Below are 60,774 nucleotides of genomic sequence, written 5' to 3' on the forward strand. Positions count from 1 at the left end.
GGGGAGGAGTGGGGGGAGAGGTAGGGGGAGAGAAGGAGAGGAGAGAGAGGAGTGGGGGGGGGGGTAGGAGGAAGGAGAGAGCGAAAGGGGAGGAGAGAGGAGTGGGGGAAGAGGTAAAGGGAGATATATATTTGTACCACATTTCTGCAATATGTGTGGACCTGACATAAATCCTTCACATGTGTGCTCCCCTCACTGTAGGGGGTGTGTCCTACCGGTACCCACGGCAGACGGCCAGAGAGGATCATAGGTAGTGGGAGGTGGTGGGTCTCACCTGGGTTGGGCTGCAGGTACTCTGATGTTTTGGAGATGACTTCCACCACGGCTTTACTGGTCACATCTACCTTCTGCACCACAGAAAAAGAACCAGAGTCACTATCACTGTCACCATCACTGTCGCTACATACCCACAACTAGCACACTGCCTTTGAACAAAGGTGGTAGTCATTTATAACTTCTGTATCTCTGACACGACACAGCTGACTGGCTGGCAAGCCCTGACTGCATACTAGCATGCAGGGGGTAACGTAGCCTAGCGCCGCAATGCTAGCTGTCGACTACATAGCGCAGCCACGTCTTCTTACTGATATACTGGCTTCACAACAACAAACGTCGGTAGTTCCCATCCTAGGGTAGAAGAGACCAATGAGAGAGGCTCTTAGGGTAGAAGAAACCAATGAGAGAGGCTTCCTGCTGCTGGTGGGCATGGCCAGGCCAGGCTTGTGGATAGGTCGGGTAAATTACAGCCCTGGAAGGGGTTCTGGGTTCACAGGACTACAGACACATTCTTACCCTTTCCAGGTCTTTGAAGTCCTCGTCCAGTTTGGTCCCCTCAGCCCCCCCCACCTTCTCACTGACCATCTGGAGGGAGGGAGAGAGATAAGAGAGAGATAAGAGAGAGATAAGGGAGAGAGGGATGAGAGAGAGAGAGAGAGAGAAAGGGAGAGATGAGAGCGAGAGAAAGAGCGAAACAGAGAGACACCAGATTGAGGAGTGAGATAGGGAGAAAGAGAGAGAGGGGGGGGGGGGGAGGGGGATGGGAGAGAGAGATTAAAGAGACATAAATAAAAGAGAGAGAAACAGTTAGAGAGAGATTCACAGAGAACAGAGGCAGAGAGAGAGCGGATGTTGAAAGGAGAAAGTAGGAGACAGTTGTGTGCAGGCTCCTGTTACAGAGGAGCAGAAACAGCACTAGCCACACTCTCATCAGCCCTATCCATATTATCAAATGTCATTTCTCAAAGTAGTGAATGCCAACTGTCCTCTCTCCATGGCTTCAGACCAAATCCCATTTGATTTGCATATAGACCCTGTCTGTTAACTCCCACAGCCTGGAAGGGATACAAGTCGTGTCTTCGCTCTCCTGAAACACCTTGACACGCCTCCTCTGCTTTACAGCAAACTCCTCCCACTGAGACCCCGACACACACACACACACGCACACACACGGTAAACACATTCACCCCTCCCCCTCTCCTGCACTCTCCCTCCTCCTCTCCTTCTCCCAGTGTTTCCTCTCCCTGTCTCTCCCTCCCTCCCTCTCTCCCTCCCTCCCCCTCTCTCCCTCTCTCCCCCTATCTCTCCCTCCCTCTCTCTCTCCCCCCCCTCTCTCTCTCTCTCACTCTCTCTCTCTCTCCCTCCCCCTCTCTCTCTCCTGCTGTACATTCAGTCCTAAAGCTTCCTCCAGCTAACTCTCCGCGGTGCAGTCTGCGCACTCAGCTAACCCTGCCTGCTACGAGACAGCACATGCTTCCAGATGACACTACAGTGTCATGTCTTCATCAAGGAGAGGGGGTCTTTTCAAACGTTACTCCAAAGGCCCTCACAGAGCACACAGTCACACAGGACAAAGGAGCCCCTCAAAAACTACAAATCAATAGTATTATTATTATTACTATAATAGTATAGGAAGGGAGGCTCTCTGACAGTGTGTGCTTAAAGACGAGACATGGGAGGGTTTTAGGATGGGACACTGGTTCTGTCGGGAGCAATACAGACTGCAGGGCATAACAGCACACATATGGAGGTGTTACGCAACCCCTCGGCTGTCCCGTGTCCTGTTGCAGGCTTGTATCCGTCCCAAACGGAACAAGCCTGGCTACACTCTACAGGCAATATTCTGGAAATGTTTAAAGTCCTCTTTTTAAACAGAGACAACTGATTTGCTCATAATGTTTTTCTAGATGACGCAGGCTATGCTTAATTGGAAGCATACATGCTTGGTTTATGAGCAAGCTTTTACAGACAAACTCAGCAAGTTTTTTCTCCCAGTTGTAGGGCTTTAAGGTCTAGCCTGGACCCAACATGGCCGATTCTACATGCTCTGACTTCAGCTTGCTGCCCTGCTGTCCAGACTGGTTCAGTCCATCCTTTGTCCTGTCCTGGCCTATCTCCTGGTCTGGGCTATATGGAGGGCTATCTCTTGGTCTGGGCTATCTCTTGGTCTGGGCTATATGGAGGGCTATCTCTTGGTCTGGGCTATCTCTTGGTCTGGGCTATTTGGAGGGCTATCTCTATGGAGGGCTGTTCCCCAGGCTGAACTATGCTCAACAGGAAATAAACTCTAGCGTCTCGCTCTGACTAGATGGGTGGGGTGATTCATGAGGGTCTCACCACTTTCCTCAGGCAAAACACAAGCCTTACTTTTTATGCTTTGCAAACTTCCTTTTATAAAACATGTTAAAGACGTGGGCATTGCAAAGTGAAGAGGCCTTATCGTGATGACTAGTGAGTGCACATCCCTCAGCAGGCTCTATTTATAAAAGCGTAGCATGTCAGATAGGTCAACAACCTTTAAGATACAGCCATGAACCGTGGTGAGAAGCACATGATAGCTTTTCTCTGCCCTGGGGAACTGGGATCAGATCACGAGGACCGACTGACAGACAGACAGACAAGCCAGCACTGCTTCGCGGTTCAATAACAAGTCTAGATGGACTAAAGTCCTCTTCCATTTGAAGAGGTGTACACACCTATTGTATATCTGTGCTGGGTAAAACACCAGATCTACCTGAAATACAATGTTGTCGCGAGGCTTAGCACAGTCTCTACATGGCCCCACCTGTGTCCTCTGTGTTACTGTGGGGCTTGTGGTCTGCCATGCTCTGGATACCCAGACCTCTAATGAGGCCCCGCCCCCCACGGAGGCCCCGCCCCCCACGGGGGCCCTGAGGACCCCAGACACAGCAGCACATCAGGCCTGGTCTAATGACTGCAGCATGTGAACCAGGAAATGGGCACGGCTGCTAACTCGCACCAGACCAGAGAGCGCTAGCTTCTCACCAGGCCTCTGTGACACGGCAGAGCGAGAGAGAGGAGAGGCGACTAACTGCTGCTGGGTCCTGGAAGATGATGTACTGTTTCGTCTGAACTGTACTTCTGTACGTCTGTACTGTCTGAGGTTGATGTCACTTCCACGTGCTGGCTTCGCCTCTCCTCCCCCACTTGTTAGGGAGTCAGGTGGCTGAGCGGTTAGAGAATCGGGCTAGTAATCAAAAGGTCGCCGATTCGATTCCCGGCCGCGCAAAACGACGTTGAGTCCTTGGTCAAGGCACTTCACCCTACTTGCCTTGGGGGAATGTCCCTGTACTTACTGTAAGTCGCTCTGGATAAGAGCTTCTGCTAAATGACTAAATGTAAATGTTATGTAAACCTGGTTATGAATGGATAACCAGGAACACCGCAGGTATACAAGACACAGAGAGAGGGGACTCATGTAAATATCTCCCATCAAAGTCTTTTATGTGAACAAGGGCCGCCGTGTGTTCACCTTTATCTCGCACGCGAATACGGCACAGCATGGAAAAAGGTTAGGTTTTCCTAACATCAGTTTAGAGTCTATTCCAAGACACAAACTATAAAGCATATAGGAGATACTTTAGGCCTTCCCGTCTGACTATGAGTAGTAGACAAGAGGGCCAACGGCTGGAAACATCTGGAGGTGAAGAATCGCTCCACACAATATGGCTTTGTTTGGATTCTCAGTTGGCAGATATGGTTCTCATATCAGCATTGCAGAGGAGACGAGACTGCCACACAAGGCCACATTAGTATCTGCTACAGTAGCTGGCAGCTCCACTAACAGAACGAGCGAGAAAGGGAAAATAGCCCGGTGAGATTGGAAACGGCGTGAGAAGTGATTGGGAGGCAGAGAATGGTGGGATTTGTTTGGTGATTGGGAGAGGGGACGGTGTGTTGGTGAGTCAGTCGCATCAACAAGCTCCTCAACAATGGAGGACATGATGCCAGGGAGCAGGAGTGTCCTGGCATACATACCAAACCGCCCTAGATAACACGCACAAGCACGCACTCTCTCTCACATTCGCTCCCTAACACACACACACACACACAATTGCTTATAATTTCTCTCCCACACACAGTCACTCACACTCTCTTGTCATCTCTTTCTCTCTCTCTGTGACACACACAAACACAACCCTACAGGCCACAGACCTCCGACCTGCTATACATTTTGAATCTGGTAGCCTAGATACACAGTCGTAAGGTACTCTGTAACCCTACATAGACCAGCTGATATATATCCCACTGTCAAATAGTGGCACACCATTAGCAGTCCGAATCAACTACTAGGCTCAATGGCCTAGTGACAAGCTGTGAGGTCCGTGTGTCTGTCTGTGTGCAGTTGGAAGAGTGGGCAAGAAGAGGTGCAACTGTTCAGTAATGTTAGCTTAACCTTTCCAGTGAGATATGATCTCTTCAGAGTAGCTGCCCCTGGCTGAGAGACAGAAATCAACCCTCTGCAGAGCCCTAACGCTAACCCTCTGCTGAGCCCTATCTCTGACCACTGAGCAACCATTTCCTGGTTCTCCCACACTCACTTCTCAGTATGAATCTGCACCAAAAACACTGGAGGAGTACGGCTTGTCTTAGTCGTGCGATATGACAGAGTCATATGTTGGAGTCAGATGGCTGAGCGGTGAGGGAGTCGGGCTAGTAATCAGAAGGTTACCGGATCGATTCCCCGCCGTGTCAAATTATGTTGTGTCCTTGGGCAAGGCACTTCACCCTACTTGTCTCGGGGGGAATGTCCCTGTACTTAATGTAAGTCGCTCTGGATAAGAGCGTCTGCTAAATGTAACTGACGGGGTGTGTGAATGTGGAGTAAAGGAGAGGTCAATCAAGAGAAAAGGCAGCGTGATTAGATTCAATGTCGGACGCAGACGAGGGAAGAGAAAACAGGGACAGTTACTGTAAGCGAGGGTGTGTGTGTGGTCGAGGAAAGCATTCTTCAGATGTCCGTTCTGAAACTTCCTGCATTCCACAAGAACACAGAGCTACAGCTGCACGCATTATCTTACCCGCTCCTGCAATTAGGCCAGCAACAGAATACTAATTGTCACAAACCATGAGAGTTCAACTGGCACCTGTACCAGTCTGTGCTAGGATCCCAACGAGGAGCTACACTGTGTCAGTCCTGCTTTCGAAGGGGACAGGATTTTTCTTGCTGGTGTAAAGCACTATTGACTCATGCCCTGGCAAGAGCTGAGAAACTGCATTGCAGACCAATTAAGGGAGAGCTACCTTGTTCATCTAGCTGTCCGCAACACACAGAAACACACACACACACACAGCAGTGTGGCCTCTAAATCTTGCAGATTTCCCCTCCAGACATACTCCCGTAACCTTTTTCTCTCCCTTTGTCTTCCCTACTGGGAACTACACAGGAAGTTGGGGGAGAAACCAAATGTCTTTCCTGCTGATCTCAGCAGGAACAGGAAGAGAGGACGCTGACTCAAAAGTCTCTGAATCATCAACTGGTAGTGAGATCAGATTTATGCTGACAAAAATGAATCATATCAACGTCTCAAGTTGTCAGCTATTAACGAACATTACCATATTTTACAACAGCAACAGTCAGTAACACCTAATAACTGTTCAATTACATCATGTTGTACTAATATGCTTTATAGTTCACGATTGGAGAGAATACGTCTCCTTAAGGCAGGTTATAGGACATCTGTTAACAATAACTTTGCATACCCTGAAGTGACGTACAAGTGCCTGGTTGAGTGACAGCTGTCTGTCAACACGCACCGTAAAGGTCTGATACAGTTGCTAAGATACCACAGTGTTATCAATGAAATTCAGCTAGGAAGCTAGTAGAGCTAGAGCTACTTTGCTAAAATCACAAAAACTTTAACTACCAAGCTAGCGACTCAAAGTTCATCTCATCATATGTTTAAAACTTTGCCGAAATAAAATGGTACTCAGCTAACTACACAACTGTTATATGCATTTAAATCGGTAGAAACATACTAATAAGTATGTTAAATTAATTAAAATGAAGAATACAAGAAAGGTTAGCTAAGCTAACATTATCTACACTGGCTAGCTCGAGCTACATACAAAGCGAGCTGACTGTTGTGCTAGAGCTAGCTAACGTTGAAGTAGGAGGAAAGTTTTCCACTAACCTGGCTGGCTTTATAAAACTGCTTCTTGAAGCCCGCTACAGACATCTTAGAGGCGGACAGTCTTCCACTTTGGCCTTAAAAAAATCGTTAAAGACAGTCAATCCACTTGCAGTTTCTTGTTGGCAAGCAATGAGAAGCCGTTGATAAGAAATCATAGGACCACTCCACAGCTCTCTGGCAGCCGTGTCGGGACACGCCAACTGATTGTTGGGTGACCACGTCTACCAGGGGGTTCTTCAGATTCACAAGCGTGACTAGAGCGGAGTGCGTACGACGGACAAGATCTACAAGTCTAACAGACTCAGCGACAGATCTCAAACTACAGGGTATACCTCCAGGATATATAATTGCTCGATGCACATATTTGTAAATCTGCGCCAACTCCCTTTATATAAACACCCCCAAGACATTCCATCGTTGTACATTCCTAACTTCGCGATGGGACACCAAAAGACTGTGGCATAGCACCCTCTACCGTCGATCTATGGAAATGTCCGATTTCATTAACTGAATAGTTCATCATGGACCACTCGATGGCAATGTTACTCTACAATGATTTCCACCGGCTCAGTAAAGCGCATCGCGACAACAATCTGGGCCCATGGGCAGAGGTGGTACCACAGGTCCAAAAGTGGTGGGGCAAAATTTGGGACATATCGGGGGCCTTTCTTCGGGACCTGTCTATATTTTAATGAACAAGTCAACTTCTGTGTCCTAATTGTATTCTTTGTTGATTAACAATGGATTGTAAACTTTCACATACAATTGAGTAACTCACTTATACGCAAGGCATATACAAATGATAGTTACAGTGCATGATTGAACAGTATGTGAACATTCATGTGATTCCACATTTACATTTAGTCATTTAGCAGACGCTCTTATCCAGAGCGACTTACAATGTGAGGCAAGTAGGGTGAAGTGCCTTGCCCAAGGACACAACGTCATTTGGCTTGGCGGGGAATCGATCCGGCAACCTTCAGATTACTAGTCCGACTCCCACTTCTACTGGGTCATGTGATTCTACTGGGTCATGTGATTTTACTGGGTCATAGATAGTATTAATTATATATATATATACATATCTTTTAATAGGCTATATATCCCTTGATATGTACGGATATACAGTGCATAACAAAATAATAGACTATTCTAGCATAATAAATACATTTTAAATTATAACAAAATCTCCACAATACTGTTAGTCACTCCGGCCTATGTAATTTTCTGTTACAGACCGACCCGGCCCTACATTAAAGAAAGGAAAAATGATCTGGCCCTCACAGAAAAAAGTTTGAGGACCCCTGGCCTATATGGTACAAACTTCATAAACACATTTTTAGACACCAATATTACTGCCCCCCCCCCCCCAGAGAGACCACATTTCACGTGTGGCAGCCCTTAGATCGTTCCAGAGATAGGGGACCAATCGGCCTGATTTGTTTTCTTTTTGATTATGGCATAACATGTGAGCAGTCTTAAATGCATTTTAATTTTCAAATTTTAGCTACATTTCAAATTGAATGTTGGTATCTATTTGCTGGGGCGTATTTTGAAAATTAAATCTCAAATGTGTATTTCTTTTTCATTTTAATTAAGTGAAAGATTGAGCACTCTTGAAGAAGAAAAAAAAATGAAAATAGGATGATTGATTACTAATTTAATTTATGAGTCAAATAATGCAGCCACTTTCTTAAAATGAAAAAGCTTTTCTGGAAATGCATTTTCATTTTAATTTTGGTCACGATTTGCTTCCATACTCCCAACGTTGTGAACAGTAATGGAAGGGGCGGGAGGGTGCAAACACACGTGAAATGTCGTCTCGTTGGAGTTTTCAGAAAACTCCAAGATAAAATAAATAAATGGTCAGCCCTGTTTGAAGCTGATAAACGAGCAAACTCTAATGTTACTTCACAATGGAAGCCGCAAGTAGGACATGAACAATTACAGGACATTTTAGGAGGACATTTTAAATTAAAAGGTGCATGACCCAGCCATCAACCAATTATTTCCACAAGGACAGGATAATGGACTTTGTTTGTTCAAAGATCAAAGGTAGGCAGCGAGGCCATGTCATTTAAAAACTTTACGGCCGCGGCCAAAGATGTTCCACAACAGTTTGACACCGAATATGGTCAATTAAATGTTGCCAGGTATTGAAAGAAAACAAAGTTTTTTCGGGTTTTGTCGGAATTCTGCGCCCACGTATTAGGTTGGGGCCTGGTAATGAGCAACACAATTTTGTGGGCCTAATGCTGTGCGCGCTGTATCGTGTTTGTTTTCTGACGAGTAATTGGGGTAAGAGGGCCAAGGTTCAAGAGTCACGGTTCTCTACTGCTTTGTGCATCTGATGCAACGGATGTTATAACAGAGAAAGCTGTGTCGTTGTTTCTTTATTCCCTATTCATCTGACCTGTACTCAAAGCTTCCTTAGCAAACTTTGTCAGGTTATCTCAAGTCCACCCAAAGTAGATTTGTGCTTTTGTAAAATCAATTCTTTACTGCCCCCCCCCCCCCCCCCCCCACAGACACACACACACACACCACCAAGTCCCACCAAAGCTGTCCAACAACAATCATGATCTCATGCCTCCTCTCTTGACAATTCTGCTTTAATGACCCAGCCATCAACCAATTCATCTAAAAAGACAGAAGAATGGACTTCGTTTTCAAGAGAAGATCATCAAAGGTAGGCCATGTTATTTAAAAACCTTTCGGCCGCCGTGCCAACTGATTTTCTTCCGGCCGCCGTGCCACTCAAGCCTAGCCTATATGTTATATTGTTGTGCAGAATGATTGGTCAATCTGTACGCTAAATATACCAACGCAACGGTATTATGCACAATTACCGTAAAGAGTGCAGCAAGGGCTGGCTCAAATAGTGCGTACTGACCAACACAATTTCATGCAGGCCTAATGCTGTGCGTGCTGTATTGTGTAATTTTTTTTGCTTTTGTAAAATCAATTCTTTACTGACTATCTTTCTATCTCACACACACTAACTTGACACAAACTCAAGTGCCCCCCCCCCCCCACACACACACACACCACCAAGTCCCACCAAAGCTGTCCAACAACAATCATGATCTCATGCCTCCTCTCTTGACAATTCTGCTTTAATGACCCAGCCATCAACCAATTCATCCAAAAAGACAAAAGAATGGACTTCGTTTTCAAGAGAAGATCATCAAAGGTAGGCCGTGTTATTTAAAAACCTTTCGGCCGCCGTGCCAAATGATTTTCTTCCGGCCGCCGTGCCACTCAAGCCTAGCCTATATGTTATATTGTTGTGTAGAATGATTGGTCAATCTGTAGTACTTTAATGACCCAGCCATCAACCATTTCATCCAAAAAGACAAAAGAATGGACTTCGTTTTCAAGAGAAGATCATCAAAGGTAGGCCATGTTATTTAAAAACCTTTCGGCCGCCGTGCCCACTGATTTTCTTCCGGCCGCCGTGCCACTGTTTTGTAGCCCAAGCCTAGCCTATATGTTATATTGTTGTGCAGAATGATTGGTCAATCTGTACGCTAAATATACCAACGCAACGGTATTATGCACAATTACCGTAAAGAGTGCAGCAAGGGCTGGCTCAAATAGTGCGTACTGACCAACACAATTTCATGCAGGCCTAATGCTGTGCGTGCTGTATTGTGTAATTTTTTTTGCTTTTGTAAAATCAATTCTTTACTGACTATCTTTCTATCTCACACACACTAACTTGACACAAACTCAAGTGCCCCCCCCCCCCCCCCACACACACACACACACACCACCAAGTCCCACCAAAGCTGTCCAACAACAATCAAGATCTCATGCCTCCTCTCTTGACAATTCTGCTTTAATGACCCAGCCATCAACCAATTCATCTAAAAAGACAAAAGAATGGACTTCGTTTTCAAGAGAAGATCATCAAAGGTAGGCCATGTTATTTTAAAACCTTTCGGCCGCCGTGCCAACTGATTTTCTTCCGGCCGCCGTGCCACTCAAGCCTAGCCTATATGTTATATTGTTGTGCAGAATGATTGGTCAATCTGTAGGCTAAATATACCAACGCAACGGTATTATGCACAATTACCGTAAAGAGTGCAGCAAGGGCTGGCTCAAATAGTGCGTACTGACCGACACAATTTCATGCAGGCCTAATGCTGTGCGCGCTGTATCGTGTAATTTTTTTTGCTTTTGTAAAATCAATTCTTTACTGACTATCTTTCTATCTCACACACACTAACTTGACACAAACTCAAGTGCCCCCCCCCCCCCCCCCCCACACACACACACACCACCAAGTCCCACCAAAGCTATCCAACAACAATCAAGATCTCATGCCTCCTCTCTTGACAATTCTGCTTTAATGACCCAGCCATCAACCAATTCATCCAAAAAGACAAAAGAATGGACTTCGTTTTCAAGAGAAGATCATCAAAGGTAGGCCGTGTTATTTAAAAACCTTTCGGCCGCCGTGCCAAATGATTTTCTTCCGGCCGCCGTGCCACTCAAGCCTAGCCTATATGTTATATTGTTGTGTAGAATGATTGGTCAATCTGTAGTACTTTAATGACCCAGCCATCAACCATTTCATCCAAAAAGACAAAAGAATGGACTTCGTTTTCAAGAGAAGATCATCAAAGGTAGGCCATGTTATTTAAAAACCTTTCGGCCGCCGTGCCAACTGATTTTCTTCCGGCCGCCGTGCCACTCAAGCCTAGCCTATATGTTATATTGTTGTGCAGAATGATTGGTCAATCTGTAGGCTAAATATACCAACGCAACGGTATTATGCACAATTACCGTAAAGAGTGCAGCAAGGGCTGGCTCAAATAGTGCGTACTGACCGACACAATTTCATGCAGGCCTAATGCTGTGCGCACTGTATCGTTTTTTGTTTTGTTGCTTTTGTAAAATAAATTCTTGACTGCTTATTTTTCTATCTCACACACACTAACTTGACACAAACTCAAGTGCCCCCCCCCCACACACACACACACACCACCAAGTCCCACTAAAGCTGTCCAACAACAATCATGATCTCATGCCTCCTCTCTTGACAATTCTGCTTTAATGACCCAGCCATCAACCAATTCATCCAAAAAGACAAAAGAATGGACTTCGTTTTCAAGAGAAGATCATCAAAGGTAGGCCATGTTATTTAAAAACCTTTCGGCCGCCGTGCCCACTGATTTTCTTCCGGCCGCCGTGCCACTGTTTTGTAGCCCAAGCCTAGCCTATATGTTATATTGTTGTGCAGAATGATTGGTCAATCTGTACGCTAAATATACCAACGCAACGGTATTATGCACAATTACCGTAAAGAGTGCAGCAAGGGCTGGCTCAAATAGTGCGTACTGACCAACACAATTTCATGCAGGCCTAATGCTGTGCGTGCTGTATTGTGTAATTTTTTTTGCTTTTGTAAAATCAATTCTTTACTGACTATCTTTCTATCTCACACACACTAACTTGACACAAACTCAAGTGCCCCCCCCCCCCCCCCCCCACACACACACACACACACACACACACACACACCACCAAGTCCCACCAAAGCTGTCCAACAACAATCATGATCTCATGCCTCCTCTCTTGACAATTCTGCTCTGATGACCCAGCCATCAACCAATTCATCCAAAAAGGCAAAAGAATGGACTTCGTTTTCAAGAGAAGATCATCAAAGGTAGGCCATGTTATTTAAAAACCTTTCGGCCGCCGTGCCAAGTGATTTTCTAACGGCCGCTGTGCCACTCAAGCCTAGCCTATATGTTATATTGTTGTGCAGAATGATTGGTCAATCTGTACGCTAAATATACCAACGCAACGGTATTATGCACAATTACCGTAAAGAGTGCAGCAAGGGCTGGCTCAAATAGTGCGTACTGACCGACACAATTTCATGCAGGCCTAATGCTGTGCGTGCTGTATCGTGTAATTTTTTTTGCTTTTGTAAAATCAATTCTTTACTGACTATCTTTCTATCTCACACACACTAACTTGACACAAACTCAAGTGCCCCCCCCCCCCCCCACACACACACACACCACCAAGTCCCACCAAAGCTGTCCAACAACAATCATGATCTCATGCCTCCTCTCTTGACAATTCTGCTTTAATGACCCAGCCATCAACCAATTCATCCAAAAAGACAAAAGAATGGACTTCGTTTTCAAGAGAAGATCATCAAAGGTAGGCCGTGTTATTTAAAAACCTTTCGGCCGCCGTGCCAAATGATTTTCTTCCGGCCGCTGTGCCACTCAAGCCTAGCCTATATGTTATATTGTTGTGCAGAATGATTGGTCAATCTGTAGTACTTTAATGACCCAGCCATCAACCAATTCATACAAAAAGACAAAAGAATGGACTTCGTTTTCAAGAGAAGATCATCAAAGGTAGGCCATGTTATTTAAAAAACCTTTCGGCCGCCGTGCCCACTGATTGTCTTCCGGCCGCCGTGCCACTGTTTTGTAGCCCAAGCCTAGCCTATATGTTATATTGTTGTGCAGAATGATTGGTCAATCTGTACGCTAAATATACCAACGCAACGGTATTATGCACAATTACCGTAAAGAGTGCAGCAAGGGCTGGCTCAAATAGTGCGTACTGACCGACACAATTTCATGCAGGCCTAATGCTGTGCGTGCTGTATCGTGTAATTTTTTTTGCTTTTGTAAAATCAATTCTTTACTGACTATCTTTCTATCTCACACACACTAACTTGACACAAACTCAAGTGCCCCCCCCCCCCCCCCCCCACACACACACACACCACCAAGTCCCACCAAAGCTGTCCAACAACAATCATGATCTCATGCCTCCTCTCTTGACAATTCTGCTTTAATGACCCAGCCATCAACCAATTCATCCAAAAAGACAAAAGAATGGACTTCGTTTTCAAGAGAAGATCATCAAAGGTAGGCCGTGTTATTTAAAAACCTTTCGGCCGCCGTGCCAAATGATTTTCTTCCGGCCGCTGTGCCACTCAAGCCTAGCCTATATGTTATATTGTTGTGCAGAATGATTGGTCAATCTGTAGTACTTTAATGACCCAGCCATCAACCAATTCATACAAAAAGACAAAAGAATGGACTTCGTTTTCAAGAGAAGATCATCAAAGGTAGGCCATGTTATTTAAAAAACCTTTCGGCCGCCGTGCCCACTGATTTTCTTCCGGCCGCCGTGCCACTGTTTTGTAGCCCAAGCCTAGCCTATATGTTATATTGTTGTGCAGAATGATTGGTCAATCTGTACGCTAAATATACCAACGCAACGGTATTATGCACAATTACCGTAAAGAGTGCAGCAAGGGCTGGCTCAAATAGTGCGTACTGACCGACACAATTTCATGCAGGCCTAATGCTGTGCGTGCTGTATCGTGTAATTTTTTTTGCTTTTGTAAAATCAATTCTTTACTGACTATCTTTCTATCTCACACACACTAACTTGACACAAACTCAAGTGCCCCCCCCCCCCCCCCCCCACACACACACACCACCAAGTCCCACCAAAGCTGTCCAACAACAATCATGATCTCATGCCTCCTCTCTTGACAATTCTGCTTTAATGACCCAGCCATCAACCAATTCATCCAAAAAGACAAAAGAATGGACTTCGTTTTCAAGAGAAGATCATCAAAGGTAGGCCGTGTTATTTAAAAACCTTTCGGCCGCCGTGCCAAATGATTTTCTTCCGGCCGCTGTGCCACTCAAGCCTAGCCTATATGTTATATTGTTGTGCAGAATGATTGGTCAATCTGTAGTACTTTAATGACCCAGCCATCAACCAATTCATACAAAAAGACAAAAGAATGGACTTCGTTTTCAAGAGAAGATCATCAAAGGTAGGCCATGTTATTTAAAAACCTTTCGGCCGCCGTGCCCACTGATTTTCTTCCGGCCGCCGTGCCACTGTTTTGTAGCCCAAGCCTAGCCTATATGTTATATTGTTGTGCAGAATGATTGGTCAATCTGTACGCTAAATATACCAACGCAACGGTATTATGCACAATTACCGTAAAGAGTGCAGCAAGGGCTGGCTCAAATAGTGCGTACTGACCGACACAATTTCCTGCAGGCCTAATGCTGTGCGCGCTGTATCGTGTAATTTTTTTTGCTTTTGTAAAATCAATTCTTTACTGACTATCTTTCTATCTCACACACACTAACTTGACACAAACTCAAGTGCCCCCCCCCCCCCCACACACACACACACACACCACCAAGTCCCACCAAAGCTGTCCAACAACAATCAAGATCTCATGCCTCCTCTCTTGACAATTCTGCTTTAATGACCCAGCCATCAACCAATTCATCTAAAAAGACAAAAGAATGGACTTCGTTTTCAAGAGAAGATCATCAAAGGTAGGCCATGTTATTTTAAAACCTTTCGGCCGCCGTGCCAACTGATTTTCTTCCGGCCGCCGTGCCACTCAAGCCTAGCCTATATGTTATATTGTTGTGCAGAATGATTGGTCAATCTGTAGGCTAAATATACCAACGCAACGGTATTATGCACAATTACCGTAAAGAGTGCAGCAAGGGCTGGCTCAAATAGTGCGTACTGACCGACACAATTTCATGCAGGCCTAATGCTGTGCGTGCTGTATCGTGTTTTTTGTTTTGCTTTTGTAAAATCAATTCTTTACTGTCTATCTTTCTATCTCACACACACAAACTTGATACAAACTCAAGTGCCCCCCCCCCCCCCACACACACACACACCACCAAGTCCCACCAAAGCTGTCCAACAACAATCATGATCTCATGCCTCCTCTCTTGACAATTCTGCTTTAATGACCCAGCCATCAACCAATTCATCCAAAAAGACAAAAGAATGGACTTCGTTTTCAAGAGAAGATCATCAAAGGTAGGCCGTGTTATTTAAAAACCTTTCGGCCGCCGTGCCAAATGATTTTCTTCCGGCCGCCGTGCCACTCAAGCCTAGCCTATATGTTATATTGTTGTGTAGAATGATTGGTCAATCTGTAGTACTTTAATGACCCAGCCATCAACCATTTCATCCAAAAAGACAAAAGAATGGACTTCGTTTTCAAGAGAAGATCATCAAAGGTAGGCCATGTTATTTAAAAACCTTTCGGCCGCCGTGCCAACTGATTTTCTTCCGGCCGCCGTGCCACTCAAGCCTAGCCTATATGTTATATTGTTGTGCAGAATGATTGGTCAATCTGTACGCTAAATATACCAACGCAACGGTATTATGCACAATTACCGTAAAGAGTGCAGCAAGGGCTGGCTCAAATAGTGCGTACTGACCGACACAATTTCCTGCAGGCCTAATGCTGTGCGTGCTGTATCGTGTAATTTTTTTTGCTTTTGTAAAATCAATTCTTTACTGACTATCTTTCTATCTCACACACACTAACTTGACACAAACTCAAGTGCCCCCCCCCCCCCCCCCACACACACACACACCACCAAGTCCCACCAAAGCTGTCCAACAACAATCATGATCTCATGCCTCCTCTCTTGACAATTCTGCTCTGATGACCCAGCCATCAACATATTCATCCAAAAAGACAAAAGAATGGACTTCGTTTTCAAGAGAAGATCATCAAAGGTAGGCCATGTTATTTAAAAACCTTTCGGCCGCCGTGCCAAGTGATTTTCTAACGGCCGCTGTGCCACTCAAGCCTAGCCTATATGTTATATTGTTGTGTAGAATGATTGGTCAATCTGTAGTACTTTAATGACCCAGCCATCAACCAATTCATACAAAAAGACAAAAGAATGGACTTCGTTTTCAAGAGAAGATCATCAAAGGTAGGCCATGTTATTTAAAAACCTTTCGGCCGCCGTGCCCACTGATTTTCTTCCGGCCGCCGTGCCACTGTTTTGTAGCCCAAGCCTAGCCTATATGTTATATTGTTGTGCAGAATGACTGGTCAATCTGTAGGCTAAATATACCAACGCAACGGTATTATGCACAATTACCGTAAAGAGTGCAGCAAGGGCTGGCTCAAATAGTGCGTACTGACCGACACAATTTCATGCAGGCCTAATGCTGTGCGCGCTGTATCGTGTAATTTTTTTTGCTTTTGTAAAATCAATTCTTTACTGACTATCTTTCTATCTCACACACACTAACTTGACACAAACTCAAGTGCCCCCCCCCCCCCCCCCCCCCACACACACACACACACCACCAAGTCCCACCAAAGCTGTCCAACAACAATCATGATCTCATGCCTCCTCTCTTGACAATTCTGCTTTAATGACCCAGCCATCAACCAATTCATCCAAAAAGACAAAAGAATGGACTTCGTTTTCAAGAGAAGATCATCAAAGGTAGGCCGTGTTATTTAAAAACCTTTCGGCCGCCGTGCCAAATGATTTTCTTCCGGCCGCCGTGCCACTCAAGCCTAGCCTATATGTTATATTGTTGTGTAGAATGATTGGTCAATCTGTAGTACTTTAATGACCCAGCCATCAACCATTTCATCCAAAAAGACAAAAGAATGGACTTCGTTTTCAAGAGAAGATCATCAAAGGTAGGCCATGTTATTTAAAAACCTTTCGGCCGCCGTGCCAACTGATTTTCTTCCGGCCGCCGTGCCACTCAAGCCTAGCCTATATGTTATATTGTTGTGCAGAATGATTGGTCAATCTGTAGGCTAAATATACCAACGCAACGGTATTATGCACAATTACCGTAAAGAGTGCAGCAAGGGCTGGCTCAAATAGTGCGTACTGACCGACACAATTTCATGCAGGCCTAATGCTGTGCGCGCTGTATCGTTTTTTGTTTTGTTGCTTTTGTAAAATAAATTCTTGACTGCTTATTTTTCTATCTCACACACACTAACTTGACACAAACTCAAGTGCCCCCCCCCACACACACACACACACCACCAAGTCCCACTAAAGCTGTCCAACAACAATCATGATCTCATGCCTCCTCTCTTGACAATTCTGCTTTAATGACCCAGCCATCAACCAATTCATCCAAAAAGACAAAAGAATGGACTTCGTTTTCAAGAGAAGATCATCAAAGGTAGGCCATGTTATTTAAAAACCTTTCGGCCGCCGTGCCCACTGATTTTCTTCCGGCCGCCGTGCCACTGTTTTGTAGCCCAAGCCTAGCCTATATGTTATATTGTTGTGCAGAATGATTGGTCAATCTGTACGCTAAATATACCAACGCAACGGTATTATGCACAATTACCGTAAAGAGTGCAGCAAGGGCTGGCTCAAATAGTGCGTACTGACCAACACAATTTCATGCAGGCCTAATGCTGTGCGTGCTGTATTGTGTAATTTTTTTTGCTTTTGTAAAATCAATTCTTTACTGACTATCTTTCTATCTCACACACACTAACTTGACACAAACTCAAGTGCCCCCCCCCCCCCCCACACACACACACACACACACACACACCACCAAGTCCCACCAAAGCTGTCCAACAACAATCATGATCTCATGCCTCCTCTCTTGACAATTCTGCTCTGATGACCCAGCCATCAACCAATTCATCCAAAAAGACAAAAGAATGGACTTCGTTTTCAAGAGAAGATCATCAAAGGTAGGCCATGTTATTTAAAAACCTTTCGGCCGCCGTGCCAAGTGATTTTCTAACGGCCGCTGTGCCACTCAAGCCTAGCCTATATGTTATATTGTTGTGCAGAATGATTGGTCAATCTGTACGCTAAATATACCAACGCAACGGTATTATGCACAATTACCGTAAAGAGTGCAGCAAGGGCTGGCTCAAATAGTGCGTACTGACCGACACAATTTCATGCAGGCCTAATGCTGTGCGCGCTGTATCGTGTAATTTTTTTTGCTTTTGTAAAATCAATTCTTTACTGACTATCTTTCTATCTCACACACACTAACTTGACACAAACTCAAGTGCCCCCCCCCCCCCCCCCCCACACACACACACACCACCAAGTCCCACCAAAGCTGTCCAACAACAATCAAGATCTCATGCCTCCTCTCTTGACAATTCTGCTTTAATGACCCAGCCATCAACCAATTCATCCAAAAAGACAAAAGAATGGACTTCGTTTTCAAGAGAAGATCATCAAAGGTAGGCCGTGTTATTTAAAAACCTTTCGGCCGCCGTGCCAAATGATTTTCTTCCGGCCGCCGTGCCACTCAAGCCTAGCCTATATGTTATATTGTTGTGTAGAATGATTGGTCAATCTGTAGTACTTTAATGACCCAGCCATCAACCATTTCATCCAAAAAGACAAAAGAATGGACTTCGTTTTCAAGAGAAGATCATCAAAGGTAGGCCATGTTATTTAAAAACCTTTCGGCCGCCGTGCCAACTGATTTTCTTCCGGCCGCCGTGCCACTCAAGCCTAGCCTATATGTTATATTGTTGTGCAGAATGATTGGTCAATCTGTAGGCTAAATATACCAACGCAACGGTATTATGCACAATTACCGTAAAGAGTGCAGCAAGGGCTGGCTCAAATAGTGCGTACTGACCGACACAATTTCATGCAGGCCTAATGCTGTGCGCGCTGTATCGTTTTTTGTTTTGTTGCTTTTGTAAAATAAATTCTTGACTGCTTATTTTTCTATCTCACACACACTAACTTGACACAAACTCAAGTGCCCCCCCCCCACACACACACACACACCACCAAGTCCCACTAAAGCTGTCCAACAACAATCATGATCTCATGCCTCCTCTCTTGACAATTCTGCTTTAATGACCCAGCCATCAACCAATTCATCCAAAAAGACAAAAGAATGGACTTCGTTTTCAAGAGAAGATCATCAAAGGTAGGCCATGTTATTTAAAAACCTTTCGGCCGCCGTGCCCACTGATTTTCTTCCGGCCGCCGTGCCACTGTTTTGTAGCCCAAGCCTAGCCTATATGTTATATTGTTGTGCAGAATGATTGGTCAATCTGTACGCTAAATATACCAACGCAACGGTATTATGCACAATTACCGTAAAGAGTGCAGCAAGGGCTGGCTCAAATAGTGCGTACTGACCAACACAATTTCATGCAGGCCTAATGCTGTGCGTGCTGTATTGTGTAATTTTTTTTGCTTTTGTAAAATCAATTCTTTACTGACTATCTTTCTATCTCACACACACTAACTTGACACAAACTCAAGTGCCCCCCCCCCCCCCCACACACACACACACACACACACACACCACCAAGTCCCACCAAAGCTGTCCAACAACAATCATGATCTCATGCCTCCTCTCTTGACAATTCTGCTCTGATGACCCAGCCATCAACCAATTCATCCAAAAAGACAAAAGAATGGACTTCGTTTTCAAGAGAAGATCATCAAAGGTAGGCCATGTTATTTAAAAACCTTTCGGCCGCCGTGCCAAGTGATTTTCTAACGGCCGCTGTGCCACTCAAGCCTAGCCTATATGTTATATTGTTGTGCAGAATGATTGGTCAATCTGTACGCTAAATATACCAACGCAACGGTATTATGCACAATTACCGTAAAGAGTGCAGCAAGGGCTGGCTCAAATAGTGCGTACTGACCGACACAATTTCATGCAGGCCTAATGCTGTGCGTGCTGTATCGTGTAATTTTTTTTGCTTTTGTAAAATCAATTCTTTACTGACTATCTTTCTATCTCACACACACTAACTTGACACAAACTCAAGTGCCCCCCCCCCCCCCCCCACACACACACACACCACCAAGTCCCACCAAAGCTGTCCAACAACAATCATGATCTCATGCCTCCTCTCTTGACAATTCTGCTTTAATGACCCAGCCATCAACCAATTCATCCAAAAAGACAAAAGAATGGACTTCGTTTTCAAGAGAAGATCATCAAAGGTAGGCCGTGTTATTTAAAAACCTTTCGGCCGCCGTGCCAAATGATTTTCTTCCGGCCGCTGTGCCACTCAAGCCTAGCCTATATGTTATATTGTTGTGCAGAATGATTGGTCAATCTGTAGTACTTTAATGACCCAGCCATCAACCAATTCATACAAAAAGACAAAAGAATGGACTTCGTTTTCAAGAGAAGATCATCAAAGGTAGGCCATGTTATTTAAAAACCTTTCGGCCGCCGTGCCCACTGATTTTCTTCCGGCCGCCGTGCCACTGTTTTGTAGCCCAAGCCTAGCCTATATGTTATATTGTTGTGCAGAATGATTGGTCAATCTGTAGGCTAAATATACCAACGCAACGGTATTATGCACAATTACCGTAAAGAGTGCAGCAAGGGCTGGCTCAAATAGTGCGTACTGACCGACACAATTTCATGCAGGCCTAATGCTGTGCGTGCTGTATTGTGTAATTTTTTTTGCTTTTGTAAAATCAATTCTTTACTGACTATCTTTCTATCTCACACACACTAACTTGACACAAACTCAAGTGCCCCCCCCCCCCCCACACACACACACACACACCACCAAGTCCCACCAAAGCTGTCCAACAACAATCAAGATCTCATGCCTCCTCTCTTGACAATTCTGCTTTAATGACCCAGCCATCAACCAATTCATCTAAAAAGACAAAAGAATGGACTTCGTTTTCAAGAGAAGATCATCAAAGGTAGGCCATGTTATTTTAAAACCTTTCGGCCGCCGTGCCAACTGATTTTCTTCCGGCCGCCGTGCCACTCAAGCCTAGCCTATATGTTATATTGTTGTGCAGAATGATTGGTCAATCTGTAGGCTAAATATACCAACGCAACGGTATTATGCACAATTACCGTAAAGAGTGCAGCAATGCTGGCTCAAATAGTGCGTACTGACCAACACAATTTCCTGCAGGCCTAATGCTGTGCGTGCTGTATCGTGTAATTTTTTTTGCTTTTGTAAAATCAATTCTTTACTGACTATCTTTCTATCTCACACACACTAACTTGACACAAACTCAAGTGCCCCCCCCCCCCCCCACACACACACACACCACCAAGTCCCACCAAAGCTGTCCAACAACAATCATGATCTCATGCCTCCTCTCTTGACAATTCTGCTTTAATGACCCAGCCATCAACCAATTCATCCAAAAAGACAAAAGAATGGACTTCGTTTTCAAGAGAAGATCATCAAAGGTAGGCCGTGTTATTTAAAAACCTTTCGGCCGCCGTGCCAAATGATTTTCTTCCGGCCGCTGTGCCACTCAAGCCTAGCCTATATGTTATATTGTTGTGCAGAATGATTGGTCAATCTGTAGTACTTTAATGACCCAGCCATCAACCAATTCATACAAAAAGACAAAAGAATGGACTTCGTTTTCAAGAGAAGATCATCAAAGGTAGGCCATGTTATTTAAAAACCTTTCGGCCGCCGTGCCCACTGATTTTCTTCCGGCCGCCGTGCCACTGTTTTGTAGCCCAAGCCTAGCCTATATGTTATATTGTTGTGCAGAATGATTGGTCAATCTGTAGGCTAAATATACCAACGCAACGGTATTATGCACAATTACCGTAAAGAGTGCAGCAAGGGCTGGCTCAAATAGTGCGTACTGACCGACACAATTTCATGCAGGCCTAATGCTGTGCGTGCTGTATCGTGTAATTTTTTTTGCTTTTGTAAAATCAATTCTTTACTGACTATCTTTCTATCTCACACACACTAACTTGACACAAACTCAAGTGCCCCCCCCCCCCCCCACACACACACACACCACCAAGTCCCACCAAAGCTGTCCAACAACAATCATGATCTCATGCCTCCTCTCTTGACAATTCTGCTTTAATGACCCAGCCATCAACCAATTCATCCAAAAAGACAAAAGAATGGACTTCGTTTTCAAGAGAAGATCATCAAAGGTAGGCCGTGTTATTTAAAAACCTTTCGGCCGCCGTGCCAAATGATTTTCTTCCGGCCGCTGTGCCACTCAAGCCTAGCCTATATGTTATATTGTTGTGCAGAATGATTGGTCAATCTGTAGTACTTTAATGACCCAGCCATCAACCAATTCATACAAAAAGACAAAAGAATGGACTTCGTTTTCAAGAGAAGATCATCAAAGGTAGGCCATGTTATTTAAAAACCTTTCGGCCGCCGTGCCCACTGATTTTCTTCCGGCCGCCGTGCCACTGTTTTGTAGCCCAAGCCTAGCCTATATGTTATATTGTTGTGCAGAATGATTGGTCAATCTGTAGGCTAAATATACCAACGCAACGGTATTATGCACAATTACCGTAAAGAGTGCAGCAAGGGCTGGCTCAAATAGTGCGTACTGACCGACACAATTTCATGCAGGCCTAATGCTGTGCGTGCTGTATTGTGTAATTTTTTTTGCTTTTGTAAAATCAATTCTTTACTGACTATCTTTCTATCTCACACACACTAACTTGACACAAACTCAAGTGCCCCCCCCCCCCCCACACACACACACACACACCACCAAGTCCCACCAAAGCTGTCCAACAACAATCAAGATCTCATGCCTCCTCTCTTGACAATTCTGCTTTAATGACCCAGCCATCAACCAATTCATCTAAAAAGACAAAAGAATGGACTTCGTTTTCAAGAGAAGATCATCAAAGGTAGGCCATGTTATTTTAAAACCTTTCGGCCGCCGTGCCAACTGATTTTCTTCCGGCCGCCGTGCCACTCAAGCCTAGCCTATATGTTATATTGTTGTGCAGAATGATTGGTCAATCTGTAGGCTAAATATACCAACGCAACGGTATTATGCACAATTACCGTAAAGAGTGCAGCAAGGGCTGGCTCAAATAGTGCGTACTGACCGACACAATTTCATGCAGGCCTAATGCTGTGCGCGCTGTATCGTGATTTTTTTGATGCGTAATTGGGGTCAGAGGGCCACGGTTTAAGAGTCACGGTTCTTTACTGTAAACTCTGTTTGTTGTACTTCACGACAATGCCAGAAGCTTCCTCCCACATTGGCTCCATCAATCATGTAGTAGCTAAAGATACATACTACTGTGCATGATCATTTTATCATGATAGGGACATGTTGAGGAGTTTGACATCGTTACCTTGGTTCTTTCCAATACAAGCAAGTTTTTCTGTAACCATTTGCTCTGACTCGTTTTTTAATCCTTGTGCTGTCTTTGGGTACAGCCATGTTGTGACAACTTGAACAAATAAAAGTGAAACATTTTCTTCCTTACACTACTCTAATACTCTCTGAGTCTCGAACATGGGTTGGGAGATTGTTCCAGAGATAGGGGAATTTGGTGACACCCCCCCCCCCCTCTGGTTGAAATTCGTGTGTCTCACGGCCAATGTGTGAAAGTTGCTAGCCCTGCAGTTTGCTTATCAGAACCACATCAAGACACCCTATTAGCTGGAAGAGTTGTGTTAAGGCGTCACAGGAAATAGAAGAGATGTAGATTATAGAAGCTGCTGTTCCTGCCCTCAGCCCACTCCCCAGTCAGAAGTCTTCTACAGCCCAGTGGAGACCCCGTCTGAGAGAGAGATGGTTCCTGTCCTGATGCTGGTGGTCATGTTCTGGATCACAGGTAGGGCTCTGTTGTATCTGTACAGTGTAGGATACAGTACAGACATGGATTACTATATTGAATACTGTCCCATACCGGTATAGACCTGTATTAGTGTATATAGTACTGTCCTATACTGGTATACACCCACGTAAATGTATTTTAGAAACAAGAATGCGTTTTGTGCTAAAGTTACTGTTTGTAAAAAAATTTTTTTTAAAGCATATGAAACATAGCTGTTGTTAATAAATAAATAAAACACAAATATACTCTGTCTCACACTCTCACTGAAACACACTATATTGCACTTAAAAAAACACACTCACTCTCACACACACAAAATCTCTCTCTCACACACACACACACACACACACACACTAACCCTCAAATACACACCAATACACACTTACTACTATGGGCCTTCTTACACACACTAACCTTTTCTCACACACACACACACTCACTTAAAGACGACAACGGCCACTCACTCTTGTACACACAAACACTACACAGGGCCCTAACCCTCACACACACACTAACCCTCACACACAGGCACAATACTGGGCATTACAGAGGAAATCTTAATAAGATCTGAAAGAATCTATGCTTTCATGAATGATTGCACGTCTGGCCAAACCATACCTATGGACGTTGTGGTAATAGAGCTGTCTTGTACTGGTGTAGACATACAGTACTGGAAAGTCATGTTGAGGTTCTGTTCTACATTGTCTCCTCAGGTCTCCAGGATGAACTCACTGATGAACCTCCAGGTTGGTAGAATATGCTACCATTGCAACTACAGTTTTTTTCAAATGCTTACACATATTTTTTTTACCTGTCCTCTTTTTTCAAAACTTAACACACAAATCCAACAACTGCACACACAAAATGCAAAATGCCTCGCTTCTCTTGCAAAATGAAGCACTGTAATCAAAATATCACAAACACGTCTCAAAAGCACACATTTGTCTCATGTTGCAAACACGTTTGCCATTATATTACATTTTTGGATATATCATATACACACAGTTATTCAAAACCTAAAGCTCTTCGTTCATGAGCTCCTATCTACATTTCTGTACAAGATTGAAAGTAAATGGCAGAGACGATGAAAAATTCATGGTAAACACGAAAACAAGATTGAAAACAAACTTATTTGTTTACTATAAGCATTTGTGGTTGTGAATACAGTATTACACAGTACAAAAGAAAGAGTGTAGTAGGACAGAAACCAAACCTAATTTTGAAAGGTGATTATGGAATGGTGTGTCTGTGTGTGCCATGAACTGTAGCATAACATTAATGTATACTATTTTCGACAATATTGTTAGAATGTCTTCTTACAGTCACTGTACTGTTTGATGGTATGATACAGTAATCCACCAGACTGTGACCAATCATGCAGTGCACTGCAGTCAATGGATGCATGGGTGCTAAAATATATTTGTGTGTAGTATACCGTGTGTTGTAGCCTGGCTGCCAGCCCAACTTATCCCCGCCCACAAAAACATTTGTTCGGGAAGTTGGGTCTGGAGGGGGCGAGAAACCGTGGAAACGAACGGAGCGTCCACCAGAAAACACAAGGAAGGAGTCAAACGAAGCATTGCGGATCATAGGAGGTAATAAGAGCTAGCTAGAGTAGTAAAGTGAACTTAATGCGGCGGTGGTTAGGACAAAGTTCTGGGGGCGAGAAGAGGAACGAGGCAGGGGATGAGGATATTGATAGCACTAGAGAAACGAAGAAAAGAAAATGTAATGCCAAATGGCTGACGGGTTGGGAATGGCCTGTGTTTGACAATGAAAATGTTGTCATGTTTTGTAACATGTAGTCTACGCATAAGAAAATTATGTTGCTTACTGACACAGTCTAGTGTAATGTAAATACACTGTTCTTAATAAAGGGTATATTAGGTCAGTTTAATTAAAGCCTGCTTAGGACAAAACGTTACTGTAAATGCATGGGCAGGAGTCAATCTCATCATGATGCGAATGGACGTTTTAGCCATTTACAATAAATCGTGTCCTTACTTAGTCACGTGTTGGTGATTTCACATACCCTTGCATAATACTTCTTACTTTGTGCTTCATTTGACTTCATTTTCAGTTTTTTCATGCCAACAATGTTAATAAAATTATCAAATGCATTCAGTGAAACTCATAATTGTTCTTATTTTCACCGGAAATAATTTGGCTAGTGGAAATTCTGATTGGCTGGTAACTTTAGAAAGTTACCAGCCAAATTGGCTGGTGATCAAAAAAGTTAATTTAGAACCCTGAATGTGATACTGTGAGATACTAAGCGTAATGTGATACTGTGAGATACTAAGCGTAATGTGATACTGTGAGATACTATGTGTAATGTGATATTGTGAGATACTACGTGTAATGTGACATTGTGAGATACTTGTGATATTGTGAGGCGTCAGGCAGGACTAGAAGGGTAGGGCAGCTCAGGGACTCTTTGTTTATTTCTTTGATTTGGCAGACCGCTGGCACTGCCCTACTCCTAACCCTTTGCCTGTTGTCCTCCCTCCCTATTGTTTGTGAGTTTATGTACATGCATATGTGTACTTATTAAAACCGTGTAACACGACATTCTTGGTTGTGGCAAACACTTTTATTGGCGCTACCCTCCCGCTTCCTTCACCACTGTGCGGCCTAGGGCAGTTGGTGCTCCTCCTCTCCCGAGCCAGAAGGGGGCGTAACAGTGGGACTGCATACAGTGGCTGTAATTCTGCACCAAGGCTGAATTTCGGCGAAGAGACTTCAGATACAGTATTAGGGGACCACTAAGGCCTATATAAAATCATCCAAAAACAGCATGTCATGGGATCTGGGTTGGGGTCAGGGGTTGTTTCTGGACAGGATTGGACAGAGAGTCAGAGGACCTGACTGTTTTCTGTTTCTCCAGGTTCTGATGTGAGGCTGAAGGGAGGAGATGGTCGCTGTGCTGGCAGAGTGCAGATGAAACACCAGGGAGAGTGGAGGAGATTGGACATGTGGTCTGACTGGGACCTGAGAGCTGCAGCTGTAGTGTGCAGACAGCTGGACTGTGGTTCTGCTGTTTCAACAAGATACACTGATGATGAACATCCTGGATGGCGGTTCAGATCTCACTGTGTTGGGTCTGAGTCTGCACTGAGGGAGTGTGGCACAGTTGAGACAGGGTATGTCGCTTCCTATACCATGGAGGTGATCTGCTCAGGTAATACACACAATGTTCTTATATTCAGCTGATGATGTTGGCAGTCACACATTATTGAGTCTCATCCTCTCACAGTAGCTGTCAGCACATTAAACCAGATACATATTTACTAGTGCTGTCAAACGATTAAAATATTTAATCGCGATTAATCGCATTAATGTTATAGTTAACTTGCGATTAATCACAATTAATTGCACTTTTTTGTCTATTCTAAATGTCCCTTGATTTCTTTTGTCCAATTATTTTTTCTCATTTTAATGCTTTTATCAACATGGAAAAGTGGATCGGATTGCTTGGTGCAAATGTTTTTTTAAATTGAAAGTAACATTGCAATCGCCTGGCTTTGACGAGGGGGCTGAGAATTCGCATCAGCTGTGTGCTTTGCCATCAAGTGGTATTTCAGACTGGACGTGCTGCGATGATAGCTCAGTTCACAACGACAATACACACAGATCACTTTGTTCTTGTCAATGGGACCATTTGGCAACTTTTTAATAGTAAACTTTGCATTCAGAATCTTATTGGCATCCATTTCGGCGTCTCGCACTCGCCATCTAATCAAAGTGTAAAGTTATCCAATACTCTTTAGCCGGCTCGCAAGCCCAAACAAGTGTGTGCGGCATGCCTGTTGTTTTGTTTCCGGTGTAGCTAGATCCGGTGTAGTGTTGTAGTTTTTCTAACGTCAGTAGTTGTTGCAATAGCATGTGAAAAAGACTACAACAATTGCTGGGCCAAAAAGAACGTTAATCGCGCGATAAAAAATATGACGCATTTAAAATGGGTGTGCGCTAACGCCGTTAATAATGCGTTAAACTGACAATACTAATATTTGCATTGTTTTGTACACTAATGACGTTTTTCTAGACTTACTGAAATCAAGGCTGCTATCTGTTTTTGGAACCTTGGAAGAAAGAATATTGCCCTCATATGCTCCTGTAATTTCATGACACGTGCCAAGAACCCTGATTGCATCCATGTGCATCTTTATGGCATTTCTTCCTCCAGAGTCTGTGAGGCTTGTGGAGGGAGCTGGTCTGTGCTCTGGCAGAGTGGAGGTGAGGTCTGATCAGTCGTGGGTCTCAGTGTGTGAAGCTGACTTTGACAGGCTGGATGCAGAGGTGGTCTGTCGGGAGTTTGGCTGTGGGGCTCCTTCAGCCCTCCAGGGGGCGCTCTATGGAGAAGGGAAAGGTCCACTCTGGGATAAAGAGTTCCAGTGTGGAGGCACGGAGTCCCGTCTCCTGGCCTGTGACACCTCAGACTCAGCTAGAAACACCTGCTCACCTGGCAATGCTGTTGGACTCACCTGCTCAGGTACTGGAAGAAGCAGTTTGTCTTTCCAAAATGAATGCAGTATTTTTTCAGGATACAGAGAGTCAGAGGATCTGACTGTCTCCTGTCTTTTTCTCCAGGGCCAGAAGATGTGAGGCTGGAGGGAGGAGATGGTCGCTGTGCTGGCAGAGTGGAGCTGAAACACCAGGGAGAGTGGAGGAGAGTGGACAGTGGGTCTAACTGGGACCTGAGAGCTGCAGCTGTAGTGTGCAGACAGCTGGACTGTGGCTCTGCTGTTTCAAAAAGATACACTGACTATGATAAACATCCTGCATGGATGTTTGACTCTCACTGTGCTGGGTCTGAGTCTGCACTGAGGGAGTGTGGAAGAGTGATGGATGGAAGGCATTCCTCTTCCAGTACTCTGGAGGTGACCTGCTCAGGTAATACACACATCATGATGTTATATTCAGCTGAGGATGTTGGCAGTCACACATTACTGACCCCAATCTCCTCCTTAAACCCTAAACCCTCACAGTCTTACTTGAAATCACATGGTAGGTGATTGAGTGCAAGAGGTTGTGAAGGCTCAAAATGTTATAAATAGGATTGGAACAGCACTTTGGACATTATCACATTACCTTGTCAAAGCTGAAACATGTTACACACTATTATAGTTAGCCTGGCTGCCAGCCCAACTTAGCCCCGCACACAAAAACATTTGGTCTGGAAGTTGGGTCTGGGGAAGCTCGGTTGGGGAAGCTCGGTTTGTCCAAACATGAGCTGTCGGACCAATGAAATTGTCAGGGCGGGCTCGGTTTGCCAAACATGAGCTGTTCGGACCAATGAAATTGTCAGGGCGGGCTTTATACGATGATGGACAGATGATCAACTGTAACGTAATCAACCACGTCACCATAGAACGCTTGGGTTGAATTCGTTTTCAACAAACAACATATTACGTTGCTCTGATTGGTTGAAAGTCTATCCAATTGAGCGAAGAGGCATTTTTTTTACGAGTTGGGTTGAAACACGCCCCATACTCACAGCCCAACGGAGAGTTATCAGACTCATATTCTGAGTAATTATGAGTATGACAACGTCAGGCTATATTATAGTGGGTTTGGGACATCATTTTACATGTATTGATCTCCGCCATCAGTGAGTTTTGTGTTTAGACTTACATGTAAACTTTTTTTTTCTAACCATGTGAACTGTGAACCATGTGAACTCCTTCCATGCTTGTTAGTTTACAGTTATTCTTCTTTCTTTTCTTATGATGCGGGTTTGCCGGGATTTCTCTCTCGCTTCCGGGCTTCCCCTGGTAACCCTTGTGTTTCACGTCACAACACTGTGAATAACCTGTGTTGTGAAAGCTAAGGAAATGGGCAATTTCCTTAGCTGAAGTCTGCCAAAATGCAGACTCATGGGAAATGTGCATAAAGGGCTCCAAATGTCTGCCAAAGTGCCCTCACACACTTGATGATTTGACAGTAGGACAGCCCTGAGCCCTTACAGTGTTAGCGAGAACGCGCCTCTCAGTCTGTGAGTCTGTGAGGGTGGAGATTGAGATTGGGGGTGAGTCTCAACCTGTCACAGTAGCTGTTATGAAAGATTTACAGTAGATTACTGCCCCCTACAGGTACAATCAGGAACAGTCTCTGGTATCGTGACATTATTGTTAACAGTTTCAAGCTGATGGGATTAGCTAAAAGAGAGAAGTGTTTGTCCTGCTGTTTAAATGTTCTCTCTTTACTTCTTTGTCTCTTTACTCCTTTGTTTGCAGATATCCTGTTCCAGCCCAGTATCTCCCTGTCTTCCTCCATGCTGGGGGTCTCCCAGGACCAGCAGCAGGGGCTGCAGGTGTTCAGGGACCACAGCTTCACCATCACCTGCTCCATCCAGCCACTGTACCCAGGAGGCTCCTTCCACCTCACCTTCACTGGCTCCAACACAACCCTGAGACACACCCTCATAGCTGTCAATCATTCTGCCAACTTCCTCTTTCCTGCTGCAGACCACGCCCACCAAGGAAACTACAGCTGTGTTTATGAAGTCTACGTTTTCTCTCATAACTTCACCTCTGAGAGTGAGCTCCTCTCTCTCGCTGTTGCAGGTTAGTGAGAATGGTGTTTAAATCCACAACCTGCAACTTTTAAGTCCATCAAAAGGGCTGTCTTTAAACATTTCTTGAAACTTAGTGGGGGCTGGTCTTGAGTAAACCTAACTGCCAGTCATTTGAGTCCTGTGGTGATCTGCAGGTAGACACCTTGTCGTAAATAATTTTTCCAGTTCCCGTGTATAGTGAAAATAAATCAGTGTCGAAGTGAAGAAAATCCTAAGTCCGTACAAGTCAAAAATAAACTAAGTCCAAAGGTTGAAAATGATTCCAAGTGTAGACAAGTGAAAAATAAACTAAGTCCAAACGATGAAAATTATTCTAAGTGTTGACCCGTCAAAAATCAGGCTAAGTCCCAACGTTGAAAATTATTCTAAGTCCAAACCAGTCAAAAATCAGGCTAAGTCCCAACAGATGCACTGAAACTCAGAGTATTGATGCAAAGGTTTATTCCAACACAGGGTAAAAAAAAGGTATCCAAGTGAGTAAGCTCCCAAGAGCAGACTGGCAAGTTCTCTCCAAACGTCCTCTTATATACTGTATTTTCTGCCTATTATTTGTGTCATTTTGTCATTTTGCTATTGGTACAATACAGTTGGTCACAGATACATTATGCATCCTCACATTATTGGTACCTTTCTGTTGATGACCATTTCTACGCTTTGTCACCCAATTGGCCCCTATACTAGGGTTTCTGATTACAGAAGTTGCGTCACGTTGGCATCTCTGTCCTTACATAAATCTGACCATGTCCAGGCTCGTGTTGGGTGCACACACATCTTAGACTTTCTTCTAGTTGGTATGGGATGCTTGTGCTTTATAAACATAGAAAACCCCTAGACACAGACCTAGGCCTGACCTGGGTGACAGTTTCAGACTTGGTTTGGAGGAGTTTTCCTGCAGCTTGGCCCTATGTGTACGTTCTAATTTACGGCTAGGCCTCTGCATTCCTTAGAGTGGTACTTCCCTATCCTCCTTTGCTAAAACCAACGTTTCACACTTTTTTTACTCAGTCAGAGCTTTGCATCACATTTCCCATAATACAACTTAGAGTATAATATAAGGAATAACTGAGACATTCACTTTTCAATTAGATAGTTCCATAAATGTAACCCATCTCCATCATTTTCAGCATGGTGACGTACTTTTCTTCATCAACCTCCAGAATGTGTCAGTAGCTACAGCTACTATAGCTAGTAACTGCCAGTCATTTGAGTCCTGTGGTGATCTGCAGGAAGACGCCTCCAGAATGTGTCAGTAGCAGTCACCTAGGTCACTGCTCATCTTCACACTCTATAAACAAGTAGTAGCACTTTAGACTGAACATGGAAGTTACAGGATGTGTCTTTACCTTGGTAGTTGACAGCCTGATCTGATGATGATCATTCTTTTCATCTGCTGTGTTTCTGTTCCAGCCAATCCTCTGCCAGCTTTCATCATCAGAGTGGTGGTGGTGGTGGTGGTGGTGCTGACTCTGCTGACGTCCAACACTGCCCTCTATCTGTACTTTAAGGTACTGTTGTTTGATCATGTCACATTGCTCTGTGTTTTCCCCTTTTCCTGAGTCTCTTGTGTTGTGTCTCTCCAGACCACCAGGAAGCCTGCAGAGAGGGGGAGCATGGAGCTGGTCTCCCTGCATTCCAGTGCTGAAGCTGGGCCAGGAGAGGAGAGAGCAGCCCAGAGGATGGAGCAGGAGGAGAGTGCTGTCTAGACGCTGATCTGAGGTCAGTCATGGAGTCCCTGACAATGGTGACTGACAGCACTGGGAGAAGCTGGTCTGATCCTGGATCTGGGTCTTTGGAACAGTTCCACCAGGATTACTTTAATATTGGCAACATCATCGAGTGTTAATGCTTATTTGAATAACTTAGTATTTCTCTTGTTTTTTTGAAGATTTTTTAGTGCTTAAATGTGAATTTATTTTGCAAACACAAAAAAAGGTTTTGAAAGTTAGAAAGAAAATTGTATAAAAAAAGTTTCTCAACAAAAGTTTGCTTCACTGAAGAGTACTTCATGAGGACTCTACTATACTCTGCTCTGCTTTTATCTCTTCTGTTTTAGGCTTCTCTGTTCTCCTCTCCCCTCCTGAAATGGAGGGATGAGCATGGAGGTTGTAACCACTCTAACCAATTCTCAAACAATTACGTTCTCATGTATTCATGCGTTCATCATTTTATCTGAACCAACAAAAGGGAGATTTGAACAAGTCACTTCACGACCAATGTAAAGTTCTGTATTAGTTGTACTTACGGGCGATGCTGAGTGAGCAGAGGACCAGGGTCTGCTGAAGTCAGACAGCGCCACCTGGATGCCATGGGCTGCCATGACAACCAGGACAGCGTGGGGGTTAAAGACATGGGCTGACTATACAGACAACAAGGACAGCGTGAGGGTTAAAGACGTGGGCTGCCATGACAACCAGGACAGCGTGAGGGTTAAAGACATGGGCTGCCATGACAACCAGGACAGCGTGAGGGTTAAAGACATGGGCTGCCATGACAACCAGGACAGTGTGATGGTTAAAGACATGGGCTGCCATGACAACCAGGACAGGGTGAGGGTTAAAGACATGGGCTGCCATGACAACCAGGACAGCGTGAGGGTTAAAGCCCCGTCTGGTTACACTTTGCACAAAGACCTTAGACACCGTGTCTACGCGGTTGTGTCCAACCAGAGCCTGTCTAAGGAGAGCCTGTTCACTCCCTATTAAGCCCCATTGTACCGAATTTGGTTGCAGTTCCACCAGAGTTCCGTTGGGGGTGATGGCGGGTGAGTGCAAAATGAATGGTCCATCCTCGCGGTCTTGCAAGACCGTTCTCGCAAGACGCTTGGCAAGAACGTTCCTCTCAAGAAAGCAAGTGCGTTCTTAGCGTTCGTCGGATTGATAAACAGCCATTCTCTGGTCCAACATTGGTGGGACATCGAAATATGTATGCGTTCACGCAGGGCCGGCCCAAGCCGTTATGGGGCCTTAAAGGTCCCATGACATGCTGTTTTTGGATGCTTTTATATTGGCCTTAGTGGTCTCCTAATACTGTATCTGAAGTCTCTTTCCCAAAAGTCAGCCTCGGTGCAGAATTATAGCCACTACGAGCAGTCCCACAATGAGCTTTCCTCAGGACGTGCCGTTTTTATGTGTCTGTAGCTTTAAATGCTATGAGGAAGAAAGAGGCGGGGCTAACTGCCATGCTTCGGTCGATGCAAGCCATGATGTCTCCAGGAAAAATCAATGTTGCGCTCACACGGTCGTAGCTCTTTTTGTCATTGGTGGGCCAAATTCTCAGTGCGGTCAAAGCAGAGAAAGTGGAGGTAACCTTCCCTGTTATGACGTCATAATAGGAACATTTTCAAATCGGAGCGTTTGAGCTCTCATTTTCTCAAAGGCGGAGAAGAATACCCAGGGCTTGGTTTACACCTATTGAACTTTCTAGCCACTGGGGGACCAAGGGCAGGCTAGGGGAACTCATTAATGTTAAATAACCTCCAAAAGGGAAGTTTTCATATCTTGGGACCTTTAAGCAGAATGTATTTGGGCGCCCTCTGGTGGCCACGGGGGCCCTAAGCAGCCACGTAGTTCGCTTATGCCTTGGGCCAGCTCTGCATTCACGTCTGGGATACCGTTTGAAATCATTTAATTGTTTAGGTAAAATTATACATGTCTCCTCATCATATAATTCAACCCTGGTAGTTGATGTTATTTCATGTCTTATTTTATAGTTGTCCTGGAACAGTAATGTTGAAGCCCAACCAACATGGAGTTTGGGTTGTCAGTGCACGACAAACAGACAAGCAGAATCTTTGTATTGTAAAACGATCTTTATTACATTCATTAATCCACACATTGTATTCCCAATGTACAATTGTTCACTGTGTTAATAACGTCTTTATATTCATAACATATAATAAATTATATCTTATTAAAATCTATATTGATTTCAATAATGATCTTAAAATAGAATGGGAACATAATAGACAAAGGGATCATGACAAAAGAGAAACTGTTTAGGGAGGCATTTATATAAACATTCTTAAAAAAAATAGAATTACAACTCTTCGAGACGAAAAGAAGAACACTAAACTGATGAGAAAAACAACATGACAGAAAAAGGATAGAAATTAACAGACAAAAAATCACAACAAAACCAGCACACGATCCAAAGATTCAAAGATGCTATTTCTTCTACGAACTCCGTAATGCTCAAACGCCCAATAATAACATTGATATCAAACTGGGGTAGATTATTGGATACTTCTGTGCTCAACATTCACAAGAACAGACTGTACACAGTGATGGGTTAAGGTTTTCTGTTGGGTGCATCTGTCCCTGCTAGGCTATCTAAAGACACTGGGTCAGAGAGACCAGTTATCTCCCTGAGTGAAACTGACTGGAAAAGTAAAAGTGCTTAGTCCCTACAGGACTGCCCCCCCACCGGAACACCACCAGAAAACAGGCCAGAGGCTGCACAGTTTCACCTACGTTTTTTAAAATTTGTAATATTTGTTTTACAAATACATACTAAGCTCTAAAGACTTTCACAAAGCATTTACACCATGTGTACAATTTTGCACTGCCTCGCAAACCGTCGTCAAACACGTGCGAGTTAATACCAGACTCCTGTCGTGTAGTTGTGTTGTGGCTTTGTGTAGCGCTGAGGGGGAGAATATATGCGTTTGTATCTGTCAGAGTGTGTGTGGGGGGAGTATGCAGGGTCACCTGGCTTGGATGAGTTTAGGGTGTAGCTGTCGCCCTCAAGCTACACACGGGAACGACATTATTGCACAGTCCCACTCTGACTCGACCTTGAGCATCCATTAAAATCCTGTATCCCCCTAAACAGAAACAACAGAAGCTTATATACAATAGGGAGTCCCACACTGGCCCAGCAGTGCAACAAGTGAAACATGGGATCACTTCAAATACAACTGGATAGCCAAGGCCTGTGAGTGATTGTCTCTTTGCGGTAAAGAAGGTTGTAATAAACTTCAGCTCTACTGATTCTATTTTTATCCGCGGCAGCTGGTCTGTAGAAGGGTCAAGCTTTGTGTTATGAGTGTTGAAGGGCTTCATTTATAAAATTCAAATCGATCTCTCATGTTTCTCTGTCAGTATGTTTGTCTAGTTGTCTGTGTATCTTTATCTGCCTGCCCGCTTGTGTGTACAATATGTAGTGTCTTAACAGAATTTCAGTAAAAACAGAAATCTCCATATGAGGTTTTATCAAACAGAATGGAAAAATATATTTGCATAAAATAGATGTAATATTTTTCAGCTATGTCCTTCAAACTGCACGGTAAAGAGCAACGCAGCGGCTGTGGTGGTGCTGTGTCCCTACGTCCACATAGCTGTCAGAGCTCGCTGGTGAGGGACTGTCTACCCTCTTAGACGTGCTGTAAGTCTGGGGGGAAGTGAGGTAGTACGACTATGGAGGGTGAGGAGAACGGCAGACACAAACACCTCTATCAGTCTATCCGTTTGAGGTTTCATATGAAAGCAGAAGGATTGAGCACCACAGGTAAGAAGTATGTTTGAGTGTTGACCAGCATCCCTGCCCACTGCTGGCCCATGCAGTTAGACATTCCAGGATCCTCTTCCTCCACACAAGTGAGAGTCTCTGCTCAGTGTGTTGGTTGTCAAGCCTCGGTTGCTAGGCTCCTTCCCCCTGTGCCTCTGCCAGGCTCCATCACAGCAGGGATGGTCGTTGCCTTGGTGACGTCGACGGGGGTGGGGGCCAGGGGTGGGGCTCTGGAGATGGCAGTGATGGGTTTTCCTTGGGTGAGGCTGTTATCGTCCTGCCTCTACGCCCGTCACTGCCTCTGAGTCTTTGTGGCTCGGAGGCGGGGCTTGTGGCTCGGAGGCGGGGCTTGTGGCTTGGAGGCGGGGCTTCCTCAGCATGGTCTTCGTCTTAGGTGCTGATTGTCCTCAGGGTTCAGACTGTGCAGCGATTGTCTTTTTCTTTTCACCCAACCATGTGGTCAGGAAGTCTTTGAGAACCCTGAGACTATTTTCTTTCTCTCCCTCTCTTATTTTCTCTCTCTCTCTTTTTCTCTCTTTCTCTCTCTCTCTGTCCCCCAAACAACTAATTGTTACAAGAGTAAATATAAGTCTATGTATACATATAGTGACATTTGAAAAAAATACTTTTCAAAATACTTCTGTGATTCTTTCCTCTTTTTGCTCTCTCTTTCTCGAAGTGGCATTTGCAAGGGGAAAATGTCAAAGGGTTGAGGTCTTTGATTGCATCTCCAAAAAAGAAAATCATGTTCAAAAAAAAAAAAAAAATAGATCAGTGTCTGAATGTCTGCGAGTACAAATGCACAAGTAGGCCAGTATAGGTTCCTCATCTAAGTGCTGTGCAATAGATTGTGCCTGTGATGCAATAGGTTGTGCCTGTGATGCAATAGGTTGTGCCTGTGATGCAATAGGTTGTGCCTGTGAGGTGGTAAGACGCCTCAGGTCTTAGTTCGCCACATCATCCCTCTCGCCCTGCTCTCTCTTTTTGTTCTTGGTCCCTTTCAACTGTTAACTTCCTGGATACCAAACCACCACAAGTACAAAACTAAAAAAAGAAAAAAAATTGCAGTTGGTTTTCACCACCCCTCGCTTACAAAGCGTTTAAACAAGCCTCGTCCATCGTACTCCTCCAGAGTGAGGCTAGGACAGGGGGTACATTCTGTGTCAGACCTTGCAGGGGATAAGGGGGCGACAGGACTGAGAACTACATTCACTATTTGCTTACATTAGGACCTTTGAAAACTCGAGAAGTCAAACTCACTTCAAGATTAGGTCCGTACAAAGTTTTTTTTTTTACTATTTAAATTACCACAAGAACATTTCTTACAAGGTTTTTCTCAACTCCTCCCCAAATAGATAATCGGTAGTGTGCACTTGGAGCCCAGCACCTCATGACATGAATCAGTAACTAGGGGACTGTGTCTCCAGGCAGTTCAAGCTGCTCGGCAGGGCAGGATGGGAGGCTGAGGGCCAAAAGGTGAAAGAGCGGAGGTGAGTGGTAGTGTCTGCTAAAGTGTAGCGTGCAGGATTGTCACTGAGTTGCTGGTTGCATCTGCCTCTTGCCACTTCCTGCTCCCTCTCTCTCTCACTGTGCTTCTCTCGCTCTCCCTGTCCCTCATCCGTAAACCTCTCTGTCTGTGTGAATCGAATCATGGCTTGGTGCCATGGGGGACCACTAGCCCTCGGTGGAGTCTGGGAAAGCGATCTCGCTGCCGAAGACCTCGCGGTAGAGAGGGGGGAAGCTGCAGGCCGTCTCTGGGTGGAGGAGACGGAAGAACTCCAGCTTGTCCATGTGCAGGTTGCAGATGGACTTCATCATGGGCATCTTGGACACCATCTTTGGAGAGGAGGAAAAAGAGAGAAACGTCAACGTCAGCGTTTTCCCACATCTGAATCCGGCCATCTACTGTCAAACTATGACATGATACAGTGCCCTCCAAAAGTATTGGAACAGTGAGGCCAATTCCTTTATTTTTGCTGTAGACTGAAAACATTTGGGCTTGACATCAAACGATGAATGTGAAACCAGAGATCAACGTTTCAGCTTTTATTTCCAGGTATTTACATCAGGATCTGATGCACAAATTAGAAAATATCACCTTTTTGTTCAAACCCACCCATTTGTCACGTGAGCAAAAGTATTGGAACATGTGACTGACAGGTGTGTTTTGTTGCCCAGGTGTGTCCTATTACATACATTATTCAATCAATAAATACCACTGAATGTCTACACTCAGGTTCAGATTGGGTAAGATAGGTTTTGTCTATGCAGACTGTATTCAGAGGTGAAAACAACATGAAAACCAGAGCGCTGTCTTTGGGTGAAAAACAAGCAATTGTGAGTCTTAGAGAAGATGGAAAATCAATCAGAGCCATTGCAGAAACATTGGCCATAGCCAGTACAACCATTTGGAATGTCCTGAAGAAGAAGAAAACTACTGGTGTACTAAGTAACAGACGTCGAACAGGTAGACCAAGGAAAACATCAGCAGTTGATGACAGAAACATTGTGAGAGCTGTAAAGAAAGACCCTAAAACAACTGTTAGTGAGATCAGCAACAACCTCCAGATGGCAGGAGTGAAGGTATCACTATCTACTGTTCGCAGAAGACTTCATGAACAAAAGTACAAGGGCTACACCAGAAGATGCAAACCACTCATTAGCAAGAAGAATAGGAAGGCCAGGCTGGAATTTGCCAAAAAGTACAGAGATGAACCTCAAAAATTCTGGGACAAAGTTTTATGGACTGATGAGACAAAGATTAACTTTTACCAAAGTGATGGAAAGGCTAAAGTTTGGAGAAAGAAAGGAACTGCTCATGATCCCAAACACACAAGCTCATCTGTGAAACACGGTGGAGGTAATGTCATGGCTTGGGCTTGCATGGCTTCTTCTGGGACGGGCTCATTAATCTTCATTGAGGATGTAACACATGATGGCAGCAGCAAAATGAACTCGGAAGTCTACAGAAACATTTTGTCTGCCAATTTAAGGAAAGATGCAACCAAACTGATTGGCAGAGCCTTCATCATGCAGCAAGATAACAACCCAAAACACACTGCCAAAACAACAAAGGAGTTCATCAGGGGCAAGAAATGGAAGGTATTAGACTGGCCAAGTCAATCTCCAGACTTAAACCCTATAGAGCATGCATTTTACCTGCTTAAGAGGAGACTGAAGGGAGGAACCCCACAAAACAAACAACAACTGAAAGAGGCTGCAGTGAAAGCCTGGGAAAGCATCAAAAAGGAAGAATGCAAAAGTTTGGTGACATCAATGGGTCACAGACTTGCTGCAGTTATTGAAAGCAAAGGATTTGCAACTAAATATTAAGTCTTATTCACTTAAATATGTTTTAAGTATATCTGTTCCAATACTTTTGATCACATGACAAATGGGTGGATTCAAACAAAATGTGATATTTTCTTAGTTGTGCATCAGATCCTGATGTAAATACCTGGAAATAAAAGCTGAAACGTTGATCTCTGGTCTCACGTTCATTATTTGATGTCAAGCCCAAATGTTTTCAGTCTACAGCAAAAATAAAGGAATTCGCCTCACTGTTCCAATACTTTTGGAGGGCACTGTACATCTAAAACAAAGTCTAAATGAACAATGCAATAAACCAGTCCTTTTGGATGAGTGTGTAACCAGCTCAGGATGATTCAGCGTGCGTGGTGACGGACAGTGTGGGTACCTTGGTGAGCTTCTCCTCGGAGCAGCCTCCTCTCTGAAGGCTGTGCTGCAGAGCCAGGTACATGTTCTCCTGCAGCTTCTGGACCTGCTGGGTGTCGCTCAGCCAGGCCCGGTCTGGAGGGGGGGGGGGGGGGGGGGGGGGGGGGGGGGGGGGGAGAGGGCACATCACTATTAAACATCATTGTTCAACATACCACACACCACAAAATGAAATGAAACCTTTTAAATCTGGTTTTTGATTGTTAATTTAATCGTGTCTGCCCCTATTGTTATCGTATATTACATTTTATGACTGATATTGATTTGAGTGGAAGATATTTGCGTTACAAATTAATTGTATTATTATTATTACCACTGTCATAAGACATATACATAACCAGGCCATTCTACGGGGCCACAGTAAGAGGCTTACGACAACGCCAGAAGGTGATCTGTGAGGTTGCTGTGCTGCCCCCTGCTGGAGGGTCTGGGTCTCACCTGGTGACAGCAGCACGGCAGCACTGAACAGAGCCATCTCCTCCTCAGAGAGCTGCAGGCGGCTCAGGCTCCTGGCCAGGTCGTACACGGCTCCCACCAGGTCGTCACAGCCTGCACAACACACCAGGAGAAGTCCCCCTCAAACAACCTGACTTCCTAAGTGGAGTTTGACCAAGGTTGTTGCTTGGTAGTTCTGGGGTTCTGTGTGTGTGGTTATGTGTGTGGGGGGGTGACTTACCGAGAGCCTTGAAGAGCTGAGCACTTGCAAACTTGCCATCAAAGAGCAGAGTGTGGTTGATGGGGTTGTAGGAACGACACATGCGGATGAGGAGGACATCCAAGCAGCCTGGAGGGAAAACCAGAGAGAGAGAGAGAGAGAGAGAGAGAGAGAGAGAGAGAGAGAGAGAGAGAGAGAGAAAAAGAGAGTGCTCCAACATGCATACAACAACAGCACAAAGTCACGTCAATTATAAATTGGACCAGAGGCAATCCCCATTTTCAAAATTGACAGCGATGTGGAAGATAGTGTTTGTAAATGACAAAAAAATTGAGGAGACAACAGTTTATTCCAATACAAAAAGTACAGGTTTGGTACATAGTAGATTTATGAGGGGGAAAAGAGAAAAAGTGGGCGAGAAGAAAACAAGAGGAATAGCGGTTAGAAACAGAGCCTGGAGCCAGGCTGGTGGACAGCAACATGACGCGTGTCCAGAGAGGCAGCCCTGGGGGGCGGCCTGGTGTGTCTTTAGCATAAGCTGTGTGTGTACTGAGTTTCTGTGTGTTTGGTTCCAGCCACAAGCTCAGTGTAGGAGTCGGCCCTAGGCAGGGTAGGTGTAGGTACTGACCTGCTTTGAGCAGGATGATCTGGTCGTTCTGACAGAGGTCCATGAAGCCGGTGATGCGCTTGGCGAACTCCACCACGTACTGGATGGCGTTGGTGAGGTGATGGGCACACTGCTGCCACATCACGTCCACAGACTGGCACAGGGGGAGACGGGTACAAGACGTTAGAGATCTGTCTGTCTGTCTGTGTGACTGTGTGACTGTCTGCCTGTCTGTGTGACTGGCACAGGGGGAGACGGGTACAAGACGTTAGAGATCTGTCTGTCTGTCTGTGTGACTGTGTGACTGTCTGCCTGTCTGTGTGACTGGCACAGGGGGAGACGGGTACAAGACGTTAGAGATCTGTCTGTCTGTCTGTGTGACTGTGTGACTGTCTGCCTGTCTGTGTGACTGGCACAGGGGGAGACGGGTACAAGACGTTAGAGATCTGTCTGGCTGTCTGTCTGTCTGTGTGACTGTCTGTCTGTCTGTGTGACTGGCACAGGGAGAGACGGGTACTGAGATTAGTACTAGACATTAGAAATGTTACTCTGTATCCTAGAGATCTGTCTGTCTGTGTGTGTGTGTGTGTGTACCTTGGTCTGGAAGGAGCGCGTCTCCTCCTGGGAGTACAGCGTCCAGGCCAGCCTCTTCAGTTCCTCAGCGCTGTACTGGCTGGTCTCCACATGGGACTTCAACACACTCTGGGTGATGCGCTCTGAACACACATGGAGTCACAACAAACATCAGACAAAGACAACCCCGACTAACACCTCCAGACAAAGACAAGCGAGGCTCGATGGAATTGTTCTTTCGATCCGTCGCGTTCACGCCACCAGCAGTGTTGCCGCGGTAACAGAGAGATGGGGAGGGGGGTTCCTACTGACCTATCTCCATCTGAGAGCAGCACTCGGGCAGCGGGTTGAGCAGGTTGTGGGCGAAGATGCCCGACTCGTGCAGCAGCTGGTACTCGTGTTTGACGTGACGATCTCCAAAGTCCAGGCCGCTCTGCTCGGGAGAGCTCTGAGACGAGGAACTGCTTCCCCCGCTGCCTCCCAGCATCTTCAGGTTGCAGTATTCCCCTCCGGCACCCTCTGGTGTCAGGGGCAGGTCGAACAGCAGGCCTTCCGGCAGGGTGGTGATGTCGTCCAGGTCGCTGAAGGCGGTGCTGGAGCCTCGGCTGTAGGCTCGGCTGTGGGAGCCCAGCTCGGACGCCTCCTCGCGGGCAGCGGCGCAGGCCCGCTCCTGGGACTGCTGGTGCTTCTGCACCTCTGCGTACAGGCTGTCGCGCTGCTTCTTGGACATGCGGCCGAACTTGACGGCTGTGATCGGGGAGGAAACAAGAAAGTAATGAGTGTCGGCGGAGAACAACCAAAGCGATCAGCAACTGTCTGAATACGGCACTTCAGCAGACACACACACACACAGCGCTGCAGGGCCTCACCATCGCGGCTCATGCCCAGAGCCAGACACTTCAGCAGACACACACACACACAGCGCTGCAGGGCCTCACCATCGCGGCTCATGCCCAGAGCCAGACACTTCAGCAGACACACACACACACAGCGCTGCAGGGCCTCACCATCGCGGCTCATGCCCAGAGCCAGACACTTCAGCAGACACACACACACACAGCGCTGCAGGGCCTCACCATCGCGGCTCATGCCCAGAGCCAGACACTTCAGCAGACACACACACACACAGCGCTGCAGGGCCTCACCATCGCGGCTCATGCCCAGAGCCAGACACTTCAGCAGACACACACACACACAGCGCTGCAGGGCCTCACCATCGCGGCTCATGCCCAGAGCCAGACACTTCTGCAGCCGGCAGTGTTGGCATCGGTTACGGTTGGTTCGGTCGATCAGACAGTTCCTCTGGCGGGAGCAGGAGTAAGTGGCGTTGTTCTGCTGGCTGCGTCGGAAGAAGCCCTGCCCACACACACACACACACAGAGTCAATCCAAGTGTAGTAAACTTTCAGTGCAACAGTAAGTGACAGAATATGTTGTGTGTTTTGTTCATTCAGAATCCAGGCCACAATTACACAATCAACACCACAGGTAGGCTCCATCACAACACAGATGAAACACTTCAGGTAAAGTTGACTCTTTCATGGAGCTCACCTTGCAGCCTTCACAGGTGATGACACCATAGTGGATTCCTGAGGACTTGTCTCCACAGATCTTACAGGGTATCACTTCAATCTGAGCTGGAGGGGGAGAGGAATAGGGACAGAGAGAGAGAGAGAGGACAGTATTTTAGAACAGACTGATGTACAGAGTTTGAGGTACGTGGATTTTGAAATGCTGCATGAATGTTGTCGGTGTTCTTTTGTGCAATTCCGGGTCATTCTACTCAGACGATAATGACACAATAACATTTTATTTGTCTAAGCTTTGGGTGGAGACTATGAACTCCTGGTCAGGGAGCAACGGTCGATAGGGAAGTGGTCGAGGAGGAAGTAATGCTGTTTCTCAACAAGATTGGACGTTGAGGTGTCCTAGAGAAAGGGCTAATCGAAATTGCGAGCCATAAAACGTAATCTGATATGCTGCTGAAAACCATAAAGGTCAGACAAACATTGTCAGAGCAGGCTAACTTTAACTTCATCAAGTTGAGTAGTAAAAGGTAGCAAGGTAGCCAGCCTACACCACACAGTCTAACTTACAAACCTGGATAGCCTTGAAATTAATTTGACTAGGTGTTGACCCTGTATGTATATTATTCACAGAGGATTTCACAATGCAGAGCCAAATGGACCATCTAAATGTCAAATCGTGGGAAGAAATGTGCTTTGAGGAGTGCACATTCTTGTGACAAAACACACAAGGCAACAAAAAAAACGGCACACCTTTAAGAGAGCAGACTTTAACTCTCTATATCTTTCTCTCTATCTTAGGCACAGACTGTTCTTTTCAGTTGCTGTTTATCTAAGTGAGGCTGCTTGAGTCTTCACTGGACCAGAATAGCAGGTCAATTGCATTAGCGGAGGCCCGCGGTTATAAAGTTACACCGGCTCTTTACCCCCCCCCCCCCCCTCATCCTCCAGGGTGAACTACAAGTTAACAAAACCTCCTCTGCATCCTAGGCTAAGCACTGAAGAGACAACAACCTATAAGAGACACAACCAGACCAGCAGGAGCTCTGCTGGGGGTCAGTCGTTGTTTGCAGAGGCTGGCAGGGCGTGTTCCAAGATTTTTAAAACTGCTTTGTGCCCTGACGCAATTAGGGTGTTAGGTAAGCTTTAATGTGCCGCTGTTGTGTTAACCGGCTCGATCCAGAACATTGGAAACCTGCTCACACAAGTCCAAGCTCAAGTCAGGGATCTGGACACGCGTCACGCGCAGAATCAAATCAAGTTTAGGTTCAGTAACTATGGGAATAAACGGTACAATTTCAACGTTGACAGAGAGAAATGGCCCAGGCATCCCCTGGCTGCTGCTTGGTGGTGGAGAGACAGTTCTTGTCCATAATATGGCTGAGGTATTTCAGTGTTTCCTTTGGATAAAGTTCCGGCCTACAACAACCAACCATGGGAAATAAATAAATAAAGCCCAGTGGAAAATAACCTCCCTCCCTCCCCTCCTCCCTGTTATATAACTGCCGTCTGGCCACATTCCACGAACACACTCATTCAGGCGATGTCGCCGTGGCAACGCCGTGACAAGCCTTTCCCCCTCCCCCTCCCTTTCTCTTACGCGCTCCCATTGGCTCACTGGGTTCAGATCTCAGGTTCTGACTGGCTGCCTGGCCTGCTACTCAGCCAAGGAGAAGTCCGGCTCGGAGAAGGAGCTGGTCTACTGACACACTTTCCCACTGAGCTGGGAGGAGGAGCCTGGCTCAGCCTAGTGATCTCATTTCTCTCCCGCTTTAAGGTGGAACCAAATCTGACTACATAACACAGAGGAGATAAAATGAAATAGAGAGAGAACCTGAGAGTGAAGAAGAAAAGAGGGAGAGACAGGTAGAAAAAGCGAGAGAGAGAGAGAGAGAGAGAGAGAGAGAGAGAGAGAGAGGATATGTCATCTCACTGCCGTGTGTTTTTTTCCAGAGAACAATTTGTGACCGGCTCAAACAGGTGTGAGAGCAAATCAATAGGTGAAATAGTGCCGGCGGCCATCTTGTCCTTATGTAACCGAGTCGTGAGTTACTCCACCGGCCCATGGGGACAGCTACACACACCGACCCTCAACTAGTGGCTGCTTGTCAACTATTTGACTGCAGTTTCAGCTGTTGCTCATATAACTATTTTTAGGTCCTGTCGGTTGGGAGAAGCTTACACGACAAGAATTTAGTCATTTAGCAGACGCTCTTATCCAGAGCGACTTACAGTAAGTACAGGGACATTCCCCCCGAGGCAAGTTGGGTGAAGTGCCTTGCCCAAGGACACAACGTCATTTGGCTCGGCGGAGAATCGATCCGGCAACCTTTGTATTACTAGCCCGACTCCCTCACCGCTCAGCCATCTGACTCTTATATAAGCGAGAGGCCTGGTTACAAGACAATCAGTGTCCCTCTTTTACTCCTGCAAAGGATGACTAATCAACATGGGAGGAGGCCATTACTCACGTGAACTGCTCTCAGGACAAGAAGTGTGTTTTAAACTGGGTTCTGTGCAAGAACTGAGTGATTGATTTGCCCCGTGGTTTTGAACAAGGACTGTTTTTTTTGAGGCTCCGGAGAACATTTGGGGTCATTGAGTGGAGGTAGTTCAGGTTACGGTGGTTCCTGACTTTGAACGCAGTCGCTTGACACACTTTGGAAGTGTGATACAAAGCAAAAACTTTACAAGTCAAAGACAGGTTGTGTGAGTGTTTTTTTTTGTACATTATCAGAAAATAAGATGAGAACTATTTTTGAACGCAGTAAATTTTGATTAAATGATGCTCAATTACTAACTCCTGGTGAAGCATTACAACTACTCGTTAACAATTACCGGATAGTTATGTATTAAGCCTTGAACCGTGTAATGAGTGAGTTGAATAATGACATTATGTACCCACCAGATAAGAAATCAGAGAAACTCAAGGAAATTGAGAGGCCAATGTATTAAATGATCCATCAATGTCAAAAGGGACTCCTGGAAGTCAAAACAGGCCTAAACTTGTGGAAAACAAGTTACATTATTCTCTTGAACACAATAGAAGATAGCTTTTCTTTATGCAATCATAATCACCATTTACTGTGACCTGAGAAAGAGGTGTTTCAATGAAGGTAAACCAGTTAGTGGTATATTCTTGGGTCTAATCTGTAGGGTCTAATCTGCAGGGTCTAATCTGCAGGGTATAATCTGGCAGCGACTATGGAGGTGGCCCATCTCATGTGTGTGTTACTCAGTCAGTCAGTGTGTCATGCTCCAAGTTCCAGTTTCTATAAAACCTTCCAGGTGCTGTTAAACAGTTAAACAAGCACATTCTGAAACCTTCCAGGTGCTGTTAAACAAGCACATTCTGCAACTCACATGCAATCTTATCACACAGCCAGCTAGAGTCCAGAGGTCCTGTTTAATTTGAGAGTTTCAGTGATGTGAATTACTGTATGCTGTAGACATACAGGCTGTGAGGCATTCACTTTCATTCTTTAATCCTCCAACTTGTCCTTTTCCTATTGTTTTCCGTGTGGTGTGTGTGTGTGTGAGTGTGTGCTGTAACAAATCACAACTCGCACTCGTTCCTCACACACACATTGCTTTCTGTCAGACTGAGGGGAATCGTACACTTAAAATTAAATACTAAATACACTACAACTGACTGTACTCGTTAAAAAAGGAAAGTATCATACTATTGTAAAAACTATAATAAAGCAACGGTCAAAGAAATCAAAGCAACAATACCATGCAGAATGGCTGGTTCATTTGCCCCAAATGTCACACATACACTGGCTTCAGTAAGGGCAAGAATTTCCAGGAGACACCTCAACCGAGGTGCAAAAGACGCAAAAGACAAAACGGTCGTGTCCAGCTGTCAGACAGACAAGTAGACAGATAGACAGGCACCTTCACAGTCCAGCATGCTGGGAACTCCCACAGAGAGACAGTGAGACAGACAGTCAGACAGACAGTGAGACAGACAGTCAGACAGACAGTGAGACAGACAGTGAGACAGACAGTCAGACAGACAGTGAGACAGACAGTCAGACAGACAGTCAGACAGACAGTCAGACAGACAGTGAGACAGACAGTGAGACAGACAGACAGTCAGTCAGTCAGACAGACAGTCAGACAGACAGTCAGACAGACAGTGAGACAGACAGTGAGACAGACAGACAGTCAGTCAGTCAGACAGACAGTCAGACAGACAGTGAGACAGACAGACAGTCAGTCAGACAGACAGTCAGACAGACAGTGAGACAGACAGTCAGACAGACAGTCAGACAGACAGTCAGACAGACAGTCAGACAGACAGACAGACAGTCAGTCAGTCAGTGCAGTAGTTATGAGACAGTGCAGAGTGTCTCTACTCTCCAAGGCGTCTCCACGGTTACTGGACTCTTGAACCCTTGTTACAATAATATGACAAATGTGATACATTACTATTTTCACCCCCTGAATTGAGAAGGACTGTTGTATGTCTAGAGGCCAATCAGGGGCCTCGTTTCACAGGACTCCTCTCTAAGGCCTCCTATCAGGGGCCTCCTGAAGTGGAGTGCTTCCTGGAACTAACAGCTTGGTGCTACCTCTTCACAACCTGCCTGCCTGCCTGCCCGTTTGCCTGCCTGTTTGCCTGCCTGTTTGCCTGCATGCCTGACTGTTTATCTGCCTGTCTGCCTGTCTGTCTGCCTTACTGTCAGGCCAGAGATACATTCCAAAGTGAGCAACATGAGTGATGACATCATCAATCTGCTGTTATGAGCCAACTGTGGACTACCAACCTGAAATACTGTACATACTGCTGGAGCTATAGGGTGTGGTGTTAGGTGTCATTATGGGGTGTAGGCTGGGGCTAGCAACCCCAGGGCTGTTGCCATGATCTACAGGGGCTACGCAGCATTGCACTCTCCCTCTGACAGGTCAAGCAGGGCCCTGAGCGCTGGAAAAGTTCAAGTTCAACTGCCACGTTTTCTGAACAAAAAAGCCTGACGATTGTTTACTCAGACGCATTAGTTCTGTGTTGTAGCAGATATCAGATGACAAACTTTGATACCAAAAAACGTAAACGTATTCATTTATTTATCCTTTTCTCTAAAGATATTTATTAGATCATTATACCACACATGAACTAATGAATGATCAATATAGGAGGATTTGAGGCTCCTAATGTAGGCATTACATGACTGGAAAGGCATCATTGACGACAAGGGCTCTCCCCAGACCGTTGATTTGCTACCAAACAATCATAACACATTTGCTCTCTCTCTCTCAGTTGGCTAATGACGCTGCAGCTCATCATCCGCGTGTCTTCAGTTCACCATCCTTCCTCAACTCTCCTCCTCCCATGCTGTGTAACCCTTGATGACATCACTAGGTCAATGGAACGGCGCACTTGCCCCTTTTTCTTCCCCCCAAACTCTCACCCGCGCGACCATGCTGCAATGTCAGACAACAACAACACGGCACCCTGAAATCTAAACTGAACACCCGCGGACGGCGCCCCTCCCCTCCCCTGTTATTTATTTTTCATTTTACAAATGTTTAAGAGGCTGTTAAAATACATATATGGAGTGATATTTAATTACACAGTATTAGTTGCGAGGTGTAATATTATACTGTTCTCATGTTCTCCTTAAAACATGAGCAAAATATGTTGAGAACTGACAGGAAAAAAAAGCCCCGTGTCATTGGAGAGATTAGGCAATGTGATTATCTAATATTTTTCGTGTGTTTTCTTTGAGCCGTTTCAATCTCCCTCCCTCCCTCCCTCCCTCCCTTAGTGCTCTTACATAACCAAAGTCGCACTCTGGTGGGATAAAGTAACTACATCTACCATAAATTATTACTGTCAGTTCTATGCGTGCAAAATTAAAATAACATATATGTTTATTATTAGTGCACATTTGTAGTCTGTTCATAATAATTCATGTTTTGGTATTTATCACGCAATAAGCATGCAGAATGCGAACATTAGACTTAACATAAAAAAACAGGGTTTGGGATTTCCTTAAAGAAATTTAATTTAATGACGATCAGATAAACTATTGTTTTAATTGGAGTATTTGTCATGTTACTTTAGTCTATTCGTCTTTATCTGTGGGGCTTGAAGCCTACTTGTGCTCCATGCGTAGCATCTTGCGTCGACATACGCACTTAGAAAGAACTATAATTCAAAGCAATGCTTAATACAAGACAACGCTGAGTAGGTACAAAACGTTCATTCAAAAAATAACAAAAAATATATATATACTTTTGCAAGTGTTGCATTGCCAGTTAAGTAGAATTATCATTCACTTACCTCTCATGATGTTGCTGTTTTATCTTCGAGTCATACAACTCTATGAAAATAAAACTGAGAAAAAAATATAAGATAACGGGTTTTTAGCTCCAAAAAGGAGCTTTTGAAAACTGTAAAAACAACAAATACTCATATGTAGCTTATACTAACACTTGTCGACGAAAACAAATGGGCTAGGAAAGAAAGATGTTGCTGATGTTGTTTCGGTAAGTTAAAGTAAGCTCTTGCACCAGTATTCCCCTGAGTGAGAGTGGGCTGTTTGCAATAAAAGTACGTCGCTGAATCGTCTTGCTGTCACCTCTTTCGCTGACTTGAGTGCACTGTCTTTTTCGCGCTCTGTAACCTTCTTTCGGCGCATGGATTCTCACATGATCGCGTTTCACCGGCCCGCCTCGTGCCCCCGAACAGTGGCGCGCTTCCTCCGCCGCGCGCTTAAGGAGGATCTCAGAGCTTCCGCGCGCGTGGGAAAGTGTGGCAGTGTGTCACAAAAACACAGAAATTATCCCCACAAAGCGGTCTGGATCTTGGCTTTTCAAACCCTCTGTTTTCCAGTTTTCTTTTGTGATTTAGATATGTGTGATTTTGCCGTGTCATTAAAGAGCACAATAACAAATGGCTTAATGTTGGCATCTTAGATAAAATATGACTGTCTTCAGACAAATAAACAAACATCAGAATCAGAAGTATTTTATTCCCCATGAATGTTTGCACAAACAAGGAATTTACTTTGGCAGGGAGGTGCATACAATAAACATATAGGAATATTGAAACTTAAATATGTGGACTAACTATACATAAGGAGCCAAGTCTAGCTAATACTAAGGGGGGTATAGCTAATACTAAGGGGAATAAAAAATCAAAATAAAATAAAAATAATTATAATATTTATCATGACAGTAGCCTACCTTTTTTATGGAATGGTCAATGTATATTTAAAGACAAACCAATAATCTAGATGTGTCTTTTGGGACAATGTAATTATGTTGTACATGTTAATTTGACAAGTCAATATATTTTATTATTATTAACAGGATCATAATAGGTTTGCTAACAGAGAGACAGACAGACAGAGAGAGAGAGAGAGAAAGAGAGAGATAAAGAGAGAGAGAGAGAAGGAAATAAATAATCTGCAACCTTTTAAGCAGTTTCGACTGTATTAAATAAAAAGATGAGAAAAAAAAGATGTCTGATGAATATCTTTTCAGCAAATCTCAAAAACTGTAATCTCTTTCTATCTGTCTCATCCTCTCGCTGTGACAAGCTCTGTCACATAATTCCTTTCTTTCCTACTCTGTCTCTCTCTCCATATTCTATGAGAAGTGATCAGAGAAATCTAGAAAAATAGACAGTAAAAGACTGAGAGAGAGAGACGTCAGATAGGTTGAGTAAATAAGCATTTATGATAAAACTCATAATGAAAACATCGGAGATGAAAACAGTTGTTTGTGAGTAAGACTCTATGATGTAACGGGTTCTGTTATGAAATGAAGCGTTTACTCTTTCTAGGTTACTGGAGCAGCTTTCCCAGCCTCCCTCCCTCCCCTATTTCTCCGCTTACTCCTAATCCTTTGTTTCCCCCTGCCTCTCTGAAAAAATCCTTCCTTTCCAACCACTTAAACATGAATCTTTATTGCACATCTCAATGTCTCACATCTTGTTTCTTTCCCACGCCCATATTTGTTTACCGGTGTGTGTCTTCACGGGCTCATGAATGTATCTTTCTCATGATTTCTCACGCTCCCTTTCTTTTTTGCACTCTTTCTTTCAACTCTCTCACGCCCATCATCTTTGCGGCTCCAATTCTCTCAGTCGCTTTCCTTTCAGTCCGTACGATGCTTTTACACTTTCTGCTCTTGTGTGTTTGTACACATTGGCGTTCATTTCTGTCAGGCTTGTCCTTCTCATGTTTTGTCTGTTTGTCAGTCAATGCTTCAATTGCTGTCTCCCTTTCCTCTCTCCCCTCCTCTCCCCTCCTCTCCTCTTCGCTCCGCTCTGCTCCGCTCCTCTCTCTCCTCTCCTCTCCTCTCTGCTCCTCTCCTCTCCGCTCCAAGTCTCTTCTCTCTCTCCCGCTGGCCCGCAGAGCGGCGCGCTCACATGCAACGTCATTGACCCTGTGACCCTGGGTCTTACATAACTGCGGAGATGCCTAAATTAGAGCTGGAGAGAGAATGGACGGGGAGGGGGAGGGATAAACAGTGGCATGTAGTCCCAGGCTTAGAAGAGAGAGTTAGAGAGGGAGAGAGGTATAGAGAGAAACAGTGAAAGAGAGGGAGGGAGAGACGGAGAGAGAGAGAGAGAGAGAGAGAGAGGGAGAGAGAAAGAGAGGGATAGAGGATTAAGAGAATGAGAAATTGAAAGAAAGAAATAGGAGGATAAAAAAAGACAGAAAGAGAGAAAGAGTGAGAGAGAGAGAAGGATCTGGAGAAAAAGAAGAAAGGTAGAAAAGAGAGGAAGAAATGCTCCAGGCCCCTCCTGTTTGCAGACGTTTGCTGTCTGGGGGGATAGAGGAGGTGCTTGGGAGAAGAGGCCCACCAGATGTGTGCAGAAACACCCCAACGGGGAAGCAGAAACACTCATCCTGTTGTGGATCAGGATCAGTTTCACAAAAAGCATTACCTTTCCACCCAACTCTCTCTTTGCCTCCATTCTTTCCTTTCCTTTTCGATCCTTTCTCTTCCTTCCTTCATTTGCCCTCTCTTCACTTCCTCTCTCCTCCCCGACTCTCTCTCTCTCTCTCTCTCTCTCTCTCTCTCTCTCATCCCCTTCATCCTGCTAAACCCTCTTATCTCCTCTCTCAAATGCACTCTACCCCCCCCCCCCCCTGGCACCACTCCAGGAGGGTGAGACACTAAAAGATCACTGTGTCAAACCACAACAAATCCTGATCACTTCTACTGATCATCATGATGATGATAGTCATCATCCTCATTATCATCGCCATCATAATGCTCATAAACATCATCATCATCCTGGCCTCCATCACCACCACAACTATCATCATCATCATCCTCTTCATCATCCCCTTCTGCTCTCCTCCATATGGGCCCTGATGGCACAGATCTGTGTCACCATGTTGCCATCATGTTTGTGTGTCGTCTTCACAGCCAAACTGAGATTTTATTCCTGGACCAAAACCAGCTCAGAGCTTCGCTGTTCGATGTTCTGTAGGGTTGACCCTGCTGTGTTCAGCTTCAGGGGCAAGATACTTTGAGAGTTCCAAAGTATATAGTTATATATACTATACAGGATATCAATGGATTGTAAACAGTGAAGGTTAAACCTTTGCCATTACCTTTGTTTCAATGGTCTTCCCTTGTCTCATTCCCTCATCCCTTTTCTTTTCTCCCTCTGTTTAGTTTTTTATTCAGTCAGTCATCCGAAGCAAAGGTAAAAAGATGTAATAAAGTTAAGCAGGGAGATAAATATAGTAGGGGTGTGACAAGGGACTTAAAGATTTGTTATCTTTAAGTCTTTCTAACAGTATTTGTTAGAAAGTGGGTTCAGCAGGGGTGGACGGTCGAGTATGAGACAGAGGGCTGTTTTACTCTCTCTAGTGTCTGAAGGAGCCTTGTGTGTAGAGGCCTGGTCGGCATGCTTCAGTCAACAAGGGCAGATGGGAGCTCAGCGAAAAGGTCACGTTCAAGGGGGAGGCTTGACGAACACACGGCAGGAAAAATGTCAACCATTCCTGGAAGTCAGAGTTCAAACCAAAGTCAGTGTGTGTGTGCCTGTGTGTGTGTGTGTGTGTGGGGGGGGGGGTCTTGCACACGTGGAATAAGACTAGATCTGTAACCGAAGACTGACGTGGAGGTGAGAAAAAGAGAAAAGATGTGTCGGGAGAGCAGAAGAAGAGAGAGCTGAGGCGTCCAACGCTGAGCTGGGATCAGATCTCGCCAATGTGCTTCCATGACAATGTGTGCTTCCATGACAACGTGTGCTTCCATGACAACGGATGAGTAGCAAGACCCCCGACTTCACAACCTGCCGGAGATCATGAATCACTGTCCTCTCAGCCAGACCCAGAAACCTAGTTCTTAGTTCCTAGCCCTGGAAACCTAGTTCTTAGATCCTATCTCAAGAAGCTTAGTTCTTAGTTCAGAGCCCAGAGTAATTCTATTGATAACTCACGATCCCACGAAGACAAATAATGCATCCTGTTTGATTAGAAGCATTATGACCACTCAGTCAATATTATGTAAAAAAGGAGAGTTTAACTAGCATCTTCTCCACATCCTAGCCCAACAGGCCTGTCCCTGGAGGGTGAATGGAATGCAATATATCTTGGTGTCCCTATACTGTATTCTACTCTCTCGCTGTCGTCCCTCCACTTCTCTCTCTCGCTCTCTCTCTCTCTCTCTCTCTCTCTCTCTCTCTCTCTCTCTCTCTCTCTCTCTCCCTCCCCCTCTCTCTATGTCTCTGTCTTTGTCTCTCTGTCTCTTTCTTTCTTCTCTCTCTCTTTCACTCATGACACATGAAGGCAAAACCGATAACTAACAATCCACTGGTGAGAGCCTGGGCTATGCGATGAGCACTGTTAGAAGGTCGCAGTTGGAGAACGGTAGAACCGGGAGGTTGATGGTTCTATCGTCTGGTGTTTTTAGCTGAGGGAGTGTCATCATGAAAGACAGGAGGCTTGTGGAGTGTATGGGCCGTTGCCCCGACAACCAGGATTAGCTATATCTGATGAATCAGCATATGACATGTGCTGCTGGCCTTCTTACCATGGCAACACACACACAAACACACACACATAAGTAATATGAAATGTCACCAGACAAATTCATTAACGTCGTTACGCCTTTGTTTAGACAGGAAAACAATCGTGTTAACACCCGTTGAAGCAAAAAGAAAAAACGCTTATTTGCGTTCCCACAGATTAGGGTGAGGAGGATGGCAACAAACAGGTCCAGATTAGGGTAGCGAACGGCGGTAGTCAAAAGAGATTAAGAGATCAGTAAGAGAGAGAGGAAAACATGAAGACATGGAGTCTAGTCTCGTATTTCATGCCTGTATCTATTCCTCCTTATCCCTCTTTTGCACCCTGTTCCCTCTCTGACCTGGTGGCCTAACCCTAATCACCCTAACCACCCCACCCACCCCCCTCACCTACCCCTCGCCTTCCCACCCTCCTGTTGCCGTGCAAACGCCACGGGGAGAAACAAACTCGCTGTCTCATTTGATCTCATCTCTCCTCCTGCTCCTACCGTATTTCTCTCTCTCCATCTCTCTCTGTGCCTTTGGCTTTTCTCCATCTCTCTCTGTGCCTCTCCTCTCTCCATCTCTCTCTGTGCCTCTCCTCTCTCCATCTCTCTCTGTGCCTCTCTCCATCTCTCTCTGTGCCTCTCTCCATCTCTCTCTGTGCCTCTCCTCTCTCCATCTCTCTCTGTGCCTCTCCTCTCTCCATCTCTCTCTGTGCCTCTCCTCTCTCCATCTCTCTCTGTGCCTCTCTCCATCTCTCTCTGTGCCTCTCTCCATCTCTCTCTGTGCCTCTCCTCTCTCCATCTCTCTCTGTGCCTCTCCTCTCTCCATCTCTCTCTGTGCCTCTCTCCATCTCTCTCTGTGCCTCTCTCCATCTCTCTCTGTACCTCTCTCTGTGCCTCTCTCTTCTCTCCATCTCTCTCTGTGCCTCTCTCTCCATCTCTCTCTGTGCCTATCTTCTCTCCATCTTTCTCTGTGCCTCTCTCTCTCCATCTCTCTCTGTGCCTATCTTCCCTCCATCTCTCTCTCCTTCAACCCTGTATCTCTGCCATCAGTCGTTCCCCATTTCGCCCAGCTTTACTCGGCTGTTAAAGCAGAACATAGCTTTGACGGGCGGCTATTAAATACATCTGTCCGGTCGACCCACTGATGGTTACTGTAATGGCTAAATTACTGGTTCATCCTGTCAGAACGATTTCCTCGAGGAGGAGATCTGGCCTTAGAAGATCTGCAAATACTCTGTGGTCATCAGACGAAATTGTCAGCGTGTCAAAACATTTTCCTGTCAGATGCATCGATTTAGTGTGAAACTGTCTCCTCACTTCTCTTTATCTTTCCTCACCCATCCCTTCTACTTTTGAATTAGTTGTCGGTCTTTAGTAAGTACCTGACCCAAATGTACAGTTACTTTAACCCCCTCGCCTGCCTGCAGTTTACTAGAGGCAGATTGGCTTAGGGCTTATTTCCTTTCCTTCACTCATAAAAAAATAACAAACGCCCCCTTGTGGAGAGACTGGGTGTGACATTTTGTTATGTAACATTTAACTGGTCAGCTCACAGTCATGTATCTGGTAGCAGAAAGCCCTGTGGTCAAATTAATTATAAATATAGACTGTATGTTATGTTAGATTCCGAGCACATAACAGCAAATTGTTTACCCTTCATGCTTTGTTGATACGATCTGCAGGGATGATACAGAGCAGCGATGTAACAGGTCTTTAAGCCTTTTCCTTAGACTTTCAGTTGCTGTTATATTTCTGTCGGTGAACAATTTTTAAATGGTGTTCTTTCTTTGTGAGAGCTACCAGTGTCTATCTCTGTTGCTTTAACTTCCTGAAAGTCTGTTATAATTTTGGGTGGAGTAGAACCACAGAACCATGTTATTCTTCCCCTAGAATATACAACTTCTGCACACACACCAGAGACTAACACAATCTCACAGTAACCTGCAACACGCTGCTGACCTTTAAACTCACTGTACACGATCACCCACAGTTGCTACCTCTGCTTTGTCTTTGGAAACGGCCCCCTTTGAGCAATCTGGTGTTCCATGTTGATTTCAAAATCTGCAGTTGTGTTTGGGTAGAGGAAAAGAGAGATGGACATGAGGGGACAGTGAAAAGGTGTTGGGGGAGAAAGGATGGGGGGAGTGGGGGACAGAGTAAGGGGGAGGAGAGGGGGGAGGGTGGGGGAGGAAAGAGGGGAGGGTGGGGTAGGGGAGGGTGGGGGAGGAGAGGGGGGAGGGTGGGGGAGGAGAAGAGGGGAGGGTGGGGGAGGAGAAGAGGGGAGGGTGGGGTAGGGGAGGAGAAGGGGGAGGGTGGGGGAGGAAAGAGGGGAGGGTGGGGGAGGGTGGGGGGAGGGTGGGGGAGTAGAGGGAAGAGCGGGGGGAGGAGAGGGGAAGGGTGCTGCCTGTCCTGACCTACTTCCAGGATAGCACTGAGAGAGGAAACTAACATCACCGCTTCACCATCACACACACACACACATACACACACTGTGTTATGTGGTGTGTTATGTGTGTGTGCTGTCTGTGTGACTTTGTCCTGTTCTTCTGTGTGCTCTGTATCTTGTGTGTGTGTGTGTGTCCGCTCATTCACTCTGAGCTCCGATGAAAGCCTAACCCTGAGAGATGTATCTAATCCCGAAGAGGGGAAATTTGATTTTGGAGATTAAATCTTGAGTGACATTAGAACCACTCCACTCTCTCCTTCTCTCTCACATCGCTGTTTCCTTCTCCCCCTCTTCAAATGATTTATTTTTCAGTCATGTTGCATGTTCAAAAAGTGAATTCTGTGAAATCTGTTCTTCTCTCTCTCTCTCCCTCTCTCCCTCTCTCTCTCTCTCTCTCTCTCTCTCTCTCTCACTCTCTCTCTCTCTCTCTCTCTCTCTCTCTCTCTCTCTCTCTCCTCTTTCTCTCTCTCTCACACTCTCTCTCTCTCTCTCTCTCTCTCTCTCTCTCTCTCTCTCTCTCTCTCTCTCTCTCTCTCTCTCTCTCTCTCTCTCACACACTCTCTCTCTCACACTCTCTCACTCATTCTCTGGGTCCCTGTATGCTGAGCTACTGTAGTGCTTGAATGTTCCAGTGCTGGCTGAGAGCTCAACTGTCCAATCAACTGTACTAGCCCTAACCCTGCCCTGTTCCTCCTCTAAGAAGGGACAACGTTGCCCCCATCGCCACGGTCCCTGCCATCGCCATGGTCCCCGCCATCGCCACGGTCCCCGCCATCGCCATAGTCCCCGCCACACCACAGAGAGCTCCTTCACGCCTCCATGTTGGTTTCACACCCCTGTGAAACAAACATCCCTAAAACCGTTTCTTCCCGTCTGCTGCTAGCTTCTTCAACAAGGCCAAGGGCTCTCACAGACTTTAAAGACGCTGTAAAGCAAATTCCATGATTTGCTTATCAGTACATTATCTACGTGTGAAATGAGTTAGTTGCTGTTGTTGCTAAATTCAATAAATTCAAGGGGGCGGAGCTTAAGCTCCTTCAGGCGATACGCCCCCCCCAGTATCAAGCAGAGAAGACTGCTGGTTTTTCTCACGATTTCAAAGCCTAATTTAACATACTTGTCAGTTTTTTTTTCATTCGAATTTGGATGGGTGGTTAACACATTCTTCTGTGTTAAAACTCATTTTCAATTCTGCTTTACAGGGACTTTAACACTTTATCTGCACAATGACACCTTGCCATATTTGCACTGTTCCAAATTTGTATTTCTGTTTATTTTATTTTTTCTGTTTATTTTTATTTCTGTTATTTTATATTGTATATTATAGCTATTTTATACTTTATATTTTATTTTACATACCTTTCCCCTTAGTATTAGTTAGACTTTGTACCTTTAGTATAGTTAGACTTACACCACTTATTTAAGATTTATTCCTATATGTTGAATGTATGCACCTTCCTGCCAAAGTAAATTCCTTGTCTGTGCAAACTGTCATGGTGATTAAAACCCTTTTCTGATTCTGTGAGTCGTTCAACCCTAACCCGGCCAAACCGCAAGGCATGCATAACTCCCTTTGGACTCATTCTCTTGAGTGCCTCCGTGACAATCTCCATCTCTTGGTTTTACTTACCTCATGCCCGTGTGTAGGATTTCCTATTACAACACAGAGGTCTAAACTAGTCATTCAGTAATGATCCTGGGCCTTGACACCAGACCCGTGCATTATGGATAAGAAGGTGTCAGAAAACATCTCAGGTGGCTCGGAGGAGGGATCCCTTCATAGCGGATGATCCAGAGTCATCTCCTGGGTCTTCATGCCTGTTAGGGCCTCACCCCGCTGCGGATGATCCAGAGTCATCTCCTGGGTCTTCATGCCTGTTAGGGCCTCACCCCGCTGCGGATGATCCAGAGTCATCTCCTGGGTCTTCATGCCTGTTAGGGCCTCACCCCGCTGCGGATGATCCAGAGTCATCTCCTGGGTCTTCATGCCTGTTAGGACCTCACCCCGCTGCGGATGATCCAGAGTCATCTCCTGGGTCTTCATGCCTGTTAGGGCCTCACCCCGCTGCGGATGATCCAGAGTCATCTCCTGGGTCTTCATGCCTGTTAGGGCCTCACCCCGCTGCGGATGATCCAGAGTCATCTCCTGGGTCTTCATGCCTGTTAGGGCCTCACCCCGCTGCGGATGATCCAGAGTCATCTCCTGGGTCTTCATGCCTGTTAGGGCCTCACCCCGCTGCGGATGATCCAGAGTCATCTCCTGGGTCTTCATACCTGTTAGGGCCTCACCCTGGTGGCTTGACTGTGGTCAGGCCTGGTAGTACGCTGGCATCCACTGGGTGATCATGTCCATGTGACTCTGACGGGAAATCGTAAGGGTTTAGGGACTAAAATCCCTCTTGGACGCAGAATTTAATGAGAATGAGCGAGGCTTCATTATTCTTGGTGGCTTCGCATCATCTCTCTGATGCTTTTGACCTGTTTTTACACTTAGATTTTAAGATTGAATCACACTTCTTGACCCTGCGGTCTGGCACTGCCGTGTAGCTGTGAAAAGGCCACAACACACACACACACACTTACACACTACAAAGCCACCTTTGTTAGTCCCTAAAACCTTGTGATGGGCGGAGGTCTTGAGATTAAACCCCGTGATCTCTGTACGGCCTGACACTACAGGCTGCGAACCCACAGAACAAATGTCTATCTTTAATCTGAAATGGAGCAAAAAGATAAGTCGTAGAGAAAGAGTGTGTGTGTGTGTGTGGTACAGGGTCCCCAAGGCTGTGTTGTTATGGCGACCTCTGGAGTTCTGTGGTTCCCAAGGTGAACCCAGCTAGCTCATACTCAGCCACAGTAAAGGACGTGAGGGGAGGAGATGGTTGTGACTGCGTAACTCATTTTCCCTAATAAAAAAACGGTTTCAAAATCATAACTCTACATTCCCATGACAACACAGTACGTTACTGTAAATCTCAGAGAATAGGAGTCTGTCTGTCTCTTTCGAAGACACACACACCCGCACAAACACACACACACACAAACACATAATGTCCACCTGTTAGTGGGTCACTCAATGGTCCTCTTGCTTCTATCATCATGGAGACGAGTTGGTTGCCAGGCAGTGAAGGGGTGTCTCGGTGATCAGAATCAAACCTCGGAAATCAATCACCCAATCCTTTATCTTTCTAAGATATGCTCTTTTGTAACTGGGTTACAAGCCAATGAACCTCAATGCAAAACGCTTTTTCTTTAGAAACTGTAGCTTATGGTGACTGCTAAAACATCACTATGATGACTAGATTACCTCACTGTGATTAGCTAACTCTAAACACTGCAACCGTACCTTGATTAGATAAGGCTACAGGTCAATAGTGAGGGTGCACAGATTTAAATTGATGATAAAAGGTTCCTAGACGTTGATTGTAGATTTGAAAGGTCTCTAAAGGACTAATTAAGCTACATCAATCTTTACCTCTTTACGGCACTTCTGTAAAAACCGTGTGAGAGAAGATTTTTCAAAGACGAAGTTGGATTTAGGTCAGTCGGAAGCGTGTCGGGAAAACTAGGCGACTAGGCCTACCAAAGCAGGTTGTTTTTGTACACAACGTCAAACGCACGTAACCAAAAAGTTGATCGCTGGATAACTACAACAACCTTATATTGCAAAGCCATGGACTTACATCAGCGAATCGGACCCGCCGGTTCATGTTCAGAAAGTGTGCTAGCAAGGAGAAAGAATACAGATGCTAGCATAGCCCGCGGCAGTGTGAGAGTGAACTAGGACAGGGGACAAAGACCAAGAGAGGCAGAAAACAAGCCAGTTCTAACCTCTTGATTTCTCTTCCTTCTCAGCACACAAAACAAGTTCTTTGTTGTCCTGTGCATAAGGGAGCTCCATATAACCCAACACAGCAGGCAGGCGATGACACAATGGGTGATATAACAGCATTATGAAGGGGTAATGGAGATGAGCAGGGTCGATCCCTTGAGGATTGAGATGACTGGGAAACGGAGCTAAACTCTTCCCAAGAGGGGCAAAAGCAAAACACAACCACATATGTATAAATACTCGCAATACAACGATTGCCAACTTTTACCGACTTAAACAGACTTAACGAAAGCACAGCGCGACACATGAAATACTTAAAGAGAAGTTTAAGTATTTTGTTTGTGAGCAGTCGGACCAATTGTCGACTGATTGGGCCTAGAGCTTCAACATCAGGTGGCATTTAATGTTCTTTGGGCCTCAGTGGAGACCAGGGCAGGCAGTAAGTGATCTGGTGCATTTGAGAGAGACCTACTCCCCGGCTCATTAGATGACATTA

General features: G+C 45.2%; 3 protein-coding genes across 5 annotated transcripts in view; 1 reads left to right on the forward strand and 2 right to left on the reverse strand.

Moving 5' to 3' along the window:
- The window catches only part of LOC124478840 (endophilin-A2-like), a 7,837-nt gene extending 986 nt beyond the window's left edge, over positions 1-6,851 (reverse strand). The window contains exons 1-3 of the mRNA XM_047037306.1: positions 6,432-6,851; positions 793-861; positions 162-347 (exon numbers count right to left, since the gene is read on the reverse strand). Coding sequence (XP_046893262.1) covers positions 162-347; positions 793-861; positions 6,432-6,476 — 300 coding nt within the window. The 5' untranslated portion in view covers positions 6,477-6,851. The remainder of the gene's footprint in view (positions 1-161; positions 348-792; positions 862-6,431) is intronic.
- A 16,897-nt stretch (positions 6,852-23,748) lies between these two features.
- Positions 23,749-32,418, forward strand: LOC124478818 (deleted in malignant brain tumors 1 protein-like). The gene is made up of 8 exons (XM_047037280.1): positions 23,749-23,828; positions 24,545-24,577; positions 26,719-27,012; positions 28,018-28,323; positions 28,422-28,724; positions 30,068-30,397; positions 31,816-31,913; positions 31,989-32,418. Exons 1-8 carry the CDS (start codon positions 23,786-23,788, stop codon positions 32,109-32,111), a joined length of 1,530 nt encoding a protein of 509 aa, XP_046893236.1. The 5' UTR covers positions 23,749-23,785; the 3' UTR covers positions 32,112-32,418.
- Positions 32,419-34,201: 1,783 nt separating this feature from the next.
- On the reverse strand, positions 34,202-49,698 carry LOC124478819 (nuclear receptor ROR-beta-like). 3 transcript variants are annotated; one of them, XM_047037281.1, is made up of 10 exons: positions 49,298-49,698; positions 43,034-43,119; positions 42,698-42,839; positions 41,796-42,230; positions 41,505-41,626; positions 40,932-41,064; positions 40,325-40,432; positions 40,087-40,197; positions 39,611-39,723; positions 34,202-37,749 (listed from the first exon to the last, which is right to left on the reverse strand). In XM_047037281.1, exons 1-10 carry the CDS (start codon positions 49,302-49,304, stop codon positions 37,588-37,590), a joined length of 1,419 nt encoding a protein of 472 aa, XP_046893237.1. In that variant the 5' UTR covers positions 49,305-49,698; the 3' UTR covers positions 34,202-37,587. The 3 variants fall into 3 exon arrangements, with proteins under 3 accessions (XP_046893237.1, XP_046893239.1, XP_046893238.1); XM_047037283.1 differs by lacking the exons at positions 42,698-42,839; positions 43,034-43,119; positions 49,298-49,698 and adding an exon at positions 42,560-42,679; XM_047037282.1 differs by lacking the exons at positions 42,698-42,839; positions 43,034-43,119; positions 49,298-49,698 and adding an exon at positions 42,353-42,542.
- Between the last annotated feature and the right edge of the window lie 11,076 nt (positions 49,699-60,774).

Source organism: Hypomesus transpacificus, chromosome 16, assembly GCF_021917145.1.
Source record: "Hypomesus transpacificus isolate Combined female chromosome 16, fHypTra1, whole genome shotgun sequence".
NCBI classification, from domain to species: Eukaryota; Metazoa; Chordata; class Actinopteri; order Osmeriformes; family Osmeridae; genus Hypomesus; species Hypomesus transpacificus.

Bases quoted from the DNA above. Each gene is read 5' to 3' on its own strand.
- LOC124478818 (XM_047037280.1), top strand. From the start codon at position 23,786: ATGGTTCCTGTCCTGATGCTGGTGGTCATGTTCTGGATCACAG. The intron at 23,829-24,544 runs GTAGGGCTCTGT...TTGTCTCCTCAG, and splicing joins GGTCATGTTCTGGATCACAG to GTCTCCAGGATGAACTCACT. The intron at 30,398-31,815 runs GTTAGTGAGAAT...TTTCTGTTCCAG, and splicing joins CCTCTCTCTCGCTGTTGCAG to CCAATCCTCTGCCAGCTTTC.
- LOC124478819 (XM_047037281.1), bottom strand. The intron at 42,840-43,033 runs GTGAGCTCCATG...GTGTGTGGGCAG, and splicing joins TCACCTGTGAAGGCTGCAAG to GGCTTCTTCCGACGCAGCCA. The intron at 39,724-40,086 runs GTGAGACCCAGA...CCCCCCCTCCAG, and splicing joins TGCCGTGCTGCTGTCACCAG to ACCGGGCCTGGCTGAGCGAC.